This window comes from Poecilia mexicana, unplaced genomic scaffold (assembly GCF_051168715.1).
Source record: "Poecilia mexicana isolate PSO_F unplaced genomic scaffold, ASM5116871v1 scaffold_2, whole genome shotgun sequence".
In the NCBI taxonomy this organism is placed as follows: domain Eukaryota; kingdom Metazoa; phylum Chordata; class Actinopteri; order Cyprinodontiformes; family Poeciliidae; genus Poecilia; species Poecilia mexicana.
The window spans coordinates 31,994,959-32,064,613 of record NW_028263371.1 but is presented as its reverse complement, the minus strand read 5'-3'; the positions used below and the strand labels follow the sequence as shown (position 1 = coordinate 32,064,613).

The 69,655-nt window shown below is 43.4% G+C and overlaps 5 protein-coding genes across 7 annotated transcripts; 4 read left to right on the top strand and 1 right to left on the bottom strand.

The window, feature by feature from the left end:
* The first annotated feature begins 15,091 nt into the window (after positions 1 to 15,091).
* pou3f3b (POU class 3 homeobox 3b) lies at positions 15,092 to 18,019 on the top strand. The gene is made up of 2 exons (XM_014991581.2): positions 15,092 to 17,018; positions 17,336 to 18,019. Exons 1-2 carry the CDS (start codon positions 15,804 to 15,806, stop codon positions 17,426 to 17,428), a joined length of 1,308 nt encoding a protein of 435 aa, XP_014847067.1. The 5' UTR covers positions 15,092 to 15,803; the 3' UTR covers positions 17,429 to 18,019.
* Positions 18,020 to 20,406: 2,387 nt separating this feature from the next.
* mrps9 (mitochondrial ribosomal protein S9) lies at positions 20,407 to 42,718 on the top strand. Of its 2 annotated transcripts, XM_088014764.1 has the most exons (12): positions 20,407 to 20,509; positions 21,515 to 21,656; positions 36,102 to 36,269; positions 38,830 to 38,892; positions 39,738 to 39,768; positions 39,849 to 39,928; positions 40,297 to 40,382; positions 40,457 to 40,532; positions 40,599 to 40,767; positions 41,791 to 41,899; positions 42,263 to 42,432; positions 42,506 to 42,718. In XM_088014764.1, exons 3-12 carry the CDS (start codon positions 36,225 to 36,227, stop codon positions 42,595 to 42,597), a joined length of 921 nt encoding a protein of 306 aa, XP_087870890.1. In that variant the 5' UTR covers positions 20,407 to 20,509; positions 21,515 to 21,656; positions 36,102 to 36,224; the 3' UTR covers positions 42,598 to 42,718. The 2 variants fall into 2 exon arrangements, with proteins under 2 accessions (XP_087870890.1, XP_014847068.2); XM_014991582.2 differs by lacking the exons at positions 20,407 to 20,509; positions 21,515 to 21,656 and adding an exon at positions 35,676 to 35,796.
* Positions 42,719 to 43,898: 1,180 nt separating this feature from the next.
* LOC106920538 (SLAIN motif-containing protein 1-like) lies at positions 43,899 to 55,445 on the top strand. The gene is made up of 9 exons (XM_014991583.2): positions 43,899 to 44,506; positions 47,753 to 47,889; positions 49,656 to 49,769; positions 50,182 to 50,304; positions 51,074 to 51,217; positions 51,951 to 52,322; positions 52,880 to 53,035; positions 53,112 to 53,394; positions 54,474 to 55,445. Exons 1-9 carry the CDS (start codon positions 44,142 to 44,144, stop codon positions 54,547 to 54,549), a joined length of 1,770 nt encoding a protein of 589 aa, XP_014847069.1. The 5' UTR covers positions 43,899 to 44,141; the 3' UTR covers positions 54,550 to 55,445.
* Positions 55,446 to 55,874: 429 nt separating this feature from the next.
* fam171b (family with sequence similarity 171 member B) lies at positions 55,875 to 63,952 on the top strand. The gene is made up of 8 exons (XM_014991592.2): positions 55,875 to 56,918; positions 57,210 to 57,443; positions 58,075 to 58,167; positions 58,250 to 58,408; positions 58,481 to 58,651; positions 58,730 to 58,846; positions 59,336 to 59,459; positions 59,561 to 63,952. Exons 1-8 carry the CDS (start codon positions 56,735 to 56,737, stop codon positions 60,870 to 60,872), a joined length of 2,394 nt encoding a protein of 797 aa, XP_014847078.2. The 5' UTR covers positions 55,875 to 56,734; the 3' UTR covers positions 60,873 to 63,952.
* A 46-nt stretch (positions 63,953 to 63,998) lies between these two features.
* On the bottom strand, positions 63,999 to 68,639 carry zswim2 (zinc finger, SWIM-type containing 2). Of its 2 annotated transcripts, XM_014991593.2 has the most exons (10): positions 68,549 to 68,639; positions 67,498 to 67,654; positions 67,342 to 67,418; positions 66,857 to 66,897; positions 66,577 to 66,787; positions 66,232 to 66,483; positions 65,200 to 65,284; positions 65,045 to 65,112; positions 64,817 to 64,976; positions 63,999 to 64,460 (listed from the first exon to the last, which is right to left on the bottom strand). In XM_014991593.2, exons 2-10 carry the CDS (start codon positions 67,648 to 67,650, stop codon positions 64,032 to 64,034), a joined length of 1,476 nt encoding a protein of 491 aa, XP_014847079.2. In that variant the 5' UTR covers positions 67,651 to 67,654; positions 68,549 to 68,639; the 3' UTR covers positions 63,999 to 64,031. The 2 variants fall into 2 exon arrangements, with proteins under 2 accessions (XP_014847079.2, XP_087870871.1); XM_088014745.1 differs by lacking the exon at positions 68,549 to 68,639 and having other exon boundaries at positions 67,498 to 68,542.
* Between the last annotated feature and the right edge of the window lie 1,016 nt (positions 68,640 to 69,655).

Genomic DNA, 69,655 nt, shown 5'->3' with positions numbered 1-69,655 from the left:
TCTTCCTCTTGCTCTTGCTCTTCCTCTTTGTGTACACCCAGAGGTCATTGCTGATGTCTTTCCTATCTGGTGTTGTGCTCACAGGAACTTGTTTCAGCAGCAAACAACTATTTCCCTGTGACATCCAATGAAAGCAGAAAGAGTGTACTGAGTTTTTTTTTCCCCACACACCTTTTTCCATCTTTTTTTTTTTATTTAATTTTTTTACTTTTTGTTGATAGAAACTTGACTGTGCCACTGTGTGAAACGTGTTTTTTTTTTTTTTTTTTACTTTTTGCTGCTGTGACAAATTCACCCCAATCTGTGCCGGCGAACTGCTGCTTTTCTTCCCTCGTTCCTCTTTCAGTGGGGGCGGTGGCGGGGTGCAGATATTTTTAAATCCGCGGCTCTGTGGGGTTTCTCTCTCTGTGTTTCTGCCGCCGCCGCGCTGCTCCTGTCAACTCGCTGGCATTCGTATTTGCAAACACACCTAAAAACATATTTACAGGAAGTGCCTGACAGTAAGGGAGAAGCTGGATCGCGGCTCTGCTGTCTTAAGGAGCCCGATGTTTGGCTGTTGGTTCGCTGTCTGTCCATCTGTCCTCAAAGAGACGCTTGTCCTAACCTCAGGGGTCATTGAGGACACAGAGGAGAAGAAGAAGAAGAATGGACCCAAGTGAGGCACTTCAGGGTGCGCTCGTTTTCAACACAAACAGACACAGAGCTCGGCTTCTGCTGACTTGTTTTTTATTGCACACTTGCGAAAAACACAATACAAATTTTTCACGGCGAAGACGACGTAAAGAGACGTCATGCTCACCGTCTTGAGAAAATCAACATTTCGCAGATGATCCGTGCTTTAAAGGAGCCGAATTTGCTCCAGATTTAGAGATTTGTGCTCGGCGCTGGAGTGTGACTGCAGCTAATGCGTCGAATTAAACCCAGGAGTTCGCTTCCGAGGTCGTCCCTTTTGTTCGCTCCGCACGCAGGCCCCTGTCAGATCTGCAGAGACAGAGCAAAAAAAAAAAAACAAACAAAAAAAAGCAAAGAGAGAATACTATTTACCAGTGCGACAGATTCCAAAAAGCCACTAAAACATGATTCTTATCTCGTCATTGTTGAGCGACGGAAACCTTGAACGCCGTTTTGTGTCAGATTAAACGCGAGGAACGGCGTGCGCGATGAGTTTCCGGTTACGTAAAGCGATAAGACGCACCTCGGATCTGCCGGAGCGAGATGCTTCCAGTGGAAGAGACGTGACAATGTGACATCACGCCGATGGGGGGAAATAAGCGGGACCAGAGATACGTTTAAGAAGAGCAAAAATCTACAGCTTCCATCCCTGAGCTCGGCTGACAAAACTGTCTTTAGGTGGCGCGGATTATGGATTAATCTATAATAACTGGGGAAGGAGCAGAGAAAAGGAAGTGAAGGAGCCCCTCCGAGTCCACCGCCTCATCAGCTAATGTTCCCGCTAATATTCCCAAATTATATCATTTAGACCTGTATCAGTGCTGCAGAATTAATCATCATTTCCCTGACACTACCCACCCCTCCCGCTCAACCCCCCGGTTCATTAGATCTACTGTTTCTGCCGCTCTCATTTCTACAAAGTTGGAGTTCTCTTGGTTCAGCCGGTCTACTTCTTCTAATAATCTGTTTATCCACCTTATTCTCATTCCTTTTCTTCTGAGCTGGCTTCATAACAGCTACTGAAAGTCTTCCTGAAGCGTGAGGCTACAGACTGACGTCCTCTTCCTCATCGTCATGATTACGTGCCGTTTCGCGTCACCTTATTACCATCCAGTTTGTGTTTCTAACCCGACAAAATGATGAACACGAAGGAGTCTACCTGCTTAACGTGGATGTGTTGATCTGAAAGGATCAACCTGGTGACAGAATGTGCAATTTTGAGAAGGTTGTGCCAACAAAAAAGACAGCTTAAGAATATTACATTTTCATTGGGAGAGACCACAATCAGTGGCTTGTTAAATGAGAATTCCTTCTCTAAAACCTTTGAATATGTTCAAATATGAAGTTAGATTTAAAAAAAAAAAAAAAAACAGATCAAATAAGTATCAGAAATTTAAAAAAAAAACACGATATCACCACAGAACAACTTTATACCTATGTCTAATTAAAATCTAGAGATGCCTCAATTTCAGTCTTTTGTGAGATTCCAGCTGTAATTCACTAACCTCAGAAATTTTCATATGGTATGGTAATACGTAGTGCACCTGTATCTACAGAGTACAACTAACCATACAGACTAAAACTAACTCGATACCCTAGATTGCTTTAAAATCAACCATTTTTCACTGCAACCAAATTAAGTCTAGCATGTGGAAAAGTTGGCATTCTAACGCTAACATATCAAGAACTTCAGACATTTATAAGTGGCTAACCAATGTTTTAACACTGGATTTGTAAAAATAAAAAAAATAAAAAAACACCAATATGCTTTTTTGGCATAATAAAGGTTATTCAAACATCTAGTAATTGGAGAAGTAGCTTTTTTAAAATTGGTGCTATTGTCAAAGGAGTGATAAAATCAGGCTTGTATTGCACATCAATGAGCTCGATTTGTATGTTAGGAAATTAGCATTCTCATATTGAAGCTAACGTCTAAAGAATCCATAAGTTATTGTGATTTTACAATAAAAGTTAAAAGAAAAAACCTCTGGTCATACAGAACACAGCATGACGGTTCATTGTCGACCTTGCCTGTTTGGGAAGTCATTATGCTAACGCTCGTATTGACATGCTAGAGCTAACATCTACTGATAGTTACAGGAGGAAGTTGAATTATTGTGATTGCCAGTTTCTCAGATTGTCTGAGAGCATTGAAGAGAGCTCAATCTGACTTATCTATAACTCTACAAACACTGTATGATATGAGCTATTTCAGTTATTTATGGGTGATATTTCCCTTTTTTTTTCATCTGAGCAGCGTTCACTCCATGCTGTTATGAATGAGTACAAAACAATGAAAAAAGTTAATTAGATTTGATGGAGGTTACATGTTTTCAACAAAAAGCAATCCAAATTTGAGATCTGATGTATTATAACCCATTTGGCTGCAGACTGAACCGCCGTGTTCGTTACTCAGGTGATGTCATTTGCCTGGCAGTGCTGCTGTGAAATGATCAGCCTCCGCTGTGAGCAGCCGACCGGCCGCAGGGTGCACATAGGTGAGACCAACTGAGGTGGCGACGCAGAACGTGACATAATGAAGCGCAGCTATGAAATTCCATCTGCGTGGCCCTACGGTTTACAGCCTGCCTCTCGGGTCTCTACCTGCTCAGATTTACTGGCTGTTCCTGCCTCCTGGATCCAGCCTCGGTTTGTTTACGACGAAGGTTGGCAGTAAAGCTGGATGACTGGCCTGCGTGGGCCACTTTGTATCTTAGAGCAGATCAAGAAAAGGGCTCCACTGGAATAGATGATGCTGGCCTCTCAGTGTGTTTTAATATCCTGCTCCTGACAGTGCCCCCTTCGCCCCTCCCGGGTCCTACCCTGTCTGTGAGCTCTGGATGGAGGTGGAGTGGTATCGGTGAGGAGGTGCACCCCTGCCCCCCACCCGTTCTCGCTCTGCCGCTTCAACAATAGCATTTGCATATTTTTATACTCCGTCTTTCCTCTTGCCTCTCTCTCAAAGAAAAACAGCCCGAAGCGTGAATACTCCAGCAGAAGCAGCAGGCGTGCGTAGGGAAAAACGGAAGCTGGGGAGACGGCGTGTCCGCTTTGCTTGGGGAAGGACACAAACGCACACACATTCAGGCTAATATACACACTGGGCCCTTACCCCCACAGGTTCAGCACTGAGGACAAGGAGGAACCAAAGTTTGATGCTTGTGAGGGTCTCCTGAAAGAGGAACAAAGGGAAGGGTCCAAATTACAATCAGGCCATTGACATTGTTGCCACATTTTCCATGTGCCAGGTCTAGACCGCTTTGCTAATATTCACTACCATTTGCAATGCATTTCATGCTTCATCCGAAAACAACCGAATTCACAATAAAATGTAGCGCTGCATTAGCAGTAGTCCTTTTTGTGTAGAGTTTTTACAGTTGGACTTAAAAAATCTTACCGCATAATTCACCAAAATCATTTTGCTTTTGAGTTTAGTTAATCAGTTTTTCCATCTATTCATATTGTTTTTGTTCTTGGTATGTTGCTACGAAAATTTTTTTAAAAACAACCACTTGATATTCAATAACATAACTTCATAAAGCCCCAACAGTCTATCAGCTAACCGTCACAAACCAACTTACTGACAATGACAACTTTTTTAGCTCCTGCACAAATGTCTCCAATTAAGAAATACTGTTATGCTTCAATTTTGACCCACAGGCAGGACCTTGGTTTTAGCATTTTAATTCAAGCTAATTTCATACGCCACAGATGCTAATCTTACAATCATATGATCAGCATACAAATTCTCTAACCATAGCATTTCTTATGCTAACTTAGCATGGTGTTAGCATGCTAATTATTCAACCATAGAATTTGCTTGCTAATTTTTCAGTCATAGTTGTAGCATGCTAGTTTACCCAGATGTTGGCATGCTAATTATCCAAACAGTTATAGCATGGCAATTTTTCAACAATGCGATTAGCGTCCTAATCTTTCAACCATAGCATCTGATGCTTTTTGTAAATATTTAGGATTTAGCTTCCATTTTGAGACATTTTTTCTGAACATTTGTGACTTAAAATATCTGGCATCCTAATCGGAGACATGGCTGATAAAGAAAGTGTCTGGAGATTTTTAAGAAAAACTGCTGCCTTTTGGGTCAATTGTCACATCAATCAACACATAGAACATGTAACATAAAGCGTAGTTAATTGTATTCAACTAGAAAACACACATTTAATCCCCAGTTTGTCTCAGGTGTGGCACAAGCTCCTGTTGCTGCATTTTCGATGAAAACCTCAGAGACGAGTGAGAACCAGCGAATAAAAGGAGCAGCATTACGTAACTGCATCATTCAGAGATGCTGACAATGCAACCAGACATGTTAGTCATTGCTAGGAAAGGGGGGCTGGGATAGTGGGGGGGGGAATTGTTTGTGGACTAATCCAGAAAGGCTTCAGACAAACAGCCGTGCAAAGTGTGGAGGAAGGCATTTCAAAGCAGCCATAACCGCAGAGAATGCTCCGCTAAGCTCACACCTCCGCCATGAAGGTTACACTCTGAGGATAACTAGATGCACAGCAGAGCTGCATGTAATTTCATTTTACATGACACCCCACATTATATAAAGTTCAGGCAGACAAAGGAGGCGTCCCTGCGGAGGACCTTGACTCGGCTCTTCGGGCTTCAGTTTGAGGCGTTGCGAAAGCAGCATGTGTCACCAGATGTAGTGATGAAGAGTTGCTTTTTTGTCCCAAACCGACGGCGCCGAACGCACTACAGCCGACACCACCTTTCCACACAGTGCGAATGATGTGAGGAGGATCCATGTCGGGATGGCAAACCTGGGTCCAGAGGGATTCTCAGACATCTTCAGAGCACATGTTCGCTGAAAGTGCAGAGGGATATTTGACTTGACAGAGCATGCTGAGGCAATTCTCCAACAACAAAGTTCTATTGTGCTCAACTCTGAGCTCCATTGTTTAATTCCCTTCTAACTGACGCTCGACTGTAGAAACTAAAGATCCCTTTTATATAAAAAAAAAACAGGCTAAAAGATCCAGAAAAACTCTAGAATCACCAACCAGCTCAGCACTGCAGGGCCGCAATTAGCGGTCCGAGCTAACAGCGGTTAGTGAGTGACCTCCCATGGGTCGATGTTAGGCCCGCCTGCTGTCCCTAAAGTAGGATGATGACAATTTATGACTGACCAAATTCTTACGTTTCATTAAAATTAGAGAGGACATTCATTTGAAAGAGACTTTCCAACTTTGGGGAAATATGTTAGAAATTCGGGAAAACATGAATTGCCTCTCCTAACAACCTTGAAGGTGAAAGATAAATATGATGCACCCTGAAAGAAGCCGGTTTTATTTCTGGAGATTAATTGCAGAAATACCTTCATTTTGACACATGATGGTGTCAAAATGTGATTTGTTTCTAACACAGAGAGTGAAATCTGAAGCTGCATATGATAAATTTAGTCAATAATTGATTTTGCGGTCAGGCGAGGCAGGCGAGTAATCCTGGTAGGTAAAAATAAAGCCATGCGAAATAAAATAGACTCTAACAACGATGAAGGAAAATCACTTTGCCACTTGGATTTTCTATAAATTGTTTTTCTTATCGGTAATGTCAACATTTTATGGTCAAAATCTCAGAATTTACCCATCGCCTGTTGAAATACATGAAAGAAGACCCAGGCGAGGCAGTGCAGTACCGTGCCTCACTGATAGGAGGCAGTGCTGATCCCCATAGACACAATGAGCAACAGGTACTCTTCTACGGAATGAGGAGATTGTCGAGGGAAAATACGGATGGAGCAGAATTGCTCAAATAGAAAACTCTTTTGTTTTTTATGAATTAAATAAAAAAAAACTATCAATTCTGTTCCTAAATGCAAAATGTTGCCTACATTTATTTTCATGTAAACGTAAATACGAGACTAAACAATTATGCAACGTCAGTAGTTTTTAAAAACTTACTTGTGACATTAATTTTCTATATTGTTGCCTAAAATCTAGCAATCTAACCCTGTTAACCTGAAATGATCACTTATTTCTAAGCAAAACTGCTAAATTAAAAGATTGTTTTTTGCTAAATGTAAATATTTGTTATTTTTATGAACCCTAAGCAAATCGTACATGAACATAGACAATGTTATTTTGGCCGAACCCAACCGTGTTTCAGTTTTTGCTACGTCAAAATATGCTACTAATCATAAACATTATCACTATTTTCCTAAACTTGGAGTTTTCGTTATGCTATTTATGATTTCTTCCATAAATCTTGGTAAAATATGTTGTCAATATCTGTCTACGTCAACATTGTGATTATTTCTTGATACCTTCATAGAAGGAATCTGCAGATTTCTGTCCCAGTTGATGCTGATTTAGCCTAACTGTTTAAAGTGGAACAGAAGTCTGATGTTTTCCAGCCTGTAGCCTTTAGACGTTTGCTAATTATTACTCATCCTGGGTGACCTTAAACCCAAACAGAGACATGTTGCATTGTGGGAAAGTGAAACTTGCCGCCTGAACACGGCTCTAGCTCCATGTCGATCTGTGGAAATGAGAGAAGGATGCTGCGCGTAATCAGCTGTTTACAGCCGCCGCAGCAGCCCCGGCCTAATAGCTCCAACATGGCCGACACGGGCTCAATTACATCACCTAAATGAATGCCCTCTGTTCCAGATCACCCAGCTGCATGTTTCCAGTTTACCCAGTCTGGGGTGTGAGAGGATGAGGAAGAGGAGGAGGAGGTGGAGGTGGGAGCAGCATCCAGAGGAAGACACATGTAAACCCATTTCCAAACAAACGGGCCAGTGTGCACGGCGCCGCCCGGCATAATGCCTGAATGAATCAACGCGAGCGACCGCACAACAGGACATGGCGGCCATTTAACACTGGTGAGCCGATGGTGATTATACTGTACACATGCAGAAATGAAACCAGTTAACCAGTTGATGTTGAGGCTCACACATGTTTACACTCCAGAAAGTTCTCCATTTTTATTTAAAGGCCTTTGTGGAGTCAGGTTCTTATTGAACTGACCTGCAGCCATATTGTGAGAGTAGATTTAGTGATGTGAGGGGCAGGGTTAGCCAAAATTAGATCCTAAATCATACAAATGTATAATTAATAATGATGAATTATGAATGTAAGAATGTGGATTTGATCTGTTAACTAATATATAAACAACAACTATGCATGAATATGCATTAAAACACAGTGGACAGCATCTTAGCACTGCCATAGAAGCTAACATCTACCATCTTCCTTATCTCCACTTTTTAGGTGTTCAGCCAATCAACACCAAGGAAAATAAACGGCACTCCATGATTGGCTCCTCTGCAAACCAGCCAATAGAAAGTCAGCTAGCATTGAGCTCAAGTATTTCAGACACATTTTCTTTAACCATATTTGATATGCTGTATGAAAAATATAAATGTGACAAATAATGCTAATTTTCTGTCAATAGTCTAAAGTCGAGTTCCAAAGAAAATCCACCAATAGCTTCCATTTGAATCACAGCTACACGCAGCTTTAAATGATGTTGTTCATGTCATGTAGCTCTAGCTAAAGTTACAGTGGTGTTTAATTTAATTTTTAAATTTACAAAATGAGTGTGTGTAAGACGGGAGCTGCAGCTGAAATTCACCTGCTCATCTAAAATGTTGCTTTTGCAACTTCACTTTTCTTCCTCACGCTTAAAATTCAGCTTTTACTTTGAAAAGCTGCAGCTCAGATTACAGCACTGGATGCTAAAGCTTCCAGCGCAGACAGGAACCATAAAGACCCGCAGATGACATTTCCTCCCGTCTCCCTCATGAATATCAAAGCCAGGCCAGAAAAACAAGGCAGGGCATTACAGCCCTATTATTGTATTTGCATTCCTCATAACAGGCGGCGTATTGGTTGCTGTATTTATTGCCTCATCAGCGCGGCGTAGCTGCTAGCAGCGGCTGATTTATTAGCCCAACGTCACATGGAGCAAGTTGGCGAAAGGAGCGGAGGAAGGTTTTCCTGCTGGTGGACTTTCCTGGGGATTGGCTTCTCTCCTGGCCAGGTCAAGACTTCTACCTGCACAGCTCTACGTCCGGCTCGATGTTTCTGTTTTTGTTTTGGAGAGTTTCTTGGAACTGCAGCCGAGGTTCTCCGCTCGTCTCTTTTTTCCAATCTTTCTGGGATTTGGAGTGATTTGCGCCGCGCTCCCCAAGGGAAATAAATACTTTGATTAATGTAATCCTGGGGAGGCTGATGTCCCTCCCCTCCCCCACCTGTTCCTCAGGGACTGCTCAGCAAAACAAAAACAAGAAGAAGAAAAAGAAACGAGCAGAGAGCGACAACTGGACGAGTGCAGACTGGATTTGTTTTATTTATTAATTAGTGCCCCTTTAATGCTCAGCATCAGTCTTGATTAGCATGTAGCGCTAATGTAGCGCAGGACAGTCGGCATAAACTCACACTCATGTGACTCCTGGAAGTGGGGACATTATGCTGGGTGACACTGCTGGGGATACATATGCAAAGCTGAAACAACTTTCCAGTGCTCAAATAATTCCTTGAGAACAAGAATTTGATGTGCAAGTTTAAATTTATTACATAGTTTCTATTGTTGAACCAGATGGCAAAAATAGTGGCAGCATGATCCTGTGGGATATGTGTAGCGTGAAGGAGAAGAGAGGCAGGAGTTTGGTTCTAGAAAAATAATAACTGAAAGCAAAAGTTAAATTTATTGCACTTTTCATGCAAGGAAGACCAACCGTCAAACAAAGTGGCAGCATCATGCTGTGCTAGTCGGACCGGGTCATCTGGAATATGAATGATCAGCCCCATCACCAGAACCTAAACAACCTTATTTACCATATTTTTTTCCTGTTTTTTTTTTTTTCCTCCCAGCTAGTTTAGAACAAATTCAAACTTTCTATTTGGGTACATGAGTATATTTATGTCACTCACTTCTAATTATTTATTCAATTTTAAAAAAGGTCATTTTTATATAATAATAAGTCATAACTAGTGTCATTTTAAGGCACATTTGTATCTCCTTCTGTTTCTTCAAAAATGTTTTCTATCATTTAAAAAGCCTTAATATTGTGATTGACAAAAATATGTTGTAATATTTCATATTAAAAATAAATCCGGCTTTATTTTTAGTGATTTTGCTCAACACGGTTCCTTTTTTCAAAAATTGGGCCCCTGCCGCTTGAAAGTCTTCTGTACGGCCCTGCTGGTCCACAAAAAATTAGCACTACCTCCGCGTGCTTAAACTTTACGTAAAAGTCCAACTGACATCCACTTAGAATGACACCAGCAGCTTGTTGAGTGCAAACAGGGGCGCAAATATCGAAAATCTGCGCAATAATTCTGATGAGAGAGTCCAGTTAAACTCTTAACATCTCATCTTCACCTGCACATCTCGAGCATCTCCGCGCTTCAGCTTCACAGAGCGGTTAGTGTGTGTGTGTGTGTGTGTGTGTGTGTGTGTGTGTGTGTGTGTGTGTGTGTGTGTGTGTGTGTGCGTGTGTGACTCCATGAAGCATATTAATAATAAAAAAGCCTGTCTGAATGAGGGGAAAATCCCCATTCATGTCTGACACTGAAGGCCTGCTTGAAGCCCATTTAATTAACGGTATATATTACCGTCTAAGTGCTGCGAAGTTCGGCTCTAAATCAGCGTTTGGGCCTGACACGCTCAACGTATGTCGGATTACAGCGAGCCGGACCGAGCGTGATGTGGGGTTGGGGGGCTGCAAATAAATTATGTAGCCCACAGGCAACTTTAAGTGTGCCATAATTAAAAAGCGGCGGGAATTGCATCAATTTAATGCGAATATGCGGCGGGCAAGCCACAGAAGTGTCTGAAATTTACGGCCGAAAATCAGTTTTTATGGAGAGGAGAGAGACAATAGATTAATGCGCGCTAATTGATTTCCCTCCTTAATTCGCTGGAGCTGACGTGCAACAAGCCTACATTAAAAAATAAATAAATAATAATTGTTTTTAAAAAAATTATAATTTTATTAATTATTGGCGCCTTGCAGGAGATGCAGCTCTCTCTCTCTCTCTCTCTCTCTCTCTCTCTCTCTCTCTCTCCTCCCGCAGGAGTAACCCGCAAACTCCCGCGATGCTTCGGGAATTCCTACCGCTCTCGGTTGCGAGCAATTCCCCCCCATAAAAAACGTCGCGGCTCCGCCATATGTTTGCGCCAAACAGCCATGATGCACATGGAGGCCGGACCTGAGGAGCCTGACTTGCGGCTCTGGGGCGCAGGCGCAGGGGGGGGGGGGGGTTAAAGCCATCATATGACAATTTCTCTCCCTGTCTGAGGATAAAATGTAATTAGAATTTGGCTCATCATATTTGCGTCATCAGCTAAAGTTTGCGCCACTCAATAGTTTTAATGTTAAGCAAGAGGGTTTATTAAAAACATGAGTGCATTTAAATGGGGTAGAAACGGACTCATTTGTGTTTCGATTGTATCATTTCAGTATTTAAAATGATAAACAAGGCGGATAATCTGACACAAAATGGGTTTTTTTTTATTTTTTTTGCGTCAACCTGCAGGATAAACGGGTGACGTTCGCATCATGAGTGAGCGCGACACCTGGCGGATTTAATGACCAAATCATACACACACTCTTACCAAAAAAAAGAACAACAAAATAAACAAATAAACCAAACTGTCAGGAAGTAAATAATAATAAAAAGAGCGACTCAACAGAGACAGAACATAAAGTGGTGGCAGCAGGGGCGTGCACAGGAATAAACGGGGCTGCACATTTAGAAAGAAAACTACGATTAGTAATTTCACATGTTTGGGCCGCTTTTAGACGAAAAGTGGCTTTCTTCCTTCAGTTTGTGCATAAAGTTCTCCGAACGCCCCCCCCCCCCTCTCTCTCTCTGTCTCTCTCTCTCACACACTCACACACACACACACACACGCATAAACACACACGGAGTCGTTTTTCATCTCGACTCCAGTGCACAAACATACAGCTTAATGCGGCCAGTGTTCCCGTCTTTTATTGGCCTCACCATGGCGACGGGGCGCGGGGCTCAGCAATGCGGCTCCCCGTCAGCCTCGGAGGCTTGGAAGAGGAGGAAGAGGAGGAACTCCGGGGGGAAAACGGAACATTCAAAGTCCGGCAACTCTGACGGGAAACAGTTCTAGCTTTTATAAATATATATTAGCGGATAACTGATTTGCTTACTCGCGCGCATGCATGTTGAAGATTAAAAAAAAAAAAACTTTAAGCAAACTTTAAGGTCGATTCGCCTTAATCGAGGATCCAGCCGATGGGTTCTCCCCTCTCTGGTCCCTCTTTCTCGCTGCTTGAAATCTGATTGATTGCACTTTTCTCCGGCAGACGTTCGCTACAGAAACGGCGCAGCTCCTCCATCTGCTCCCCACTTCTTTGGTTTAGCGCTAAAAAAAAAAATAATAAAAAAAAAGAATGGTGGTGGGGGGAGCACTTACTGCCAGGCTGTTGTTATTATTAATAATAATAATAGTAATAATGAAAATCGGCTTTTTAAAAAACTACTAATTAGCAGAACTTCCTCCAGATTGGCGCAGCAGAACGGGTGAAACGTCGCGTAAAAAGAGACGCATATAGGAGGACGCGCAGAAAGTGTGCTAAATCCGCAGAGGTGACGATGACGACGATGATGATGATGGTGGTGGTGGTTGTCTTACCTTCAGTCCCAGAGTGAGGGATGTGGCGTGGGTTTGCTCCCACGGAGCGTGGAAGCGGTTATCTCCCTTCCCGGCGACTCGCTGCTCCCTCAGATTTTCTTTCCTCCGCCTCGACTGAGCAGGAGCGCCGCTCTGCTCCCGCTATTATTTTCACTAAAATATATGAAAATTTATGCAAATGAAAATCAGCACTAACTGTTCGTCTCTTGTTATACTTGGGGATGATTTTTTTTCCCTTCTCCCCCCACCCCCCCGCCCTCCTTCTCTCCCCTCTCCCCACTCTTTCCCCGCTTTGCATACAGAATAAATGAACTCCCCCAGCAGGAAACTTGGGGACCTTTATATATATATGTATATATATATATATATATATATATATATATATATATATATATATATATATATATATATGTATATATATATATATATATATATATATATATATATATATATATATATATATATATATATATATATATATATATATATATGTAATAAGTAAATAAATAATATATAAACACATGATATATCAGAGAGGAGTTTGCGCGCTGGTTTCTGGGGAATATTTCCTAGAATGGCTTTTGACTCGCCTTTTAAGGATGTTGTACATCCTTTTTTTTTTTTCTTTCTTACTTTTTTTTTGCAGGGATCTCTGGGAAATGTATCCAGGAATCCTCACTGTATATTAATGCATAGAGGAGGGGCCCCATGGCTCTATGGGCCCCAAGCGTTCCTGGTGCAGACGCGGAGAGGACATTAGCGTTTACTGATGTAAGGAAAGCCCAGAGGTTCATTGTTTTTAATCTACTGGAGATAAAAAAGAAATACATAAATAAATAAATAATTTAAAAAAATAAATTATTTAATGTTAAATGTTAAAAGATGTCGCTTTTCACCTTAAGTCATAAAACTGTGGTTAGAATGAAATGTAAAAAAAAAAGAGGGAAAGTTTAACTTTAAAGTTAGAAATCAGGACTTGAGCGTGGTTGACTGTTTTTACATAGACAGAAATAAATGTCTTCTGTGTAAACAAAAGGTAAAAAGATTCAGAAATGATGTTTGTTTTTGAGGCTTTTTTCATTTTAGACAGAAATCTGTCAGACTGTCTTTAAATAGACATGACAATATTTAGTTCCTTCTAAGCAGCTATAATTGTGAATACAAACAGTCGAAAAGACGTATAAGTGTGCCTTAACCTGATGTAATGGAGGTTATGGAGGGACCCATAGGGTCATCGTTTCAGGCCCAGACATGGAAGACCTTCAGTTCCAGCTGAACAAATGAAATTGTGTTTAAAAAGTAGACATTAAAAAGAAAAAAAAGTCTAAAAGTTACCAGATTAAAATGAATCCTCACTACTTACTGGTTCATAGAAAGAGGGGACCCATTCGTTACAGCTTCAGTGGCCCTCAGTAACTCTTCTTCAAATAATTTGACTCTTTCTCTGTTGTCAACTTTACATAAAAATTGTGTCAGTCTGAGGGGCCCCATGCGGTCCGTTTGGAGAGGCTTGAGCGTGAATCTAGAAGCTTCTGAATGAACGGAGCAGCAATGGGAGCAAATTTTATTAGAAAGGACAAAGAAAAGTTGGCGACGAATCGACCTGAAGGAGGAGGAAGGCTGGTTTTTCCCATAAACTTCTACTGTATGTATTAATATTAATGAGTTATGAAATCAGTCACTGCTGAGGACTGATTCATGAAACAAACGTGTGTGTATATATATATATATATATATATATATATATATATATATATATATATATATATATATATATATATATATATATATATATATATATATAACTATAGTATAATTAGAAAGCTGGAATACTGTGCTGTGGTGCGCAGGGGTTCAGCACAACACAGATTAAGAGGTCCCAAGTTCGATTCCCGGCCTGTGAACTTTACCGCATGTCTTCCCTCTTTACCTACTTTCCTGTCTTTGCACTTTCAAATAAAGGTCACTTTAACATCCCTCCACCCGAAAACAAGGGAGGAATATTGTCTTCCGACTAAATTGATGAAAAGTTGAAGAAAGATTTTAGGATGAACTCAGCAAAAAATAAAAAGCGCCAAGATCTAATAACTGATCCCGCTGCGCTCGTTTATTTTAAAACAGAGAAGACGATGTTGTCTCCATCAGAACGGCGTCTGGTGGCTGAAAGTGACTGGAGAAAATAATAATAATAATAATAATAATAATAACAATAATAATAATAATAATAATAATAATAATACATTTTAATTGTAAAGTCCTTTTCGGACTACAATAAAGATTAAAAACGACAGAAACCACCGAGTACGTGTCAGAGTCCAGGTGAAGCCTGTTAGCTCGACAGGTTAACTTTAACTCTGTTTTTAAGACTAGAAAGCGGATGTCCACCATTTAAACCAGTAGGGGTTTAAAGCTGATTTCCGGAGCACAGAGAGAAAATAACAAATGAGACTTTTTTTTTTTATGTTAAATAACCTTTAAAAAAACACACACACACACAAACATTTTCCCTGCGTCCTCTTCCCTGTTTGTCTCTGCACTGTTTACTACCGAGTTGTACTCCCCGTTTTGTTTGGACCCGCAATTAAAAAGCAGCCAATCGGAACAGCCGGAAGGAGGTTCTCCGCGCGCCCCGGAGACCTGCCAATCACGCCCCGGGTAACCAATCAATGGGCACGCACGGGGTAAACACGGCGTCCTGAGGGCTGCGAGGGAGGGGGGCGGGGGGGACGCTGTGGACTGTGGGGGGGAGAGGGAGGGGGGTCTGTCAGAAAGAGAGAGAGAGAAAGAGAGGGAGAGAGAGAGGGAGCTAGAAAGAGGAGGAGAGAGAGGCAGCGAATGAGAGGAGAGGCTCGCAGGCAGCGCCTTGCCACTGTTCCGACTGGATTGTACTTGAACGGGAGTTCGCGGTTTGGCAGGTTTATCCACATCAAAACAGAACAAAGAGACGGTGCTATAAAAGAAGAGAGGGAGAGAGCAGCAGAGAGAAGAAAAGCGACTTGAATTACAAAAGAAGTGAGGACGCTCTCCGCTTTTCCACATCCAAGGCTGGACGTAAAAACTGGAGAATTTCTGGAAGGAGGATTTTTGTTTTTGTTTGTTTGCTTGTTTGTTTGTTTTTTTCTTTCTTTCTTTCTGAAAGTTTGTTTGGGACGCTTCCGATTTGAATTTTAATGTCCGCGATCTCGGTGCGAAACTTTCACCCACGGACTGCACATGGTTTCAAAGGGCTTTCAGAGGAGCTGGGATATCTTTCCACGTCGTCCACGCTGAACACTCTCAGCTAGAATGTTGTAAATACACGCGGATTTGTTCCAGCCGCTCCTCTGCGTCTTTCAGCGCATCCAAAGAAGAAGAAGAAGAAACTGCACAGACTTTTAAAAAGACTGAATAATTCATGAGATACAATTTGCCTGCTGGAAAGAAGTGACTGTAAAAAAAAAAAAAAGGGAGGGGGGTTATCCACAAATATATTCATAAGGGTTGACGGGATGGCCACCGCGGCTTCCAATCCTTATCTGCCCAGCAATAGCATCTTATCGTCCGGCTCCATCGTGCACTCTGACTCCGGGGGCGGCGGCATGCAGCCCGGCAGCGCCGCGGTCACCTCCGGGTCCGGGGGTTACAGGGGAGACCCCACGGTCAAGATGGTGCAAAGTGACTTTATGCAAGGCGCCATGGCAGCGAGTAACGGGGGACACATGCTGAGCCATGCCCACCAGTGGGTGACGTCCCTGCCGCACGCCGCGGCTGCCGCAGCCGCAGCAGCGGTAGCCGCAGCCGAGGCCGGCTCGCCCTGGTCGTCCAGCCCGGTCGGGATGACCGGCAGCCCGCAGCAGCAGGACGTCAAGAGCTCCGCCAGAGACGATCTGCACACGGGCACCGCGCTGCACCACAGGCCGCCTCACTTAGCCCCGCACCACACGCACGCCGGGGCGTGGGGCAGCACCACGGCGGCTCACATCAACTCCATCTCCGGCGGGCAGCAGCAGCAGCAGCAGTCGCTCATCTACTCGCAGCCGGGGGGCTTCACTGTGAACGGCATGCTGAGCCCCGGCAGCCAGAGCCTGGTGCACCCCGGCCTGGTGCGGGGGGACACCCCGGACCTGGAGCACGGCAGCCACCATCACCACCACCACCACCAGCACCCGCACCACCAGCACCACGCAGCCGTCAACAGCCACGACCCGCACTCGGACGACGACACACCGACGTCGGACGACCTGGAGCAGTTCGCCAAGCAGTTCAAGCAGCGGCGGATCAAGCTGGGCTTCACGCAGGCGGACGTGGGCCTGGCGCTGGGCACGCTGTACGGGAACGTGTTCTCGCAGACCACCATCTGCAGGTTCGAGGCGCTGCAGCTCAGCTTCAAGAACATGTGCAAGCTGAAGCCGCTGCTGAACAAGTGGCTAGAGGAGGCCGACTCGTCCACGGGGAGCCCCACCAGCATCGACAAGATCGCGGCGCAGGGCCGCAAGCGCAAGAAGCGCACCTCCATCGAGGTGAGCGTCAAGGGGGCCCTGGAGAGCCACTTCCTCAAGTGCCCCAAGCCGTCGGCGCAGGAGATCAGCACGCTGGCGGACAACCTACAGCTGGAGAAGGAGGTGGTCAGAGTGTGGTTCTGCAATAGGAGGCAGAAGGAAAAGCGGATGACGCCGCCAGGAGTGGCGCAGACGCCGGAGGATGTGTACTCTCAGGTCGGCAATGTGAGTGCAGAAACACCGCCCCCCTCCATGGACTGCAAACGAATGTTCAGTGAAACGTAGAGAGTATTTTTTTTAGATGAAATTAAACTGCTTAAACAGACAGACTATCGCCATGATAGCACAAAACCGTTTTTTTTTTTGATACTGTGATTGTGAGAATGAGACTGCAGAAAAATGTGTTTATCTATTTTTCACCAGAAAAAAAAGCGTTTTCCCCTCTTTTTCCTCCTTCCCAAAAAACACACAAAAACAAACGCACCTTCTTCCAGGCCCTAAATGTCTTAACCTAAAAGGTTCCTTCTGCTTTTTTCTTTCAGGGGCATTTTTTAGTAGATTACTTAAAAGATGAAGCGAGCGACCAGAGGGTGACAACCACAAGTTCATTCCACCAGGTAATTTTGGCGCATTGAGAAGAGGAACTTCTCCTTAATAATTTCTCATTATTTTTTTCTCTCTCCCTCCTGAAAAGTAAACACACCCCTCCCAACCTGCATTCCCCTTCTTTATCATGTTTATTCCAAAACAAAACAAAAGAGAGAGAGAGAGAGAGAGAGAGAAACATTTTGTATATTTGAAAAGAAAACCGGGACTGAATCATTCTCCAGAGAGATCCACGACGCTTCCAGCTTCCTAATTTTTTTTTTCTGGATTTTTTTCCTGCCAATTTTTCTATCCTATAATTTTCTCCCCTCCCCACTCCATCACTTCTTCATCACCTTTTAAAGAGGAAAGCTAAAGCAGGAACTGTCTGTGATCTCAAAGATCACCTCCTTCCTTCCTATTGTCGTTATTTAACGGAGACACTGAGTGGATTTTTCTCTCCGATTGAGGAGAAAACGGGACATTTGAGCTGCACTTATTTCAGATTTAACAACAACAACAAAAAACAAAAACAAAAAAAAATCTGTTGCCAAGTGTGACCGAGTGTGGATTATTGCTGCCCTTTGTAAGCAGGATTCTTTGGTAGGTTTTAATAAACGACAAAATATATAAAAAAAAAACACACACACACAATGTAAAGCTGGCAATATAGATCATCAGATCAGATTTTTATTTTGTTTTAATATTTTATCCCAAACGGTAATTTATTCCTCTGTTTTTATGCTTTATTTCTGGATCATATTTTCCTCTAAAAGGAGCACAAATCACCACGAGCAGACCGTTTGTTCTATCTAGGTAATAAGGGTATATTTTGATGTGAATTTCTTCTTCTTTCTTTTTTCTTTGCTTTTATTTTTATTTCGACTGTATATTTAATTTGCAGTAGTGGTTCCGTACGAGCTGACTGAGACAATAAATTTGTTAGAATGAAACGCAACAATCCTGTGCTGCTGCTTTATTATTATTATTATTATTATTATTATTATTATTATTATTATTATTATTATTATTATTGTGGTGGTGAATTTGAGGTCTTTTCGGTTTGTTATGGGCAATATTTAAAAATGTGTTTAGAGCGCAAAAAATCCCGTTTTGACGCTACGAAAGAGCCAAATTAACGCGCGTGCTCGTGAGTGCCGCTCATTTTTTGCTAGCTTTTGTTTTATTTTATATTTTACGTAAACGTCGCGCGACTCGGTGCGTAAATGTTCTGCTGTTTGGAGGCTGTGGCGTGTTGGGTCAGGATCAGAGGCCGCAGAGGTCAGAGCGCGTGCTGATTGGTTCTACGCTTCAGTTTCCAACTGAACCCCCCACCTCTACTTCCCTTAACTCCCCCTAGATTAATTTATTATCTCTTTTTGCATCTTGGGGTCGCCTATTCAGCGAAACTCCCCCAAACGTGTCGTCCTCTCGCTGCAGGATTTGAATTTCGCGGATGCCCCCCCTCTCACAGTCCCCCCTCCTCCTCAATAGTCGCTTAGCAACTGAATTCAATGATAAAGACGGAGCTAGCATAATTTTTTCTTTGTCTGCATTGGAGAAAGTGGTGCTGGGGAAGTTTAGTTCGGTCATGTTTACTTCTAGTGAATTTCGGTGTAAAAGAGGAGCAGCTTAGGAAGTCACGGTGTGTGCGCGTGTATTTGTGTGTGTGTATGTGTGTGTGTGTGGGGGGGGGGGCTAATGGGTCTGGCTTCAGGTGTAAATATACGGCAGGTGCGCAGTGACCTATCCCGTCATTTACTGCCATGCTTCACTCTGATACCTGCTTTTCTGTATGCGGGGGAGCAAGCACGCATGTGCGGTGAAGGTCCCAGACAAATGCGCGAGGATGTTTCAGCAACGCTTCCAAACCTCCTGATGGGTTTGATTTCATGCAGCTTTCAGCTCGTTTTCACGGATGAACCGAGTAGAACCAAGATGTTTGTTTACTAAAAATTCACACACACACACACACACACACACACACACACACACACACCCACACACACACACACACACACACACACATATATATATATATATATATATATATATATATATATATATATATATATATATATATATATATATATATATATATATATGAGAATTGATTAAGAAAGAATTCAGATTTTTGCTTTTATTCATTTTTGTTTCGAAAACGTCACAACTTTACAATCAGGCGCTGCTTTATTTCAAAATTACGTCTTCTTATTATTATTGTTCTGTATTTCGTGTTTCCTTAAAAACAATTCGCATTTTTTGCATCATCAGTATTATCAATATTATTATTTTACTGGCTCGTTAAAAACAAAAGTCACAATAAATGTATTTTTATAAGGCCACACACGATTCAGCTCAGCGCTACATGTTTACACGCCGTTACTCATATTTATGAATAAAAGTGGTTGTTTCAGTCTTGCTTTCAAAAGATAAAAAAGAGACTAAAAAACAAAAACATGTCGATATGCGTCATGTTTGCTCCACGTGTCAGGAGGCTTGAATATTTATCAGTCCGCAGGGAGCTTTTTCTACCGCACGACCAGACGGATTCAGGCTGGTGATGCTGCAGCCACAAGAAAAACGAAAGAAAAATTCATTATAATGAAAATTGAGGGGATGAATAGAAAGAAAGCGTCGTCATTTTCTACTCTTATTTATCTGTACAGCTTTATTTTTATTTACATTTAAAAATGTGTAATAACATTCAGCTTTCACTGTGTACATTTAATTATATATATATATATATATATATATATATATATATATATATATATATATATATATATATATATATATATATATATATATATATATATATATAATTATTTAATTTGACTAAATGTGTATTTTTTATTCAATAAATTGAAATATTTATTTGCATTTTGCCCATTATTTTTGCTATGAAAGACTAGTATTGCTATTATTGACAACTTTATATTTTACGTCAGGCTAATTCTGGGTCAGCCCAAGAGCAGCAGATCTTATCAGGCCTCGTGCAGCTCGTCAGCTCTCTTTTGTGACAGGAAGAGGAAGATGAAGGAGCGACAGGGAAAAAAGGGGAAAATATGACGCGACTCTGGGGGTTTCCTCCATAAATCGTGAAGGTCATGGTTTTGTGAGCAGCGCAGGTAAAAAAAAAGAAAAAGAGGAGGAGGAGGGAGTGTGAATTGAGACAGGCGTGTTGGACGCGACGAAAACCTGCCTTTTACTGCCTTTATTAGATGCGGTTTTATTTTATGAGTCGGAGGGATTTTATTGGTTTTGATTAACAAGTCGTGATTATCTGTTGGATGTGGAAAGTGGCGCTCCTTAACAAAAAGTGGGTAAAATTTGTAAGTTGGCAGATTCAAATTTATATAAATATATCTGTGTGATCCCAGTAACGTCTTTAATGAGTCATTGCCTTTTTTCTAGGTAATTTTATATACTAATGAAAATATTCTAGATATTCCTCAAATGCGTACATAAGTCGCCCAAGTTTTCGCTCGGTGAGATTTGACGTTATTGTAAATTGCAGAATTTAATTTCAAGTGAATTTCTTTGCAGTACAACTTCGAAAATTAAAATAAAAAGTTTCGCAGCAGGGTTTTTCGACACAGAGAGCGACAGAACAACACAGTGTACTTTAAAAGCTAAAAAACGCTTCACTTTGAGCAACTTTTTAAGTCTTTCTTTTTTATTATTATTATTGTTTTTAAACACAGGCAAGATAAATTGTTAAATAATTTGCAGATTAATTTATGTTCAAACTTTCCGGTTTGATTCCGTCCCTGATGAGCTTCAGTCGCCCTAAAACGTTTTCCAGAATTAAGCAAATTTTTTTCCTCATAAAATAAATTCACGCAATCAGAATTCGTTTTTAAAGAGCTAAATACATTTTTGGAGTTTTGTCTAAAACTATAAATCAACGCATCAACATATATATATATATATATATATATATATATATATATATATATATATATATATATATATATATATATATATATATATATGGTTTTTTAAACAATTGAAAGATAAATATTCCATTATATACCAATTCTTATAATCCAAACATTTTCCTAAATAATAATAATTCTCTCTGTTTTGGGAACATGCTGTTTTTTCTTGCTGCTGCTTTCTTGGCCTTACAGCGCCACCCGGTGGACAGATGAAGTCACAATTCTTCCCGCTTCAGCCCTAAAAGCTGCCTGACAAACCCAGAGGACTTTGTGGAAGTTTTTTTTTTATTGTTGTTTGTTTTTTTATTTTTTTCATCACTTAAAGACAAAACAGGTGAGTTAACACGTTTTATTTCTGCAGGTGATTAACTTTTTTTTCTGTTTATCCTAAGCTGTAACTGTAAAATATTTGGTGCTTTTAACAAAAACTCTGTATTTGTAAAATTTTTATTTTAGATTCATTATCATTCTTTGACTTGTTCAGGCTCTGAAACGCTGATTTATTTCTAATGTCTGCATCATCACATAGTCATTTTTGACTGTATTGCTATATTTTATTCCACAGTAAGACTTTAAATGACTGCTTTTAAAAATAGTACAACTATTTTACTGATTAACATTTATTTCACTTGAAACAGGAGCTTCTGGACACCATCGCTTTTATAACAATGACTGTATTTACAGTGTCTCATAAATGCCTGTGAGAAGCTCTGACACAGAGTTTCTGCTGAATCAAATTAGCTTCCGTTTCATCAGCTTGTGAACACACAAAGGTGTGAATACTTTTGTCACCGTAGAGGTTTGGATTTCCTGTGATGACGGAGGAACACAAAGATCTGAATATGGTAAAGTGAAAAGCAGATGATGTTTGTAAAACGGTGAAGGATTCCTTCGGCCCAGTCACGACTTTCCGCTTCGTTTCCGCGACTAGAACCTAAAAAATATTCACATTTTCTATCTATGAAACATCAGTGTTCAAGTCTCACCACAGATTCTCATGTAAATGTAGGTCTGGGGTTTGACTTGGCCATCCTGACACAGGATTCTAAACTTGGAAACCTGTAACAGGTTTTCCTGTGATTGGCTCAATGCATCTTCCCAGGTTCCTTGTTCCTGCTGGGGGGAGAAAATACAATCTTCACATGATGCTGCCACCACTATACTTGACTATAATGGTGTGAATTTTTGTTCACTTTCTTTCAACAGAAAGGAAGTTGAAAGAAAGAAAAAAAAAATTTAGAAAAAAAAAATATAGCAAAATCTAGACTTATTTCATGTGACTGAGGTCAAACTGTTGTGTTCACAGCCAAACAGACTTTAAAAAGAAACTGGAAGAAGAGTTAAAAGGAAATAAACAATATAAAAAAAAACTAAGAAAGAAGTGGCAACATTTTACCCAGAAGTTAATATAAACAAACCTCTATTGGAGCAGTTAGTCCAGTTAGCAGTTGGACTAACTGCTAATGAGCAGAGAGTTAAGTGGACAAAACATTTAGAAAACCAGGCGTTGGAAGTTGGTGCTGCTTTGCATCAATCGGCCACATGATGTGACAAAAGAGGCAAAAGTTAAAGTTTCAAACACAAAATTCAAGTTCAAAAATACTTTATTGATCCCAAAGGGAAATGGAAAGTTGTAATTCAGATTCTTGATTTATTGAAGACGGCAATGGCTGTTGGCAGGAAAGGTCTCTTGTAGTGGTCTGTATTGCAGCGAATCTGAATGAAGCCTCTGACTGAAGACGCTCTGTTTTCTCAAGACGGTCTCATAACAAAGATGGTCAGGGTTTTGTATTTTGAGTAAAAAGTGTGCAGAGTGTGCGGTCCGTTTGGTTGACTTTCCCAAACCTGTATCGGGGAAATTGACCTCCGGGTCGGAGCCAACATTTCCAAAGACCCGGAACGCTTCGAGGGATGAGTCACTGAGCCTGGAGAGGAGCAGAAAGTTCTGAGCAGAACCTGCTCTGTGAATATTTGATCTGCTTTCCGCAGATGGATCGATGGGGACGGGGTGGGGGACGAGCGGAGGTCCGACGGTGACATCTTCTCCTCGGCCGGACGCCAGCCGTCCCAGCAGGCAGCAGTTGCCAAGGTGACAGCATGTCAGCTGGGCCCGCAGCGCCAGCGGGTGGGGGGAGAGGTTGCGATGCATCACCGGCTCTGATGGGTTTGTCAATAGCGCTTAGATCCGAGGGGGCCAAGGCCCACCTTGACACACACCGAGAAACACACACCCACTGCCGCAATCTGCATCTGATCCACTGTATTGACCTGCGTTTGGTTCCTGCAGTACGGCGGCTACACGCTACAAGCTAACCCTCAACCTTACACACTGCATCACAACACACACGCACACACACACATTTACTCTTCGTAACTGAAGCCCTTTCTAGACTCAAACGTGAAACATTACAACTCCTGACAATAAAACACGGCACATTAAACCTCCCTTTACTTTTCCATCTGTTTTTGGTTGAAGAGTAAAAAATTGGTTTCTGCCAGAAAGAAGTGATGAGAACACTTGAGATTTAAAAAAAAAAAAAAAAAGCCGATATGTCTGTCCAGCTGCGGCTGCTCATGAAGATGATGGAAATGTTTGACCACGTCTGAAGAAACTAAAGCAACTCTGAGATGAATCTGGAGAGAATAATCTTCATATTCATGAGGCGCCACTTTCCTCTGATGAAACAGATTTTTTTTTAAAAACCGGTGACGGTCATTTCAGTTTTACATTTTACCGGCCCACTGATGAGCTTTGCTCTTTGGTTTCTTGGAAGACATTTTGTTCACTTTTTAACCTCAAGCGTAATTTAGAAGAACCTGGTGAAACATCTGTAGATGTCTTCTCAGATTGTGTAGTTTTTAGTCCCATATGACATAATGGAATCTTTAATGGGATTCTAATAGACTTTAGGTTTAAGTAACATTTAATCACTTTATAACCTCTGGATGATTCTGTCTATCCTACTTGTTTGGCCCCATGCGTACACAATGGATGTAAATTGACGTAGATGTGGGCCCCATATATATTCTCCCAGGCTGGACGGGTCGTAACTGGGCCCAGGCTCAGTTGAATTGATTGAGCCAATTCTAATCCAACTGGTCCCCCAAATGTCTCAAACTGGTGACTTTTAAACATGGAGAAATAAACGGACAGTAGTTTTACAAGTCAGAAAATGAAGGACATTTGCTTATTGTTGTGACGCTAATTTCCGTTAGCAACACAAAGTGGTACTGCATACCTCTCAACATTAAGTGTGTTCAACACTTAACCTCGGTAGGGTTCAGTGGAACACATAGGAAATAATAATAGTGATAAATAGTTCATACGGGCATCATTCTTTACCGTTTCTAGATGTGTCCTTAGTTTGGGATAATTCCTGAGGCTGCTAGCCGACCTTTGACCTTCCCAGTCTAGATTCTGATTTAAGAAGAGTTTTGGTTTGTGTTTATTACTTGAGACTTAGAAAAACCCGAGGACCTTGAAAATGTGACTTTTAAGGGCCAAGATGTGAAATGTCTGGAATAGGACCCTCCAAAATGACTCGAAAATGATCCAGTGTTGGTCTCACCTGGGTTTCAGTTAAACAGGTAAAATATTATTAGCAGCAAGTCTGATAATGATCAAAGATGGTTGAGATTCTTTCGCCTTCACTTGTGTTCAACTGGAATAGAATCGGCTCATCATTCTGGGTAAAAGTCCACTTTTAACAAATATTTTTATCTTTGCAGTAACTGCTCTGTAAAAAAAAATAAAATAAAAAAAAAACAACTAATGTAACTATAAATCCACACTGATGTGTTTAAAGAGTAAAGCTGGGTTGTTTTTGTAGCTCTGAGTTGTTCAGGAATAAAAACCGACGAGTTCAGCAAACAAGGAAAGAAGACGGAGAAAGCACGGCCGGGCCATCTCACTCTGTGTCTGATTAACCCAGAAGCAGCGGCCCGGCGTGGGCCCGGCTGGGCTCACAGGAGCTGGCGGGGTAACCATTGCTAGGCTGTGGGTTTAATACGTGACTGATGAACGGCTGCAGGGCTGCTGGGTTACACATTGGTTAGAGGAAAAGTCCTGGGTTTGTTTTGGATCAGGTCGGCGGCTGATCTTATCATGAGTTCTGGTGGGTCCAACCAGCACCGACCGGAGGGATTCACAGCTCTCCAGGCTAGTCAGAGTTGGGAAGTAACTCAATTACATCTACCTGAGTGACTTTTTGGGAAAAACAGGAGTATTTTTACTTCACTGTTATTTTTGCTTTTACTTGAGTAGTTTTATTATGACGTATCGCTGCTCTTACTGGAGTAAAATGTCTGGATTCTCTTCCCACTGAATTCAAAACAAACATGTTTTAACCAAACGTTCACCAGACAGACACACAAATGCAGTTTTTGTTAAAGTTTTATAAAAAAAAATTATTGAAAGAAACTGATTTTGAAAAATGTTCTTTTGCCTGATTTTGTTATATTTTGTTACTTATCTGAATTATTGACATTTTAGTCCTTAAAATACCAACATTTCCACTTAACTTTTTATTTTAGTCTGTCTGAAGATGTAATTTTTACATATTAAATGATTGATAATTTGATCAGTTTTTCGGTACTTGAGTAGACTTTTTACCAAATACTTTTTTTACTCTTGAGTATATTCCTGGATGGATACTTTTTACCTCGAGTAAAAATATGTTGAAGTAGAGCTGCTGTTACTTGAGTATAATTTTTAGGTTCTCTACCAATCTCTGGTCACAACATGCTTTACTGCAGAAAGTCTCTTTAGGACCTGACTTCTTCATGTGCTTAAATATGAATTTATTTATTTTAATCTAGGTTGGCCAATAAATACATTTTATGCTTTTATAATAAAAAAAAGTAAAATAAAAACAGAACTTTGTATTTTTTATCTTAACATAATAAATGAATGAAACAGTTCTCAATTTAGGACAACTACGATGGATTTTTACTTAAATATTTCAGTGTGTGGAGCCAGAAATGAGATGATTTTTAGCAGACAGGGAAATTTGAACACCTCATATCAGACATGTAATTATCCCAGAGTTTTTGCTCACTTTAAAATCAAACGCTAATCACTTTCAATACAGACGTGAAACTAGAAAGCAAGACAGGAAGGTAGACAGGAGGAGACTCCTTTTGTTGTCATCCAGCCTGAGTGAGAACCTTATTGTGTTTTCTGCACCACGCAGTTCCGCCGAATGACCTCTGACATCCCCACAACATGACACCGCCACCATCACGTTCCCCAGCATTTCGGGGTTGTCACGGCGAATTCGGATCGGACTTCCTGTTTTTGATGCTTGCGACCGGAGCGGGAAAACGGCAGCATCAGCTGAACTCAGAGGCAGGCTCTCGCTCTCTGACACGGCTCCAGCCGCTTCCCACTTTAAGAGCTTTGCTTGGCGAAATAAAAGTAATTAATTGGTGTTATACACGAAGGACATAATTATCATTTCCAGCAACTGGCACATATTTAATTACCAGTAATTGTTCCCTGAGCTTTGCTGGGAGACAGTTCTGATATATTATCCCCTAATCCTGCACTTGATCCTCAGTCAGTTAGGGAGATGTGCGTGCGTGTGTGTGTGTGTGTGTGTGTATATGTCAAAGAGCAGCCGTGTAAACAGCACACATCGCTCTGCTGGCCCTCCTCGGGATGCAGAGCCCCCACCCACCCCCCTCCCCACAACCCCCATCCCTTCCTGAGGTGTTAATGCCTGCCAGATTTGGAGGAAAGTAATTTGAGATCATTTCGCAACAAAAAAAGGGCCGCAGATACTGATTAACGCAGCCGCTAGTCTCAGTCCCACTTAAAAAAAAGGAGCTAAATTTACTCCCTAGTGCTTTAACAGAGGGTGGGAGATGGGGTGGGGGGGGGAGGCTTGAACATGAGAACAGGGTTTAATAAGTAAACAGGAGAAGCAGAGAACAGCGCTTGTGATCAGGGCTTATTTGGCCAGCTTAACCCCGGTACGCGCTACTAGCTGATTAGCCCTGCCGATTGTAGCTTGTAATTGCAGTGGCCTGACCCCCTCTAGGCAAATATTAGATTTTAGTGGTTTAACCTTTCCAGTCGTCAGAGCACACTAAATTGCCCGGCCAGATGTTAAAGAGCCCAGCGGTAGTCCCGCAGCCCTTCTTGATCAGCAGATTGGAGCTTTTTCTTTTTCTAATATTGTCTCCGTTTCCTCTGGCCTTTTTCAAGTTGATTTCGCGCAGCGGTTTCCCGTCCACCGATCCTTATCCCCTCCTTCTGATGATACGGCTTATTTCAGATCAGCCCAGTCACGCTTGTTACGAGTGGGAATGTGGGGGCGGGGGGGGACACATGATCAATGAGGAGATCAATGGCAGATATTAACATGGCAATCAGCCCTTCGCTTCAATCGCTCCAGCAATTTGTCAGCTGGTGAAGTGCCTCGCGTCCACTGGAGGAGATCCTTCAGCCTCGTTGCATGCACAGTCAAGTAGTCGAGTAATCTAGGCATAAATTTAAGTTCTGTTGAAGTTTTTAGACGTTTTCTTTCTCTTCATTAACAACCGGATCAAAGTTAAACAGTCCACAACAGAAGCCATGGACCTTCAGGAGGCTCAACACTGGAGAAGTCCTGTTGCATCAACTTTTATAGCCTTTTACCCTAATCGTTTGTTTTCATCCGTAACCCGAAGGTGGCAGTGCTTCTCCTCTGCATATTAACTTACAGGAAGTGACATCATTCATGGATTAGGAAGGGGTTTACTACTGCGCAGGTCTGCACCCATACATCCATGTCACACTTCATGTCACAATTCAGCTTCATGTAAACAGTACATTGAAAAGATGTAGAAAAGAAAAATGTCACCTTCCACCAGAAGCACTGGGATCCGTTTCTAGGTAACCTTAGCTTCAGCTTCAGTGGAAAGTTGAAGGTCTTTGTGGAGTTTATGCCAACCCCTCCATGTGGACCAGTGAAGACACAGAGGATACCAGACCAGGCACTGGGCTGAAAGCCTGACTTCAACGTGTTCAGTCTGCTGCTTCCCAGGAGCTGATGGGGTTTTAGAGACATTACAACATGTTATAAATAGTAACCCGATCCTGGGATCAGTGATGAGGTATTCACAGTTTTCTGCTGGGCCCAGATACTATCATCACTTACTCGCTTCACTATATTGTTTCTTTTTAAGAACATCCTACGGTCTGGGAATCAGCTAACAACTCGCCAGTTGAGTCAGGAATGTAGATTATGGTGTTAATTTCTTCTTCTGCTTCCTGATATCTTTGCACGGTGAAATCCTTACGATTGTTTTTAGCCTCCTTGTAGTCTAAAATGAGGAAATGTCAAGAAATCCTACTGGCACAGTGGAACTGGTTACATTTAATTATATCCACCAGAACTGATGTTTGAGCTTAGGAATGCTGGATTGCGTTTTGAGTATGTAGTCCAGGGTGTGAACACTGAAGCCACCATGTTCTCGCTGCTTTTTTAAAGCTTTCCCTCTTTGCCACACCGGCATCCTTATGAAACTCTCTGTGACGGATCAAATTTCTCCCCAAAGGCTTCAGATCCAGCATAGGAAAAAAATGTATATAAAAAAATCCCTCCAGCGTGTAAATGTTCCTCCACCGCAGAGAGCCACCCCACTGGGCCCGGTTCGGGTTCGGCCTCCTCAAACCAGTAGGTGTCCGTGCAGTTAAAATCCTCAGACACCGGCGGACGAGCAGGAAAAACTACAAGCGAGCCGAATTCTGCGGCTTTCTGCGAAGCCCTTTAATTTACGATCTTATTTGTGGGACCGACCTCAGGCCGTGATTACAGCAGTCTTCCAGCCCAGTTCCCATGGGTGGTTCATGCTTCACACATAGAGAGCTTTATGGGAAACGAACTGCGACAAAACAGGCCAAGGAGGTGAAGACTTTCGGAAGTTCGCACGAGGTCATTCCTCCCCCATCATGTAGTCTGGAGGGTCTTCCTCCGCGACGCGCCGGCAGCTGCGTCTCCAGGCTCACCCTCTAATAGTAATAGTTTCCTTCCTTTCAGCCTCTCACCTGAAAAAAAAGAGTCGCACGAAGGGAAAAAAGAGAGAATAGTCATCTTTTCATCCCAGAGGTGGACTGAAAAGCCTCCAGTCTGAGCAGAAACTCAATCCTGCCTCCTGCCTCCGTCTGAGGGGACAGAAAGGAAGACGGGAGGAGTGGGGGGGACAGCCAAAGTGGTTCCATGTGAGACGTGTTGGGAGACGTCTGGGAAAGACAGGAATCAACACCAACATCTGACTTTATGCCAGTCTCTACAGTCCAGCGCTTTGCTTTGGATGGCCATGAAACTGGACAAAAAGGCCTTTTCATGACCCACTTTTGTGTTTTATACTATGACGAAGAGTCAAAAAGCAAGGAAACTCCAGTAAATGTGGAGGTTTTAGTAATTCCTCATTTGAAAAACAATGATCTGAACTCGTGGCCAACACTCGCCTATCCCTGTTTTTTTTTTTTTCTTTGCCTTCATTCACCTCGTTGTGACTGTAACACGGCTTCTCAAATATTAGATTCTCAAAGAACTTTTGGTGACGTTGGCTCCATGAGAAGTCCATAGAGGAGAAGGAAGCTAATACCTGCAGACATCTCTGGTCACTGCCCAATCTGTTGCACGCTCCGCTCATTTCACGCCATGCCAGGAGCGCTTTGTAATTATCCTGATATTGATGAAGGCTGATTCCAGCAGGTAATCGCTGGCAGCTCAGCTGTTTTTACGCTCCTCAGCAAAACGTCTCTATTCATTACCACTGGCAAATTAATTTCCACTCAATGGCCATACTTGTTGATAATCAGCGTGTGTGTGAGTGTGTGTGAATAAGAAGGGGATGAAGTTATTCCTGACAGAAAGGAAAGCGTGGCGTTTAAGTTGGTTTGCCTCTCACTGAGCAGATGTTGATTTGAAACAACAAACTGCTGCTGCAGGTTGGAGGATCGGAGAGGCCGCAGTGACCCCCGCTGTTCTCAGGGGTCAGGGGTCACAACTAAACTCCGTGAATACTCGAGACCCTTGTTAAAGAAGGACTGTTTGTTTCATCATCAAGTTTATTAGTGTAGAACAGTAGCAAGCTAGGTCAACGTGATTTCACACCATTAAAACATAAAGCAACAAATAAATTACATTACATTACAGCAGCAAAATGAAGGGAAGTAATGAAAACTTGTCCATGTTCAGGTTTGGTTCTGGATGCAGAGCAGACCAGAAGACCTAAGAGTTGTGGAAGGTTTGACCAGGGAGCCAGTGGAAGGACTTTAGATTCAAATTCAAAAATACTTTATTGGCCCCAAAGGGAAATTAAATAACAAGAAAGAATTGTTATCCAAACATTGTTGCGATGTGCTCCATCTTCCTGGTTTCAGTGAGAACAGAACCGTTCTGGATCCAAGTAGTTCAAACACCAAATATACCATAATACACACTGAAGCTGCAGCATGTAACTTTTATTAAGAAATATATTTTTCTACATATTTGGCAGCGCGGCGGCACCCCAACACACTCATACTGTCTCACACACCATGTGACGGTATGAACCATAAATCAGACATTTAAGCTGTCAATCACAAGCTTGTATGCTGCTGCTCATCCTCCCTTCTCTGCTACTCTCTGCTACCACTTCAGTTTTTTCCCCTATCAGCAGAACTTGTTGTGAATGCTGGACTAGTTAGCATGGGCACAGATGACGGCGGATAAACTGTTTTCCTGTAACGGTCATTTGTTTCTAGCAGCAAAACATGATGTTGACTGACAGCATAAGACCCTCCTCTGGTTGGTGGTTTTTGTTCAGAGTGGTGCTTTTCTTCAGGTAGCAATAGGAGCTCAGAGAGGAGGTGGAGGAGATTGGTCTAATAAACTGTCACGACATGGTAACAGCTTTAAGAAATATGTAAAAAAGAAATATTTCTTGGTAAACACAATCGAAATCAGTTAGCTGAAGCTAACGTCTTCAGTGTTTCTTATCCCAGCTCATTCAGCCAATCAGCTACAAGGAAAAATAAATGGTGCTCTTGGATTAGATGCTTTACAAATATCAGCCAATAGCATGTCGAGTAGCATTAATATGTCAGCTGCCTAAGCATTTCTTTGGAGTATTTTAGAAATGAGCTACAAAAAATTAGTGAATAATTTAACATTTTCTCACAGAAAGAAATCACAAATAAAGACACTTTATTAACTATTAAATAGTGGTGGCGGCATCATGCTGTGGGGGTGATGTGCACACATGTTGAGGAGGGGGGCGATTTATGGACGAGATAAAAATGGATTTACAAAAAAAGAGGTGAAAAAAAGCTAAGAAAGCTAAAATCCTAGCACCACGACTATTTGTCGATAATGAGTTTTATTATTCTGGAAAATAAGGGTGAAAAGCAGTGACTTTTGACTTCTACTTGTATCTCTATACCTCCTGGAGGTAGAAGACCTCTGACCTATCCTACAAACCACATACTGATCAGTGAGCACCACAGGATGTACATTCATCATAGAAAGGATGAAGTTAAGCAGGTTATAAATGTCTGATTTATGGTTCAAATGACCACTTTAAGTTAAATCCAGTTTTGTTGTGTTGTAGGGTATTGTAGCTCTCCCCCAGCACGGCTCTGAGTGTAAATAAATATGTTTAAAAGACTAAATGAGCTTGAGGAAAGTGGCCCTTTGAGTCCCCATGTTTGTGGAGCAGCCATAATGGATTCTTTAGAGCCGTGAACGGTTTATAGGCATGACAGCCATGTTTCGGCACGATGGGCTTATCCCTACGCATGGCGCTAAGGATATTAGGGAATCAGCGTAAAGCAGCATGGAAATGATGACTGGAGCAAAGCCTCAACTCGCTGGTATTAGGAGCTTTCAATTCTCCAGCACTCAGGGAGGAGAGACGGAGGGGAAGGGAGCAGACCTGGCAAAGCTCCACGCCGTGATATCCTCCATTATTTCTCGCTCCATCGCCGTTTCAGACGTACAAATAAGAGGATGCCTCTCAATCTGGGGATCAGGCATATTGAGGGGAGGTCAATGTCACCTATTGTTGTGTTTCTCTAGTCCTGGAATCTCTGCTGTCCATATGGAAATCTGCTGAAACGGCTGGATGGGAGCCATCGCAGTAGCGCTTCATACGACGCTTCAGTCACACAAGAATGAAAATACACACAGGGTTCATACCTGTTTACCGCTTCCCGTTAACAGTGCGCTGTTGACATATTTACAAAGTCAAACAGATAAATGCTGCTGCTGCTGGGTTTACCTGTGTCCACAAAACATCTCCACCCAATTCACCCACGGAGCCTCTCCTGTCAGGGAAGGGCCACAACAGAAGAATGATTAATGTTCCACCTCTCACCCCCCACTGTGAATTAGAGACCACGGGTCGAAACTATTTTTCTTGGCGAGCAGGCTCGCGCTTGTGGCGAAAAAACGGGGCAAACACAGTTTATCATCGGCCCGACGACAGCCCTCCTCGGGGCAAATTAACCACGCGGCCGTATCGACTGGCACGGGCCGGGAGTCGGTGCCCCTTCACTTTGATTAATCTCCCTGTGTTCCCGTTCCAACTCTATCAAAGTAATCTAAGTGAAGACACACAACATTGATCTGTAAGCACAGCATACTACTGTACTCAAAACATACACACACACACACACACACAACATGGAAGAGGCGCTATCCTCTAAAAAAAAAAACTGCTGCTGCTTCTGCTGAGAAAAACCGGTGTCCAAACCTCAGGAACCAGACAGAGGCTACGTGAAGGAATAGAAGGGCTTTAACATTTTGGCTTTGTGAAATAAGTTTCTACTTAGATGTCTGGCCAGGCAGCAGTCAGACTGATCATAATTGACAGAATTAGAGAAAAATTCTCATTAGGTAGTCTAGTAAACACTCAGCAAGTTAGTTATTAAACGTAGCAACTTCTGAGGCTAGCATCTAATCAAGCTAACAACTGGTTAAGCTGTAACTGCCTTAACTTAGTTTAGTTAATTACCTATCAACCTGACAAATTAAAGGTAAATGCTAGTTAAGACAGTAGCTACTTAGACCAGCAGCATATCAAGTGAACAATCTGCTAAGCAACAACAGCTTATCCTAAAAGCTAATGGTTAACAGTAGCCAGTAGCAAAAATAAACAAACAAACAAAAAAAAAACAGTAGCCAGTAGCCTTAAAAACTGCTAACTACAGTTCTTAAACAGAAGAACTGCTTAAGCTAACTGCTACCTAAATTAACTGTTATTTCGAACAGCCACACACGTTAGCAACTACTTAAACTAATTAATGTGTCGTCTGCCACTGAAGCTAATAGATAGTCTAACAGCTAATCAGGTTATAAGCTGCATCCTATGTGCATAAAGGAGCATTATTGTAAGTCCTTCTTCCTAGCAGCTGTTAGACTGTACATCCCTTCATTTACTCATTCCTCCTGGAGGTGGATATATGTGGCGACAGTCGACGATTCCTTGCAATGTGCGGTCGTGTTCTGCTGAACTCTCTTTATTGATAATGACGTTTAATTGTGGTTAGACAAACTTTTTATGTGATTTTAAGCAAAGCATGGGAACAACAACAACTTGACGGAGTAAGTTTACACTAATTTCAACCCGTAAAGTTCGGGTGATGTGGCAGTTTGTTTCCCTCTAAGGAATCTGCACAGAATGTGTTAATCCATCTCTTCATGGATGGAACTGCATATGCAAAACAAATTATTTTTAGCTGTGCCAATGTGTCTGGCAGACACCGCCTGAGTCTTTTCTTTGTGTCATTTCTGATCAGTCATACCGATCACTTCCTTTTAAATCCTTCTGTGATGACACTTACAATACATTCCCTTTTGGGGGTTTTTGAGTCTGTGGCTTTACTTTGAAGACAGATGGTGTTCACCAGTGGACAGTAATGTTTTTAGCGTCCGTATGCTCCAGTCACGGTTTTCCTTTCCTGGAACTTTCTCCCACTAAAGTTGTACATTTAACAGGTGGTTGCAAACAAGGTTACATTAATTTGTTGGTTTTTTATTATTTACAGCCTTAATGAGGAACACAATGAAGGCTTTTAGAGTTCTTTGTTTCTTACCATTCAGCTGAACCATGTGGTCCGCATGTTTTTCATTCTGAGATGTGATGCAGAGTGTTGCCTTTCAGATTTAAGAAGTGGCAGCTGTCTTTGGGAACAACTGCACTGACTTTGACTCAACAAATCCCATTTTATTTGTCTTGTTTTTGTCACTGCAGGCAGATTTCTGGCTCTCAGTCATGTGGTTTGGATTGTGAAGTTTTTTTTTTTTTTTTGCGTGTGTGTGCATGAAAGTTTTGTCATGATACCCGTTCTTTACTTTAAAGTTGCAGAAACCAACAAAGTAGTTGCATGTGTTGGGCTGCTCACATCAGAAACAGCTCAGACTTAAACAAATTGGTGTCCCTGTTTTTCAGATCCAAGCCATCTCGGCCAGATTTAGCTCTGGAATAACCCCAGAACCAAGCCCGTCGCAAAAGTTTTTCTGGTGAAGTCATAATGTTGTAGAGTTGGAAGAATGCGTGGGCTTGCTGTGATGTTGAAAATAAAATCCACAACCATCACCATGAGGGACCGAAAAGGTTCAGATCAAAACTGACTGGTAGTCATTGAGAATTAGAATTAGAATTTGAACCATCTTGTTCCAATTAGCAGACTTGCATGCATGATGCTGCCACCACTTGGTTCTGCTCTTCTTTCTATGCTGTGTTACTTTTTTGGTATTGTGGCCTAATTTACTAGAACAGCTGAATTTTATTCTAGGTACATTGGATTTTCTGATTATTGGCAATCAGAAAGTGCTTAATCCAAATATTACTTTAAGGTGTAGTCAACACCTTAAACTAAGTTTTTATTAATTTAACATCCGCTCCCCATATGGATTTGATTGTTCTCCAGTTATGTCACATCAAATGGCATAAAGGTTTTGAAACAACTGATCATGATTTAAACGTTTTTTGGTATCAAGATGTCCCGTTTGACCTTGTGTGTCAACCTATATTTCTACATGTAATGTTGCCTTAAATTTAAAAACTCATCAGTGTCATAAATCCCCTTTTTTATATGTTAAAAATGTTTTAAATATTTAAAATATTTTTGTATGTATGATTTTATTTGTGGACTGTATTAATTAATTTACTTGTCCTGGAGTTTTGTGTTTTTAAATGGAATTTTATTATTTGTACTTTAGAAAAAACCGAAATAAATGAATAATTTTGTACAATAATATTTAGTTTTATTTAAATTAATAAAATAAAGTCATACGAAATAAATACGTTTATTCAACAATATTTAGTTGTATTTAAATTTTAAGAAAATCATATGCAGTGGTGACGTACACCAACTTCCGCCGTTGTCGTCACCAAAGATGGCGGCGAACTGTGCCCGTGTTGTCGGTTCGTTATTTGGGAAAAGTGTAAATTTCGCCTCGTCTACAAGGCCAGTGACGCTGCAGTTCTGCCGACAGGTAAACAAGCACTAACAGTCCGTTAATCTGTTCTCCTTGCATTAAAAGTAATGTATTTAAATGATAAAAACATGGACGTCCTTGTGTTAGCATGCTGTTGTCATCCGAGACTAGCTTAACGAATCGTTGAAATAACAAACATGTTGACATCACAGGTTATCTAAGCAAAGTGTGGTGACGAGCTGAGGTTTGTTTGACTTCTGAATCTATCGGGTCCAGTTCGGCTGCGGCTTTATGCTCAACAGATGTTTAGCCATGCCAGGCTAATGCTAATGAATGACAGTAGCGCTGCTGTTTCCCTGCAGATATGCGGGACTCCCACCCTCCGCAGGAAGAACCTGGGGCCCACAGTCCCGGAGACGTTCACCGCAGAGTTCATTCAGAAGCAGGTGGAGGAGTTTGAGATCGGGAAGCGGCACCTTGCCAACATGATGGGAGAGGATCCAGAGAACTTCACTCAGGAGGACATAGACGTGAGTTTGGTCACTATGGAAACATCCACAGCTTTGGAGTTAAGAAGCAGATGAACATCTATATGACTATGTGAAGCAGGCCAACAGATTTCCCTGGAAATGAATGAGAGAAAGAATAGGTCCGACTGTTGTTTAAGGTCAGAAGTCTACATACAAAATGATTGGTGTGTTAGGGATGCCCCAATTTATTGGTCAGGCGATTTATCATCGCTGATTTCCTTAATTTGGGAGATCGGTGATTGGTCGATAATTACATGTGAAGTCGATCTTATCCCCTTATCTTATCTACCTCAGCAAAAGTCTAAAAATCAACCACCGTTTTGTCATGAGAGAGGTTTGACTGTTAGCCCCGCCCACCAGGTCATATCTGCATGTTTTCAGTTAACAATAGTCACCCTACAGTTGCCATCTCGGCGACTTTCTTGCTATATTTAATGACATTTCAGGCAAAAAAAATATTGGTATCGGCTAAAATCGGAATCGCTAGGTCAGGCTTGTTACATTTCAGTAACCACCGGAAAAGTGCAGTCGGTGCGGCCCTGATTACAGTCTCTTTGATGATATCATGGCTTTGGAGATCTCTGATAGGATAACTGTAGCATAATCAAATTCATTATTTCTTATTTCATTACTGAGGCTTTTAGCAAACAGACATAATTCTGATGGTTCTGACATCAAACAAAAGTTTGGTTCAGACGGGGAGGAAAACCCTGGATGCATATCTTTATTTGGTGTATGTAAACTTCTGGTTCCAGCCATATATAATTAGAATTTTACAATATATTTGTAAATAAACCCTGGCAACACTTCTTGCCAAGGTTTATTTTTCTCTTCAATGCTGTGGGAGGTCAGAGGTCATGATGGGTCCAGAAAACTATCCTGGTTCCTTTATAACCTGATCATCTGGATTTTATATGTTTATCATTTCTACATGAAGCACTGACTCTCTGGTTCGTGTCGAGTGTCGAGTATTTTTTTCTGAAAAGATCGATTTCTGATCTTAGCAGATCTTTCAACACGTTGATCCCAGATGAGCAGACAGTTGGACTTTGTGTTTCTCCTCTTCTTCCCAGCCGTAGCGGTGTTTCATGTTTACCTGTCGTCCCTGGCAGCAGGCGGGCATGGCCGCCCCCATCTGATGCCAGGGACCCTGCTCCCCCATTCCCCCCCACATGTTTGTTTGGCTAAATTTCCACACATTTATCCCAATTTTCCGCGTGTCTGTGGCTCCATCCCTCGCCAGTAACCAATAGAGCTGTCTGTGGAGGTGTGAAAAGCGAAGCGACAGCCGGCGCTCGGGACCTGGAGTCGGGACGCCTCAGGCGTGACGGAGAGGAAGAGCCGGGGAATTCATCGAGATGTTCTCATGCTGGAGGGACGGCTCCTCGGATCTCAAGTCAGGACGTCTGGTCCCTGAAGGCATCATCATCACCTGGTGGATGTCTTTCTAAGAACCTGGTGTTGATGTGAAGCTAATAAATGAAACCTCCTCACATTGGTGGAGTTGTTTCATGAAAAACTCTAGACAGAACAATTGGGGGAAACCAGCAGCTGAGACGTCATTCTTAAATGCTCAGAAGCTGCATTTTTTAAAAAACATTTTCAGTCAGTTTTTGTGTATGGATGATGTTTGATCAGTAGTGCTGAATTAAATGTCCTAATCAGGTGGAACCGGGAGGCTTGACGGGTTCTTCACAGCCTCTCTAGTTGTTTTTCTTGTTTTTCATGTGAGGCAGTGAACGCCCCATGGTTTACCGACAGTCTTTCAAACTGCTCCTCTTCAGTTTGCAGCTTCTTCTTCAGGCTTGCATCACAACTAGTCTACAGGAGAAATCAGAGTTTAGTGATTTTGCAAACATCTACATCATCAGTAGTTGTTTGGCGCAGTTTAACAAACTTTTTGTTTTATTCAGAACTCCATCAACACTCCCCCCCCCCTTCATTTAAAATGCAGCATTTCTCCCTGGCCCCCCAGTTAGAATTGAATGTCTTGTATCTCTTCTTTAGTTTTGATGATCTCCTGAGCCTCTTTTGTCCTTCTGGAGCTGTCTTTCTGTCATCTGTAACCTCTGTGTTCCCCATGTGGCTGAGTTTCGCTCCGATCTGACAGCTTCCCCTCTGGCACTCCGTCGCTGCTCCTCCCGGATCTCTCCTGCGTTTTGTCAGATCTCAAGGGAGGCGCAGGTGTGTCCTCATCTGTTCCCCGCCGTTTTTCACAGTTTCCCCCCATACCCATCTAGCTGCTCTCCGTCGTCGTGACAACCTTAAAGGACCTGCTGCTTCGCTAATCGAGCTGACAGGACCGGGGCAGTGATGCTGGCTAACAGCAGGCGTGCGGTGAACTCACGGTGAACCCATCGGACGTTCACCCTGTCCGCAGAGAGCCTTTTATCCTTCGGCTTCACGCTAACGGATCCGGCTTGCCTCTCCGTGAACCCGCCAGCAGCTCGTGCCTCTTCTTCTGTCACGCTTTGCGACCCGTGTTCTCCGGACGTGCTGCCCGTCAGCGCCCTCACCGTTTATTTATTCATCTTTATTTGCTCTCTTCCTCCCCCCACAGAGGAGCATCGCCTACCTCTTCCCTTCTGGCTTGTTTGAGAAGAGAGCTCGGCCCCTCATGAAGGTAAGATTTCACTTTTATCCAGCTTTTATCAGTTCACCACAAACTGCAGCATCTCACCCTCAAACCTCAACATGCAGTCGATCATTACACTTATTTCTCTTTACATTTCTCTCCTAACCTGGTTAATCCAGCCTCTTTAGGCCTTCATTCTTGATGTATTGAGAACACAATCGAATAAAACTTTGATTACTAAGAATGTGGTTAGAAGTGTCTCTAATCCCCTTTCTGGAAAATAGTTAACAGCTTTCTGTCATTTAACCACAAAATTCTGTGGTTCTAATTCTAATTCTGTTTATTTTCATTGAGTTTTGTTCCACCTCGTGATACTTATGTATATTTTATTCAGAATTAATAAAAGGTAGCGAGAAAAAACATGAAAACAAAACGGCATTAAAAGAAATCCTGTTCAGACGAAGCAAAGAAAAGAACAGACTACACAGTCTTAACAAGGACCGCCTCTTTTTGGAGGCGGGGCTTGTGCTGGTGGGCATGAAGAGAATGGAGTGTTTTCTATTACAAGTGAAATCTATGGAAGAATTAGACCTAGATCTAGAAATATTGAAAATAAATATTGACGATAAACCCATGTTATCGTCACTACTGGTTTTTTATCATCACAATTTATCCAATAAGCTTTCATATCTGGGTAGTAACTGCTTACATTTACTTTAACAACATTTTGGGAAAAATATTTTCAAGGAGAAGCTTTATTACTTTTAACTTCACTGGATGAAGAACGAACATATTTTCAGACGACTATAAAAATCATAATGTGGTCAAATGAAATTTGTCTTCTGGATGAATGCAGACTGCTTCATGTTTTGTTGGGTTTTTTCCATCTGCAGCATCCGGTTGAGATCTTTCCAAAGCAGAGAGGTTGGTGACGCCTCCACAGATCTGTTAGTATCTTGACATCATCAAACTGTCAGCTGATCTTTGTTTCCCTGCCTGTGAAGCGGTGCAGTGGGGACCAGATGGACGGCCTTTCCACTTCCTGTTCTACACTGGCAAACAGGCCTACTATTCCCTCATGCATGTAAGTGCAGTGTCTGAGTCAGGTTCTGTCCTATCATGAGTCCATTTTTTATTTCATGTCAAAGCCACAAAAAAAAAGACAAATGTCGACTAAGATTTTTAAAGTCTACAAATCTGAGCAAGGTTGCTAGCATTAGTATTGCTAAATGGTATAAATTACTATTATCATTGTAGAAAACATAAATCTGTGCTAGAATGGTTAAATAAACAGAGATTATGGACCTTCAATTCAATTGGAAAATACTTTATTAAAATTAAAGGAAAAATAATTTTTAGATACTTCAGGTAAATTGAGTCAACCCGGGTTGGTTCGTGCTCAGACCCAGCAGAATGTGAGTTAACCGTTGCTCTGGTTGCTCTACCTTCCAGGATCTGTACGGCAGAGTTCTGAAGGTGGAGAAGCACCAGGACCAGCTGAGAGCCAAAGGACTGTTCCCGACTGAGCCCAAGCAGATGTTGGTTTTGAAACCTGTCCTCTCTTAGATTAGAGCCGTCTGTCAAAAACCAACCCACTTCCTGTCTCCTGCAGCGCTCTGGGACCCAGCAGGTGGCTGACCAAGGAGGAGATGGAGGCACTGCTGGTGGAGCCCATCTCGAGACAGGACGTAAGAGCAGACACTGTGATCTGACCCCGGCCTGACCCCGACTGATCCGCTGTTTGTCCTCCTCAGTACGAGCACTTCATCCAGCTGATGGAGCGCCTGCTGGCCATGCCCTGCTGCAGCCTGGAGCAGCAGTTTGTCATGAGCCACCGCCAGCAGCTGGAGGCCCAGTCCATGCATCAGGTGGTGCCGCCGCTGCAGAAGGATGACGCCGGGGTGGACTTCAGCACCGCAGAGGGTAGGAAGACTTTAGACTGGCAACGGTTGACAAATACTAACCCCAGCATTTCACTCGTTTAATTCATTTTTACCATTTACTGTAGAATGTTTCCAACTTTTATGCGCGTCTTGTGGTGGCAGCATGTTTATCAGCTCAGCTGGTCCTTATTGGTTCTTTTCAATTCATCAATTCCTAGTTGAATTGTCGCTGTTTTTTTAGACGCTCTAACCCAGTGTTTCTCAGCTCTGGTCCTCACCATCCCCCTGCTCTGCATGTTTTAGATGTGCCTCTATTCCAGAACAGCTGATTCAAATGATTGCATGACCATCAAGTACCGCAGAAGGCTGTTAATCACCCAGAGATACAATTCAGGTGTGTGACAGAAGGGAAATACCTAAAACATGCAGGACAGGGAGGCGGTGAGGACCAGGATTGAGAAACACCGTTATAGACAGTTCTGGGTGCTGAGCAGCTGGAAGGGTTACTGTTCTTTTGTTGTTTAATTTAGGACACTTATGATTCATAACCATGGCAACAAGGTATTGTTTTCCAACTGGGAACAGCTGATTAGCATCTCAGAAGCTCACTTAATACCTGAACTTTGACCCCAAAATCCTGGGAGTTGAAAATGAGGTTTCATGGATGCAGAGGCAGAAGGAAAGAGTTCAAACCATCTATTCCATCCTTCACCAGTGAGATCATATCCCAACGTCTCTCTGCTCAGCTTTCGTCCCAGACAGAGGGCTAAAAAGGAGCAAAGGAGGTGGATCAGCAGAGCTTATGATGTCATCAGAACATGTTTCTGTAGAATATCATCTTTGTTGCCTGGATACTGAGCTGTTGGCATGTCTGGACGGCAAAGTGCAATTGGAGATCCTTCCTGTCCGCAGCATCACCATCGTCAACGACTCTCGTGATACGTGGACGATCTGAGTTATGACATTTGATTTCCCTCTCGGGTGAATCAAGTATTAATGAAACAAACTGTGAGGAGCTGTAACCGTCTAGAGGAGAGTTAAACTGATCTGTGTTTCCTTCCAGGAAGGAGGAAATCGTCCAGGGGATCAGTGGTGGTTCGTGACTGCGGCGCAGGACGCCTCACCGTCAACGGCCAAGACCACCTGCACTACTTCCCTGTGCTGCAGGACAGGTGGGCCTCCTCTCACTGTGTTTCCCTTTAAATGGAGAGCGGGATGTTTTTTTGTCCTCCACAGCCTGAAGGAATGGAAGGCAGCCTTCCTTTATCTGCTGCTAGTCACTTAATTACACAGCTCACTGAGTGTGTGAGTGTGTGTGCTGCTAGCCGTTGTCACGCCGGCTGTAATTGGAGCGCGGGGGTGACAACCGACTCTGTCAGCATCTGGGTTCATTCAGGCCGAGACACCACCCAGAACCGGGTCATGCTGAGTCAGAACCTGCTCTGATCGGAGCGGGACCAGGCAGTAAATGAGCTCAGCTAACTGTCCCCCCCTTGTTACTCCCACCCCCGTCTCTCCTATCTGCCTCGGCTCAGGGAGCAGCTGATGTTCCCGCTGCAGTTCTGTGGCCTGCTGGGCCGGTTTGACCTAGACTGCTCCGTGAGCGGCGGCGGGAGGTCCAGCCAGGCGGGGGCGCTGCGGCTCGCCATCTCCCGGGCACTGCTCAGCTTCCTGTCGCAGAGCGAAGGAGAGGCCATGAGGCAAGGTGAGTACCGCCTGCAGCATCAGCTGCTGAGGAACAAATTCTCTCGCTTCAGCTTGTTGTTGTCTCCCTGCAGCTGGCCTGCTGACCCCTGACCCCCGGGTTAGAGAGAGGAAGAAGCCCGGACAGGAGGGAGCGCGGCGCAAGTTCACCTGGAAGAAACGCTGAGGATCCTCTGTCCCAGCTGCTGCAGTGACATTATCTGTCCACTAGATGGAGACAGGCTGTAAAATATGAACATTTATCCTGTTTTGATGAAATAAATTAAAGATTTTCTTATAAAAACAAAGCGTGCTTGTCATCTAACATTGCTTTCATACATGTATCTTCTTTTCTTCTGACTTATTTAACTCTAAGCATGTTATATGGCAAAAGGAATAATGGATTTAAATGTAAAACAATTATATCAATTTTAATAATTTGAAGATGGTCTCAAAAACTCTTAAGCCATTTGGTAGAACTTGGTAAGCCTACATTACCCATAGTGCAACACTGACTGGAAATTAGTTGTTCCAAGAATATAAAGGTTTATAAATGGCCACCAGGTGATTTTAAAAACGGGTTCTTTAAACAATTCATCATTTATATTGATTTAAATCACCACAACTGATGAGTCAAAGTGTTTTTGTTTCAGAGGGACATGAGTCCTGCTGGGAGGACAGGACAACTGGTGTCCTCCACTGGTCTGGACAAAGGAGACCAGAGACCAGATGCTGGCACGGTGGTGGCAGCATCATTCTGCAGGCCGCTTTGGAGGAGAGGAGGAGGTAAATCCAGGAAAACTCTTGAAGAAAATGCCTGAGACCAGAGTGGAGGTTTCCCCCTTCCAGCAAGGCAACTACCCTGAACTTCTGATGGATGGAGATATGATGGAGTGAGATTTGTCACCTACATGGCCTAGTCAAAGTTCAGACTTTAATCCAATTGAGAATCTGTTGTGAAACCTGAAAATTAGACCTCACAGGAGCAAAGAACTGGTTAAAAAAAAGTATCACCAGATGTGGAACACTGCTGGAAACATAAAAGGTGTTTCTATGAAGCTTTGACTCAAAGCATGCCGCACTGTCCAGATTTTCATTTGAAATTATAACTCAAGCCAGATGTAATTTTAGTTTCATTTTGCAATTACGGACTAAGTTGTGTTCTCAATAAAACCGATGGATATTTAGGGTAGGCCTGAGTGAGGCGCAGTGTCACCACATCGACACTAGATGGCGCTGGATATCCAGAAATGTCTCAGCGGGGCACCGGCTAATTATAGCACACGATCCTGATTTAACAATTGGGTCATCAATTAAATAAGTTATTTACTAGTAAATCCGTTAAGCAGTAGATTATCTGGTATTGGGGAAGTTAAATGAGTTAGTTTAGTAGAAAGTTTGGTTGAACTAGTTTAGTTTTAGTTCTTAGAAGCGTTTATAAACGAATAAGTCTGGTTTTAGCCCTGAATTAGGACTGACAGGTGCAGCATCCACCTGTAATCCGCTTCTTTGTTCAGGGAGGTGGAGGCTGGGGTGTGTGGGTGTGTTGGCTAGAGAGGTGGAGTCTCCAAGTCTCCAGACAGGCGCACTAGACAGATTAGTCTCCTCCAGCCGCTAACCAGGACTCAAATCAGCTGCGGAGCGCAGACGGAGCGCCACGCCGGTTCCTGAGCCGGTTCGCCGGGGGGGAGGTCTGGAAGGCGGCGCAGCCAGAACCTGGATTCAGGTCCGATGGAGGCAGCCGTGCTGGGCCCCGCCGTCATGACGGACGTGGACTGCGGCAGCCTGAACGCCGAGCTGGAGGTGAAGAAGCTGCAGCAGCTGGTGCGGAAGCTGGAGCGGCAGAACGAGCAGCTGCGGAGCCGGGCCGGAGGCTGCCTGTCCGGGGGCTTCCAGCCCCTCCAAGGCCCGCTGCTTCAGCCGTCCCTAAGCTCGCTTTCTCCTCCGGGTGAACCGCTAGATCATTTCCACCCGTACGCAGGGGAGGAGGACGAAGAAGAGGAGGAAGAGGATGCGTCGGAACCGTCGGTTCTGGATGAGTTGGAGCTTCTGGACCTGGAGTCTCTGAGCTGCTCAGAGGAGTCTGATGAAACCTGGTCAGTGTCGGCTCTTTGTTCACTAATATCACCATTTGTTGCTCTTCAGCCCTTCAGCAGAAGAGGCTGCTCCTCTTCCTCCTCGCTGCTCTACAGCTTTCAGGCATTTTCCCAGATTCGCATCCTGGAAGTTGAGTTCTAGCGGACCACCAGAACCAACAGGCTGTATCAGAGTCTCATACGCCCATTCAGGCTCCATGGTGATTACATGTTTGCTCCACGGTTCCTCCAACTGGGGACAGTTGAACCTACGCTTCATTTTAGCTCCATTAAAGGCTTTTTTGCACAAATGATTAGTCTAAGGTCACCCACAGGTTCTCAGTGGTAACATAGATAAGGACTTTGAGTAGGCCACTCAAAGACCACCTTGTTTTCAGCTTTCACAGTTAAACTTTGTATCGTGCTTTGGTTCTGTTTACGTAATTCAGGTCCGACAGTGATCACACCGGGTTCAGCTGCTGACATTGAACAAAAAACTAATTAATAATCCTGATTTGTTGCTATTTAAGAACTTGTCGCCTACTTCATGTGAAGACATAAAATGATTGTTCGATGATTACTGTTTATTGCAATTAAACCTGAAATTCTCACAAAATTTATGATGGACCAACATGCTCACAAAACTGTCCAAGGGGTAAGCCAAATCATAAATGGAAAATTGAGTAGAAGGAAAAATTGTGACTGGGAGATATTAATAGTAGGAATGTAACTGTATGGACAATTTGCATCATGCTTATTGTGTTTGCAACCAAATTATAAATATAAAAATACCTGCCTCATATTCACAGTCAAATATTTTAGTTCACATTATGAAATGACTGAACATTACCAAGAACTTTTGGGAGTTTAGTCTGGAAAACTGTGGCTGTTTTTCTAATGAATTCTGTTTAGAAATCCTGAGACGATCAAAACTGTGCAATGAACTCTGGGTTATGATTTGCAAGTTTCAGTTTAAGCAGCAGTTCTCCTGTGAAGCTGTGACAAAGTTGGCTTGATTTGTGCCAAAGGAAGTACTCAAAATGAGGAAGAAGTAGTTAGAGCAGCAGCTTCTTTATTTATTTTTAAACTCTGGTTTAAAGACCTGGAGGAAACAATCAAAGAAAGTTAGTTTTCTACGATTGTAGACTTTCTTGTCCTCTTAAACTCCTTTAGGAAGATTCCCAGTCAACAGGGAAATCCATTCCTGTTGATTCTCCAGTATGAATGTTTCTAGTTTTTGGTTCAAATGAAATGATTAAATGAAACCAAACAATTTCATTTAATGTAGTTCTCATTAGAATTACACCAATGTCTTGAGCCCAGAGGAACAAAAACCAAGTTCCATATCATAGGTGGAACATCTTTTTGTATCCATCAGAGAACATGTTCCCAGTCTTCAGTAGACGGATCGACTTAAAACGTAGTCCAAGAAAGAACTTGGTGATCGGCCAAGTCTCAGTTTTATCCATGTGATGGACAAAACATGTTGTAATTTATGTGTTTTTGACCTGACAGTCACCGGCTGGAGCCAGTCGAATGAAGTTCTTAAGTAGTTTTTCAATTGTTCCCAGTGAAGGCTGGACTGTAGCGACTGATTTTATTTGGATGCTATCTTAAGGTGTAGTTGCGGAGAGGAGGCTGTTTGGTTGGACCTAAGGCTGTTGTAAACGAATATTTTAGTAATCGAGTAATCTATCGATTATTCTTACGATTAATCGAGTAATCGGATAAAAAAAAATTATAAAATGAAATATTGGTAAATCTGGCATAATACCGGTGTTACTATCAGATATCAATATCAGTCCAATTTTTCATATTTGAGCATCCCTAACAGTTGCTTTTTTGTAGTTTAGAAAACTAACCTGTAACAATAATAGCTCACTTTCTAAGTTAACCAGAAGAAAAGTTATAGAAAAATCTGAAATTATATTGAATTTAATAACAAAGAGGCAGGCTCACAAATATGCTTATAAAAATGTCTACAATCCAGCTTTTAGTTTATGTATTCATCTTCAGTGAGTTTAATAAATTAATTAAACTCACCTTGCCACCTAACCTGTCACGCTTTGGGTTTGAAAATACGGGAAATGCCGCCTGGAGTGGGAGGAGAGGGCGAATGAACGAACGTAAGATGGGGTGGAGGGGAGGAAATAGACCAGCGGACTGACGAACCGTTAGACCGGGGGACGAACACGGGGGGAAGCAATACGGGATATTTACGACACCTTCACTGGTCACACTCAGAAACTCATCTACCAGCCATGTACGATGCGCTCCGCCACCCGTTTCTTCTGACCGGGATATGAAATTTATTGTGCGGTTCGTCGGTAAAGCTACATTTACACGGTAAGCAAAGCTACATTTACACGGTAAGCATCAGCCGCCCGCCCTGTTCAGGCTATCCGCTCACCTCAGCGCTCTTCCCGCCGTTCGCTTTCAACCAGCAGCCCCGGAGGAGAAATGCTGCCGTACTCCAGGCATTCCCCCAGTCATTTTAAGGATGCTTATTGGTTCCCCAAAAAACGATAAAAAGTCGGGCATTATCATCAATCAATAAAATCCCGGGCCAATCTTGAAGATTGGACTTTATGCCGCTGAGACTTAGCTTTTGTCAACAACTCAGAGGCGGAAGTGAGAGCTCCGCGCAACGCAAATGAAGTCCCGGCCGGAACACGGTGCGCTAAATAATAAAACATAAATTAACGAAGCTTCGAGGCAGGTAAATTTTCCTCGAGGAATTTTAGTAATCGAGGTACTCGAATCATTCGAGGAATCGTTTCAGCCCTGGACCGTCTCATCTTGGCTTTTTCTATTGGTGTCTTAAGGTCAGAGGAATCAGATGGTTGGTGTTGGACTGTCTGGAGACGGTTCTGTGTAGAAATGTTTCTGCTCTCGACGTCGGATCACAATCCATTCGGTGAAACGGAATTCTGGATGGTAGCAACTGTTGCTAAACCCTCCAGACCGTCTGCTGTTCAATTCTAACTTGTTGGACTTTATCTCCTAGTGAAGACATCATTGATCAATGACAACAGTTGGCCAACATTGATCAACATTTGGTGATCGTGAAAACCTCTCCATAAAATCTTTTTCAGACTGAGGTGCTACAGCTAGATCTGCAGTGTTCCTCTTCTTCTCTAGCCAAGTGGATGAAGGTTCTTCATATTGCACTTAAAACCACTGTGGACAACTTTTGTGACCCCAGGTCATAAACATGTCTAAAGACTCACTGCATGTCGTCGTCGTCTTCTTCTTCTTCGTTTCCAGGTTGTACGTAGCATCGAAAGCAGGAGAGAATTCAGCCGAGTCTCTCAGTCCGCTGCAGTGGTGTCGGCAGAACCTGGACAGCCCCAAGTCGGACGTGGAGGTCGCCAGAAGGTCGTTGTCTCTGCGACTGGAACAAGGTACAGACTGAACCTTTATCCTTAAACCGCTGGGTTTACATTAAGAGGTCAAACTTAGCAATAGATGTGATTCTTCTGTGTTGGCTAAGTTCCCTGGTTCGCTAAGACACCAGCAAAGACTCAAAACTCTCTGGTTCTCTGGTTTTTCTTTCATCATGTCAGAAAAGTTCTGGGAATGTTCCAGGAGAAGCAGGGACATTTAGAAGGCTTTAACTAGAGATGCAGATGAGTTGAAGGTTCTAATCTGCATCCAACGTCCCATAGTTTGTTGTAGGGTCTGGCTGTTTCAGAGCTGTTTAAATTTATGCTGCCCACTTTGAAGCAGATCAGTTTTCTGTTGACAACCAAGTAACAATCCATTGAGTTTGTAACTTGCATCAATATGAACATGATTTATTGTGTGTGGGGTCCCTCAGGGTTCAATCCCTGCATCTCTATTTGTTTGTTCTGCTCCAAGGCAACATTGATGGAAACCATGAAAGGTTTTCCATTTCAAACAGAAAACATTTTACCAAAATAAAAGTTAAGACGTTAACTTTGAACTACTGATTTAAAAAGAAGCAGGCGTGTTCCTCTGCGCAAGTATTCTTGCACTGCCTTAGTGTAGAGAGCTTTATGTTCTTTTTCTGTTGAAGTAAAACACAGAAACAGGACGTACTCTCTAACAAAGAGTGAAGACTGTAAATTTATCTGGTTTATCAAAATACCCCTTAATAATAAACAGCAGTTGAATTATCATAATGCGTATTTCTGATCAATAGGAAGCAAGTTTGTTTATCTTTGAGGACTTTAAGCTACAGCTTCCGTCTGACAAGCCGGAGGTCCGATCACCACAGAGAGCAGAGTGCTGTTAATCTGTCCACGCGCTGAACGGATCAGACCTCGGTCACCTGACGCTGCGTCTGCTTACGTAACCCTCCACTGACGGTCGGAGAAGGAAACAGGTTGGAGGAAGTCAAACGGGAACCATAAATCTTGATCTGTGGATCTTGAAGTAGTTGACGCGTCTCTGGTTTCTGTTGCTTTGGCTCCTCAACAGGCTGAAAAGACTCAGCGACGACACATTCTCAGTTTGATCTTTTCAAATGCAAAGAGTTCAGTAATAACAGATTCTTGGGAAATATGGACAAAACCAGCCCATATCACTGATCCCCCACCATACAGTACCTGTACTGACCATTAGTTTGACCAAAAAAAGCCCAGTGTCAGTCTCCTCTGACCAGAGCCGTGTTGTTTAGAAGGAATACCCAGCCTTTTTCCATTACAGTGATGTTTTTTTCTGAATGTTTGCATGCTGGTTCTCAGCAGCGCCTCATGGAGGACACGGTCCACTGTCGGTCAGACTGCAGGTCGGCGCGCCGTCTGCCTGGGCCTGTGAAGTTGCAGCAGCTGCACGCTTCGTTGCATCAGAAACCCTCCCGCTAGCTCTGCCTCTAATCTCTCTCCCCCGCTTGCCGTTTCTACGGAAACGGTTGACAGGAGAGGAGTCTCGCTTTGCGGCCGAGTTAAGGCTTTGCGTTCATGTATAGACGTCGTCCCTGCATCGGCGTGGGTTTCACTAGAGGCAGCCGGCTCCGGCTCCACTGAAAGCAGCTTTGTCCGACCTCTGTTGGGCGCTGAGCTGATGAATAGAGCCGAGGGTGACAGACGCTGCTGGTGAGGTAACGGCAGCATGGTGGGGTGGGGGGGAGACACAATAAGAGGCTGTTTTACTATGTTGAACAATGAAATCCACATCTTGATGTTTGTTTACCTTCCTCCCTCAGTCTCCAGGTGGCGTAGCTCCCTGTCGTCCCCTGGAACTCCTCCGACCCGAGCCGCAGCGGCGTCTTCCTCCCCAGCCAAACCCTGCTCCACCCCACCACCGACTGAAAGACACGGTAGTCAAACTGCTAGCGTCTACACAGATGTACCTCCACTAAATAAGCGCTTCTGTTGTCTGTGTGGTTGGCCACTAGATGCCAAGCACGCAACTTCACTGGCCCGAAGATTCTGACATCCATCGGAAAGGTTTCCAGAAGCTTCTAGAACGAGTGTCAGACGCCAAAACCCGCCACAGCTTTTTGCGTGGCTCTGAAGAATCCAGACACTAAATTATATCAGTCAGTTTTCTGATTGTGGAAATTCACTTAAAATCAATCAACAGATTCCCACAGTTTTTCAAAATTGGGTGGCAACAAACTGCTTATTCGACCAAAATACTTTGGTTCATCACATAGAATCCCTGTTAGTTACACTCTGAGGTTGTAGCAGTAATAAGCTCCTCTGTCATGTGTTTTTCCATCCCTGCAGCCGCTCCTCTCCTCTCCTCCCCACTGCACCCCGTCCTCCATCACACCCTGAGCCCCATGGGGAAGGAGCTGTCCCCTGTAGCTGAGCGGACGCCCACCTTCTTCCCTCACCCTCCCAACCGAAGTAAGACTCTCCCCGACTGAACCGAAATGTGCAGGAAACCGGATTGCACTCGGCTTTTTGCACCTTGTCAGACATAGAAGTGTTTTTTCTTTGTTTGTTTTGATCTACACTGCGATTCAGCTATATATGAATGTTGCTGGAGAGGAAAGAGAGGCGCATTAGATCTGGAAAAAGCCGGTGCTAGTGTCAGCAGAGTGAGCCCCACAGGGGCATCAGGAACCAGCAGCTGCCGGCGCTCCCTACAGGCTGTTTTCCATGACTGCAACCAGCAGTCCTGCTCTCTCTCACTCTGTTGGTTCTGGAGTTGAACACAGTTCGGTTGAGTCTGGTTGGTCATGTCTGGACACTGATGAGGCCTCCATATTGGGTCTACAGCGATTGCCCAGGGCAGCAATCGCCCATATGGCTTATATTAACAAACCAGCAGACTTTGGAGCAGAATGAATTCTACGGTCATGTGTTGTCGATGCTGCTTTCAATAATAATAGTAGATCAAACCATCTGGAAACTCTAGAGGTCTGCTCTCTAGAATATTCCGTCCTCTGGGTTTTAACAGACTTCATCATCCTACTTCTCTTCAGGAGAATCTGGGGTTTTCTTGTCAGGTTTTTTTCTTCTTCAGGAGTTTTTCTGGTTCAAAGCTGTTTCTAAATGCAGCCGTTTGACAATTAAAGGTAAACCAAACTGTGCAGAGTTGGAGGTTGAGCTTCTTTTTTTCGTCTCGCAAAGTCAAAGTCTTTGGAGTTTGACCTGTTGTCTTTGTGTGAAGGCCGCAGCCTCCGGCGGTCCACCCTGAGCCCCGAGTCGTCGGTGGACAGCGACCTGGGGACGTCGGAGGACGACTCCATCAGCCTCGGATACAAACTGCAAGATCTCACGGACGTCCAGGTCATGGCCCGGCTGCAAGAGGAAAGTAAGTAGGCCAATGGTCAGGTGTTGGGTCAATCCAACAAACATTGACCTGTGATCCCCATCAGGTGACGGGTCGGTCTCGTTTTTTTTTTAACTGAAGTTATAGTGGGTATATATATATTATAACTTATTACATATGCCTTTAATAATGGATTATCATATTTGCACATTTTGAATTGTCGACAGTGAATATCTTTATTTCTAGTAAATAAATACATTTAGAAATGTCAGTTTTCTGGAAGAAGTGTTTCTTCATGGACACATTATTACTTTTTTTTATTATCTACAACTTGATAGACATCTATAGGATATAAGTGAGCCCATACGGTGAGCCAGGCCTTCCTGTCCAACATCAGTATCTGACCTCAGAAATGAATTCTGGAAGGATAATGTTCTGATATGAAGACTTTTGAACCCAGAAAGCCAAGTGACCCAAATCTTTCTCTAAGCATCTACAGTGTTTTATTTTGGAGACTGAGCTGCTGAAGGAGAACCTTTAGTTTCACTTTTAAGAGAAGGTAGAAATTAATTGTTTGCTCATTTTTCCTGGTTCTGTCCCCCTCTCCTCTTCCGATCTAATAACATAACATCAGATCTCAGAGCCCATCGCTACTTCAGCTTTATTAACCCCAGGAGGTGATAACTTTGGGTTTTATGGTTCCTTTTTAGTTTTTTTTTATTTATTTTTTTTAGCTGTTTTCTTTGCGTGCTGCCCCTCATGTTGCCCCCTGCAGGTCTACGGCAGGACTACGCCAGCACGTCGTCCTCCGCCCTGGCCGGCCGCCGCAGCCAGAGCTTCACCTTCCAGCTCAGCCAGCTCAGCGCCGGCCCCGGCCTGGAGGAGGAAGACGAGGAGGACGACGAAGACTACGGCCTCCTGCCACCGCCGCAGCCGCGCCTCACCCGCCTCTCACACTCCCACACCTTCTGCAGCGTCCGCGACTGGCGAAGAAGCACCAGCTCCCTGTGCACCCCTCCTTCCACCCCCTCCACGCCGCCGCGCCCTTCCGCTGGCTCCGCCTACCTGGCTTCGCCGCCGGCGCTGCTGCTGCTGGGCCCGGGCGACCCGTATGGCATCGAGGCGCCGGGCTTCAACCCAGGATCAGGTGACCTCACTGCGCCGGTTCATTCCTACCCATCATCCTTCAGTCCTTCCGTTTCTCCCTCCAGTCTTCCTTGATTTATCCTTTTCTCTCAGTCTTCCAGCCTCTTCCTTTATTCAATCAGTTTTTCCTTCCTCCAATGACTAACCCAGGATCAGTAAATTCATGCAGAACTTCAGTTTTTTTCCCTCATCTGTTGTAAAAGCAGGCCCTCTGATCAGTTTCCTGCTCCGTTCTGCCTCCTCGCCATTCGGGTCTGACCCGGGCGGCTCATTAAAACTTGTCTAAGCCTCTTGCGCGGCGGCCCTCTAAGCTCTCGCCGTCGTGTGTCTCTGAGGGTTTGGTGGGATTAGTGTTGGGTCTTTACGTCCAGCTGAGGGGCAGCGAGCAGGAAGGACGCCTCAACGCTTCATCCTCAGAGATACAGATGATCAACAGATCCATGTTTTCCGTTTTCTGTCCTCGAACCGTTTTGTGCTTCAGGCCAAGTAGTAGGTTATTTATAGATGAAATCTGCTGCCGGTCACCTTTTAAAGGTTATTTCTGTTTGTCTTTATCAGATAAGCTGCGGAGGAGCATGCCTAACCTGGTCAGAGCTCCCAGCATGCCCAGTGTGCCCATTCCCACCTCTTCCAGTGCTGCTGCTTCTTCTTCTTTGCTTCGTAACAGCCAGAGTTTCGATTCCTCCAGCGGCTTGGCTCGCCTCCAGTCCTCCAGTAAGACTCCAGTGCCGCCGATTCTCTGTCGTTCTGTGACAAACGGGTCAGTGTTCTGTTTCCTCCTCTGCCTCAGTCCCCTCTCCAGGCCAGCTTCAGAACCGGGTCCAGAGCCTTGGGAGCTTCTCCTCGTTGTCACGGCAACCACTGAAAGCCACCGCCTACGTTAGCCCGACGGTCAAGGGCCCGACGTCCGCCAGCCTCACGTCTCTGAACAGCAGCGGCATCCCTCTGCTCAGCAAACCAGCAGGTGGAGGCTCCGCCCCCATGGCGCCCCGCAGCGGTCTGCCACGCCCCGCCTCCATCCTGGGCCCCACAGGCTCCAGCCCCCGCGGCAAGGTGGCTTTATCATCACGAAGGTAATGGGACCAAACGTCGGGATTGCTTAAAACGTGGGCAAATGCACAGATATGGTAGGCAATTTGAGCATATAATGATAGACGGTGAATATCATTACTCCGTCGGCTAAGTGATTATTGCCGTCTCAAAGGTATTTGACCTCCTGAATAGAATTTTTGCACAAACAAGCCACATTTTCATTGTAACTGAACCGAAGTGTAATAAGCTGCCAAGCACAGGTAAATAGATGTTAAGGTTGTCGATGTCAATCTAGCATAACTGACCTACTTCGCACTTTCTCAATATTTTTTTAAATTTAAACTTTTTCCTGACCTGTAAAATGTGAATCCCTTGGACTTTATGTAGCTGTTATAATGTTCACAATTCATAGCGAAACACTGCGTCCCTTTTTCAGACTCTTTACAGTATTATTTTGTCGACCAGCGATGCTCCTAACTCGGTGCATAGCAATGGCGCCTGTGTGGCGTCCAATCCAGTGCTGTGTATCAATGGAAGCAACAACTCATTGCTGTTTTTAAAATCGTGCTGTTTTTTTCCTTTTGTTAGCAGCTAGTTGTGCTATCATGTTAGCTTGTATAAACACAGGGACAGTTGAAGATTCAGTTTTAGGCTCCAAGGTCTTAGGGTTTTTTTTTTCTTCTTTAAAGTGATGGCGCTGTAGCTAAAACGTATTTATTAGCTTCTGAGGTGATACATCTTTTAAAATGCTTCTTTGTAGCTTACTTTTCCAGCTAGCTTTGCTGTAGTGCTAACGTTAACGCCACAGTAAAAACATTAATTAGCATCTCTGGTTCTAATAAATGCTAGTTTAAGTAGCTACTTTTCTAACTTTTGGAAATGGCTAACTGTGCTCCAGTGCTTATGCTAGCTTGTACATAGCCAATAATGACACATGGATATTCCGTTTTATGTGATTTTATTTTTTTTAAATTACCGTCATCGTCTAATACAGTGCAGATTATTTTTATTATTTATTTGCACTGTGATGACTAGAGTATATTGGAATGATGAGTTTCCCTGCTTGTCGAGAATCTTCATGCCCAGCTGGTTTAATACAATCTGTATTTTTCCTTTTCAGTTTACTGACGCCTCCAAAGAGCTTGTCCACCTTCAGTGCCCTTCGCGACAGCGCCTGGAGAGACGGCTGCTACTGACTGCTGACTACCCCGCAGGCTGGGGCCGCATCGGGGGCCACAACGTGGGCAGTGAGGCTTCGGATCTGAGATTCTGCGTCGAACAGTCAGATTCTGTCCTCACGCGAACAATCTCCTAGATTCTATGCAGAATTTCTTCGGAGGACTCGGGTAATCTTTCTGGATCTGTGTGCGACGTTCACCGGTGAGTTTGGTGGTTTGGTGCCAAAAGTGAGCCGCTCTCTGTTGTGCAATAAGCCGCCGGCCGCTGGGTAACGCTGACGCTAACCAGCAAAGAGGGCTGCCAGTTTTTACTATATGAACCTCTGATGCCGTTTTTATTAAAATATTTATTTTAAATAAAACCGATTTGACTAATCTGGTGTAGTTGCCGTGGCAACAGTTGCCAGTAATGCTGCTAAAGTGTAATAAATCCCTGTTGGTTTGGGCACATTTGGTCTAATTTTTAGAGTATGATGTATTTGTGTACACACCTAACTGTGCATATATCCGTTTATTGACCTATTGCAATATTTAAAGTGTAAATCGTCCAAAATGAAAATATGGGAATGTGTTTTTGGGAATGTCTCACTGTGGTGTCACCAGACTTTGTGCATATTAACACTGATCTTGTTGCACTTTGCCAGAAATCTCACAAATGTATTTGTTTACTAGTGTTTGCACTCTGAGACTCAATCTGGTGGATTTAGATAAAAACAAAACACACACACTGACCAAGATGGTTTTTTTCCAAGATCTAACGGTTGTACACTTTTTTTCATGTAGCACTTCCAGTTTGTTTAACTCGGTCCTTAATTGACGTTTAAAGGGCACATCTTTCATAATTTACACTGTTTTTTGTTACTGTGAACCTCTAGCATTTTACTAAAACTTAATAAACTCAGTATATTTGGCAACAGTTCTGAATGTCTTTTTTTAAAAATCACAAAATATGAATTTGCCAGTGAATTTTAAAAATGAGAACTCATGATGGTTTTGAAACGGTATCAGACGCCACCTAGTGGTGGCTTTCTAATGTCAGTTCCGTCCTGATCAGTTTTATGATGGAATAATCGGACAGGTTTCTGTTCCACCATTTTGAAATATTTCGTGAATATAATTCTTACTGTTTCCATTTAATCTTAAAATGCTTTAAAGAGAATACATTCATGTAGTTGACTTGGACATTGAAGAATTTTCTAACTCCCTCAGTTGAAGCACTTATTAGGACTTGAGCAAATAAACTTTATTTGTTGTTGGTTTATTATTATTATTTTGTATTTATAAGACCGAGTCCAGATCACAGGGACTTGCAACAAACATCTTATGGGTGGAACACTGCCCCCATGTGGAGAGGAACAATTACTAGCCATTTACCTTATTGTAGTAATATTTCATTTTAAAGAGGAAACTTAACTGTGAGTTTGCCAGTGCAAGGGAAAAACACATCAATGATGACGTAAGAACTTCTGTCTTATCAAAGATCTTGTTTAGTCAAAGACACCTCACTCTAAATGTTTGGGGGAAGAGGGCTTCACATAACTCTGCATTGCTGATGCACAAGTTTTACCACAGTATTTTCTGGTGATAATTGACATGATACAAGTTAAAATCTGTCAGCCTTACGAAAAACAAGCAGCTCCTTCTGTCGAGTACTTTAGGCCTACACAATTAATTCCAATTAATCGTGTTTTGAAATATAAAAACTGTATTATGCAGGCAAAATGAGGGAAGAAAATTCAAATGCAACAAAAGAACAAATCAGAAAAAAAAACCCCGAAAAACAAAATAAAAGGAGACAAACACAATAATGATCAAATCAACTGTGGAGAAAAGTAAAAGCAGAAAAAAGAATGAGGGAAGAAAAAAGGTAATAAAAAAGGAAAATGAAATGTAATGTCATTGTTGCATTTAGATCTAGGTCTCCAAAAATTACATATATATGAAATATTTATTGCATACGAAATATTTTGTACATTTAGGTTAGCTTTATTTCAGTCAGTTAGTGGGGCATCTGTTCACGTCAGACGATCTTCGAACACACGCCCAGCCTCAGCATCAGCGCATCATTTTTTTTTTTCCACGCGCCTCTCCCCTCCACCCTCGGCCCTGCGTGACGCGCACAAACACTGCCGGACCTCCCGATCCTCGCGCTCTCCTCTCGCGCCTGCCTCGTTATGCCTTTGATCCCCGCCGGCCTGCCGCCATGTCCGCTGCCGATCGCTCCCTGCCGCCGCTGCTGATCCTCTTTCTGCCGTCTTCGCTGCTGATCTGCCTGGATGGACCGCTGAGAGCGGCGGCGGAGGGCGGAGGCCTGTCCTCACCCCCATCTCCGCTCGGGGACAATGGCGTCCCAGCCGCCGTGGGAGACGCCTCAGCTCTGGCTACAGGTAAACATCAGCAGATGATGCCAGGACAAACCCAGAGAAACAGTGTTTGTGTTGGGAGACAGAATGTCCATGAATAACGGTCCAAAACAGTTACCTCATTATTAACCCAGAGCTGCTGACCTGGAGCTTCTGTGTTAATGAGGACCTGGTGGATTGGAGGTGAAGCTCCTGGATCTTGTGTGTGTCCGTGTAATTTTCCATAATCTCAGCTGCGCTCACCTCATCACTTTTTCATGGACCTTACGCCTCATCACACTTGCAGCTCTGATCTCCTCCTTGCTTTCTCCCCAGAAGCCCAGTTTTCCCTGAAGGTTCTGGTGAGAGACCTGGTGACCCGCCGGCCGCTGGCTGGGGCCTCCGTGGACATCTACCTGAACCACACCTCAAAGAGTTCAGCCCAGACGGGGGAGGACGGGGAGGTCCTGCTCTGGGTGCCCTACAATCCGGGTGTTAGTTTGACTCTGCTGGGCAATAAGGAGGGGTATGTACCCACCCCCCTGCCCTGGAGCACCACTAAGAGACCAAGTGAGTGACAGAGACGGTACCGTTAGGAACACCTTCCATGTTATTTACAGTAAAGTCAGCAGAACCCTCAGCCTCCCTTACATCTGCATTGTTCATGAGTGTTACTGAGGCGCTTCTGACAACACACAAGATGCGCTCTGCTTATTTTATTGACTCCATCAACGTGTCACCAGACCATCTTTGTCCTGCTCAGAAACAGGGAGGCTGGGGGCTCCTGATGGGACAAAGGGCTCCTCTCTATTGTCTTGTGTCCCCCAGTGGGTATGGGTTTGGCAGCGACGCAGCAGGGAGGTGGCGGTCTAGATGGAGGATGGAGCAGGTGTTTTATGGCTCTTGTTTTTCAGAGACACCTCCCCTTTGTGCTTGTGATCCAGACTGAGGAGTCCTAGGAAGACGCATGACAATGAGGACTCCACCTAGTGGTCAATGTACACAATTGCATCTTTGTTTCTCTTTTTCCCCCAGTCCTATCCAGCGCCCTGCTAATATAGTGTTTTTGTTCCTATTACACCAGATGCCTATTTCACCAGAAGCGACCCATTTTTTTGGTTCCACCAAAATATGGAACCTTAAAGTTCCATTTTTGTCTCAAACGTGTTGTTGATCATAAACATTTTTGGTTTTATTACAGTTTTCTCCGCTGTGACGTTGCTGCTGCTCCCTCAAAGTCAGGGAAACATCTGGCTGTTTGAAGACTCGGTACTCATCACCAGGAACTTACCTGGTAGGTTCACCTTCATCTCAGTGAGACAATTTACATAAAAACACATTTTCAAAATTTTTTATTACGCTTCACCTTTTCACAGACAGCTCATCCCAACCTAAGGCCAAGTTCCCCAAGAACCTCCTCACGGTTTCTGATAAAAGCAACATCTCTTCACTGATGGCATACCTGACTGTGCCACAGCACCACCTGGCAAAGGACTGCACCAACTGCACCCCAGGGATCATCAGCAGTAAATCTGGTTAGTATTTTATTTGACTTACTAAGGCTCGTCTGAACCTGGAGATTTGAAATTTTTATGAAATCTTTCCAGTGCTCAGAAGCATCGAGCTGAAGGCAGTAGCAGCTGTCAGTATTCAGTTGTATTCCGGCAGCCAGGAGCTTCAGGTCAGAGGACCCATCCAAATCAGCCTGCCGCTGGAACACAACACTCACTTGAGGTCCTCACACACAGTACCTGCCTGGGCATTCAACCTGAAAACAGGTAGGAGTAAAACTCTTTGAGAATATCAGAATGCACGAGTGACATAAGCTTGACTACATGAACCGATGCTCTGCGAAGGCGCCTGGGAGAATCACGGTCTGGGAATAGTTAAAGCAGTTGGTGACGAATTGGTTTGGACATACACTGCATCCCATCTGGGCTACTGGATCGCTGCCCCCCACCCTTCGGCAAAAGGTACCTCAGGTGTGTTTTCTACGTCACATAACGGTGCTGCGAAAACATGTTTTACGCCTTCAGGATTTGATTTTTGACCTTAATAATCACATCAATAGCTGATCTCTTTTGTTGTTGTAGAACCATCAACCTTAACCAAGGCAAGTTAGGTGTGTAGAACTTTTAGATGTTTGTCTGAGTTCTGTGACCTCCTGCATGAGTTGGGGATGCAAATTCAGACTAATTTTTATAGGTTGGATACCCCTTCACCAGTCTTTCATATTTTATCCATTTTCTAGATAATGTTATCTCTGGTTTCTTGTCTCTTTAGATTGAGAGAGGTTGCGTAACATTTTGAATCTTATCTCAGTTCCATTTATTACTTTATTGTACAGGTTGCTCATGAATCTGAATTTAAAAAATGTGATTAAATAAGGTTGTAAACACCTTTTCACGTCACTTTAAATACGGTATCTGATACCAGGACAAACCTGTCATTTTTCTTTGTAGATTATTTCGGACACGTAAATTCTATGGATTTCATCTCTTACCACACTTATCTTTTGGTGGGAATACTGGGAGGAACTCTTGCCATAGTGATTGGATTCCTGTCCTTGCTTCTCTGTCACTGCGGGTAAGAAAAATACTCATCGCATCAATTATAGTACATATAAATAAAGGTTGCTGAGGGTCCAGATGACCAACCCAATTGAGTTTTGCCGTTTCCACATCCAGCAGTTCCCGTCAAGAAGCCACAAGGAGGAGAAGGGCCCGCTTTTCCAAACTCACTGTAGTAAAAAAAGACCAGACAACCTCCACCCACACAGAGGAGGGTTTGCTTCTCCGATCTGGTGACAACAGCCTTGCCTCCTGCAGTGTCCAGTGTGAACCTTCATCCACACCCAGACACAAAGCCAACTACAACATCTATGTGGAGGATCCGGGGAGTCTGACCGCAGCTCCTCCTTACGACAATATCACTTCAGATCGGATGAAAGGGACTCAGCCTCCGCCGCACTACATCAACAATGAGGACGTTGCTCGGATATGTGAGAAAGCAGAGCAAAATCGGGCCAACATGAACTCTGACAACTTCTTTCAAGACAAACTGGTTCACATCTACAACCAGCCGGTGGCGATTATTCAAGCTCCAGAGCTGTTTGGTGCTCAGGAGCAGCAGCTTCCAGGGTGCAAGGCTGCCACTTTCCCCAGGAACGGAGCTGAATACGACACTCATTCTGAGCCTGCGAGCAAAGACAACTACACCCAGACACTACCCAAAGTCCACTCTCAAGGCGGGAGCAGTCCACAGCAGGGCAATCCGGATGAGCCTCAGCCTCTGGAGACACCCCCACCAGGACAAGGTCCTACTGCTGGTGTCTGGGGACGCTATAGTAACCTTCTGGAGTCCTCTGTATCTGTGCCAGGGACTCTCAATGAAGCGGCCGGTATGGAGGCCTTCAGCAGTGGCCACAGCAGCGAGCTCCAGGGGATTTCTGAACGCACCTTACTGGAACTGACTCGTGGCAAGTCCTCATCGGCTCACCCCAGGGCTTGGTTTGTGTCTCTGGATGGAAAACCAGCCGCCCAGGTTCGCCATTCCATCATCGAGCTCCAGAGTCGCCACCGGCCACCAAGCAGTAACGACACCAGCCTGGACTCTGGCGTGGACATGAATGAGCCCCTGCAGAACATCCGCGACATGGAGCGTGACAGGCCGTCGATGAGGGGCTCCTCCCTGTCGCATCACGGCAGAGGCGGCCGTTACGTTGAGGAGCAAGACCTGAGCAGCAGCGAGAGCGGCACCACTGCCACTTGTACTCCAGAGGACCCTTCCCTAAGGAACATTCTAGACGGGAGCAGTGGAGCTATTCCCAATATTCCAGAAGAGCGGGATGGGATGGATACATCCAGCGCACAAGAGGACAGCGAGTCGAAAGGTACGCCACCACCTCGACGACTTCGGAAGGTGAGAGAAAGAGGGAAGGCAGAGAAGAGAAACACCAAGCACGTCCGGGAGGGAAGACCTTTGACCAAGAGAAGTTAGAGCTCACTTTAGACGTACACTTGAGTGACTGGAATCACGTTCTCAAATTTGTGTTTACTTAGGCAATGTTGTTGTCGAGTCCCGTGATTGTACAACTTTGCCAAAGAAAGCATAAGCTGACTGACGATGCGCGGCACATCTACGGTGTTTCACATTGAATCCTGACGCAGGTGCCGTTTAACCCTCCCGTTATATTGCGGGTCAAATTGACCCATTTTAAATTTCAAAAATCTAAAGAAAACTGTTAAAAGTAGTTTTTTCTGTTTGGAATTTCTTCTGTTTGACTTAATAAGCATAAAGAGCATACGAGATGAAAATTGGTTATTTTATGTAGTTTTAACCCCCTTCACATCTACATAGAGGAGTCAAATGTAGGTGTAAAAAGGGTCAAAAGTGATACTATTTGTTTGTTTGCAACTGAGACTAATTTCACCTGATACACAGACACACAAACACACACCCTCTCCCTTTTCTCTTTACCTCACTAGTAAACTGTGAGAAGCCTTTTCTGTTCTCATGAGCAAATCTGATCCATGTTGAGTGGACACAGAGGAGGGGGCAAACATATGAATATACAAAAACCTTAAACATTATACAATGTAGTCGTTTTCAGATTTTCAGTGTCCTTAAAAAGGGGGTGAGGGGCTAACAGAGGGGCCCTGTGACGGCTCTAAAAAGCAAGAACATGTTGTGCTCATGAACAATTTGCACAAAAGTGTTGAAATGAGCACTTGAAAGGACCAGAAAGAAAATATGACCCTTTACTACTATGCTACCAAAGGAAGAGTAGACAACTTGGACAAGATTACTAGGTCATACAGCACACTGGCAGTAAAAAAAGAAAATATATATATATATATAATTTTCATGTATAACCACAGATTTTTCTTTGTAGGTTTTCCTAGTGGATGTAAAAAAAATAATGAAGAAAATATTGTTATTGCTGTAAATATTGATTGAAATTGTCAGCAATAATCAGATGTAAAATTGTTTCAGGGAAAATATTTGGATTCTGACACTACTACACTGGGAGGATTACTGCTACAATGCAGAATTGAACATAACGGGAGGGTTAAGAGGTTTCTGCACCTCATCCTGTCATTTCCTCAAATCTGAACATCACCAGCGAGATTCTTCAAAGCTAATACAATGCTTAACCATTCCCAGTGTTTGCATTACAGAGGGTGCCTTTCTTACTGCCTGTAATCACAAAATGTAATTAGTTTACTTGTATTTATTGAAAATCTGAATCTGCAGGATGGACAGTTGCACCGATCCTCACCACAAATGCCTGCTTTAAATTCAACAAGCTTTCCTAATTCTCAGTACTCTCACTTGATTTTTGAACATACTGCCTCAATAGGACTGCAAACACTGAACTGGAGAAAGACTAACACACAAGTACAGAGCTGCCACATGACTTTCACACGTGATATACGATATCTTAGGTCTGCAGTTGCTTTTATTTGCATGAAAATGAATGTTTCCTTTAGCGAGTGAACACATAGATCCACAGAGTAAATAGGAGGTCAGAATAGCTTTTAGACAACTCGGTGACCGAATGTTTTTACTGTCAGGTCTTGCCATACGACTCAGTGTTGTGCTGCCAATTGTAACTATTCCATTTCTGGGATTTTTACTCAACAGTTAGAGAGGAGCGAAGGAGCCGATATTTGTTTATTTCCAAGTTTTAGAAATGCATTCAGGGGATCTACCTTAATGGGTTTATATGCTTTAACGTAAAAATAGGTTTTACTTTCATCGTCCACTGATCCAGTCAGGATACTTTTAGGCCAGGATCTTGATACGTTTTCCACGTCGTGGTGCATGATTTGAATGATCGACTATCAAACGGAGGGTTGAAGTCGACTAAATGTTTTTATGCTTTTGAACTGCCAAGGGAGCTAGTTACACACCTTAGTTTGCAAGTCGTGGAAAGCGAAAGCCGACGTCTTTCCTGTCAGTTGCTGCCGCGCAAATTCATGCAAACGCACATCTTTGCGGTAGTTGTGATAAATGGGGGTGGGGGGAGTGTTATAGTGGGTGGGTTAGGTTTCCTGAAAAGACCCAGTCTGATCTGACTTATGAGCTTATAGGGCAGGCCAAAAGTTTGGAAGCACAAAACAGCATATTGGTATACTTTGCAACAAGATAACATAAAGAGACTTTTATTACAATGTATTTTGCTATATTTATCAGGTGTTTGGATTGAGCTGCTATTTTCTTGAAAATAATTTTTGAAGAAAAGCATTAAACAGTTGTTTCCAAACTTTTGGCATGTCTGTATATTCTGAAAAATACATAGAGGACCAATAGCATCAATTTAAGATAGAATCCTTAAAAGGATTACGATGACAAACATGTAGCTACCGTCACACTGTCATCAGTCCTGGGAACAACTAGCCTCGGTATGTAAAGTTACGAAGCCTTCAGAGACATTTGAAACTGATCAGGATGAAACAGAATAATTCTCACCACAAATGAATATTTCTTGCAATTCAACTTCACCTTTATAGTCTTCCATTATAGCTCTACTGCTACATACTTTTAATCATGATTGATGCTCGATTCCGTATATTCAAGTGTTATCTTTTATATGTAAATACCATTTTCTGTGAGCACTAGTTTAATGACGTCACCTTGTTTATTTTTTTGGTTTCTATTTGAAAGAAGGTGGAACGATCTACTCATGTTGTGTTAGTGTGACTTATTTTAAGGTCGTCTCAGTGGACGGAGCCTTCTAAGACATGTAGCTTGATCACGAATACACTTTCACTCACCGGTCATCAGCTCGAAAACGCAACGTCTCCCTGCTTCTTCGGTGAGATGAGAAGTAGTGTTCAACACTTTGTGCAGATATTCTTGTCGAGAACAATAAACCTGTTGTCGCTCTGGTTTTTGTAGCGATCCAGATGAATGTAAACTGTACTAAATTTGCTGTGGATCCATCCACCGTCACGCCTTTGGTTTCTTCCAAACGGGCCACCGCTTGTGTTTTTACCTTTGTAGTGATGTTAGTGTTCTTGTAGTTATTGCATCTTTTAAGAACTTGCTTAATAAACTTACTTCATACTAAAATACCCTGAAGGAGTCGGTTTACTGATCTAGTAATTAGACTAAAGTGGATTGAGTGAAACGTGCAGACATCCTAGTCTGCTTTTATTGTTTGTTTATTGAAAATCCGGTCATTCTCAGCTCCAAGCCGTCTCCCATTGCGTCTCTAACAGTCTCCTTGTCCACGTCTTTCAGATGCACTTTGGCTTTCCTGGAGGCCAAAGTGCCGGGAAAGCCTTGAGTCTTTTTGAAGGGATTCATGCTGGAATTCAGTGCTGGCCGACTAAAAGACGAGGCATCTATCAATACCTCTGAGTCAGGAGCGCGACGCGCAGGAGAAGGTTTGGTACTTTGAGCGAGCAACGCTGTCCCAGGGACAAACAGGTGTTTCAGGTCGTCTTCCTGGTGCTGGACGGAGGTGACCTCAGGAGAGCTCTTCTTCCTGTCCGTTGGTCTCTGACAGTAGATGATGTATCCATCTAGGGGACAGGATCGTGACCTCAGGAGGATCTGGTCCACACAGTCCATGTGAAACTGAGGGAACAGACGAACAAACATCACGGCGCCTTCAAAAAGTATTAGAACGTCTTGAACTTCTTCACATTTTGACATATTACGACCCAAATGTCAGTTTATTTCACTGGGATTTTCTTTGTTCGTATTGTGAAGTGCCAGGAAGATCATTTCCTCTACAGAGAAGTTTAGTCTGTAGAGTTGAAGCTTCTCAACTGGATATGTCATTCTAAAACATTACACCTGTTCTGTTTTTGTCTCATCTGACTTGTGTTCAACTATAGATGGTGGAGTCCAGAAAGGGACGCCAGGGAATGCATATCCCAGTTTTAAAGTTTGAAAACACCGGCAGGGTTAGCAGGAAGAGTTGTGGGTACCTTGTGTTGACAGGGCAGAGTTCGGAGCTGCTGACCCTGACCGAATCCCTGCAGGCAGATCCGACACTGCATCCCCTCATCCAGCAGCCGAGAGCCGCGCCTCACCTTGGCCACGGGGACACGCTCCAACACGAAGTCCGCAGGAGGCTCCGCTGGAGCGCTGAGGAGAAGACGGCAACACTTAGCAACGCGTGAGCACAGCAGGAACTAAATCCTCCCTGAACGCACCTTCCATCCCGTGGCTCTGGATCCAGGGTGGAGCCCTCAGTCACAGGAGTCCACTCCTCTTTTCTTGTCTGTTTCAAGTGAAAAAGGTTGTTTCATTCAGAAGCCGTTTAGGTCACAGCGGTGTGACTGGCTGAGGTTAAATCACAGAGCCTTACTGTTCTTGAAGCAAGAGGATGCTGCGAGTGGCTGCCTTTCTTCACGCAGGTCTCACAGAGATACAAAGAGCTGCAGAGGCTGCATCTGCAAAAGACACAACAGACTTCTTTGATCTGCTTCGTCTCGTAAGATAAATGCTATTCTGTTTCAGAGCATCCAAGTGAGAGAACTGGTCTGGTTCCCTTCTACTTTATCTTCACTCAGAGGAACCACAATTTATGCTGGTACCAGTTTAGGATTGGATGGAGAATTTGAGAGGAACCAACCAGGACTCAGAACTATAAATGAGGCTCACCAGTAGAGTCTGGCCTCTTCTCCTGCTGACTGACTCATCTGTCCATCTGCTGCTGCTCTGGAGCTCGGTTTGGTGAGTAAAAGGTTGTGGTGGGAGTCAGAGGACCAGGTACGTTTGGGGTCCCCTGTACATTTTTCTGCTTTACCAGGTAGGTAGGTCGGTGAGCCTTTTTGTTAACTAAGGATAACAGAGTTTTTTTTCTTTGTTTGTCCTTTGAGCTGACAGTCAGATCCTGTTTAGTTTCTCTGCTTTGCTTCAACCTAACTGTCCCTTTCTCTCCGACTATATTGGCAAAACAATCTTCTTTCCCAGAGGCTGTTTTATTGTGGTTGTGATGTTTCAGAGGTGTTCACACTACTAACACACCACTGTGGATCCATGTCCGATGAAAATCTGACTACATTTACTGACGATGGTGAGTTCGGATCGGTTGCGACGGTAAAACACATTCAGTCGGCACTAAGGGGACCACCCGATTTAACTGCTGGTTTCTAACACAATGACTCCAGATTTGACCTGATGCTGCAGCTAAAATGGAGTCAACTCAAACTTGTGGTTCTTCAGTGACCCATCAGCATGACCCATAACCGCAGGTTCCTATTAGCTGATTTACTGTGTTAATAAACCATAGCAGCTAGCTGGTGTTTGCTTCCCCATCCTGTGCTGAGTTAAATTGGATTTGTCTCTTCTAAGGTGGGCAGCCTGGCTGCAGGAGTGTTGGTCTGGTCCAACCCACCTGTAGCAGGTCCCAGTGACCGGGCCCGCTCTGCAGCTGCAGCAGACCACTCCCAGGTGTCTGTCTGCTCGCTCCCTCTCAGCAGCAGTGAAGAGCCTGGCTGCGTTCTTAGCCTGCTCCTGGAGCAGCTGCAGGGAGCTGAAGCTCTCCCTGCACAGGGGGCACCGCAGCATCTCCTGGCCGTCTGACAGGCCCTGGTGGTCGGCCCACACCTTCATGCAGGAGATGTGGACGCTGTTACCACAGCCGTACCTTACAGGGACAGACAGAGAGCATCAGGAGATCTGACCCCAGAAACTGAGGTAAACGTTCCGGTCAACAGAAACCGCCGCGACCCAAACCCACCTGCAGTAACACACAGGCTGTTTTTTCTGCAGCAGCCCCTCCAGACAGATCGGACACACGTCCTGATTCTGAATCTCTTTCCGGCAGATGACTCCGGTCTCTTGTCCTGGAAGGCTCTGGTGGGGAGTCCCAGCAGCAGAGGCTTTAGCCTGGTGTGAACCCTGGAGAACCTCCAGCAGCTGGCGCTCTGATAGCCCCGGCTGAAATGCATCTGAAGTGGAAAAACACGACCTGTCGACGGATCAAAACTACAAAAGGTATTCAAAGCAGCAATGCTTACACTGGTGCTCTCTGGGTAGCCGGAATTTCCTCAGCAAAAGCCTGGAATCACACATTATTGGTTAGTGGGCAAAATCAATGTAAGGTTTAAAATATTCTTTTGTTTTAAGCAAATATACTTCAGTGTAAAGGTAATTACAGACCGCTAACTTCTGCTAACTAGTGAGTCTGCATGAAAATATGCCTTTACCTGGTGTGAAACAATAGAACATGTAATGGAATGTTGGATTAAAGCCCATTAAAAGTGTCATTATTTACCAAATGACACTTCGTGACGACAGTCATAAACACTCATGAAGTCTCCCTTCATGTTCCTGACCGGTGTTTTGTCATGGTTACGACAGTATCATGTCACTCTTAAGCACACCCCTTCAAAGTAAAGCGTTACCAAAATATTAAATGCAAGTTTGAAAGTTGCTGGCTCAATATGAAGAACCTGGACAACATTTGAATCAAATTGAGAAGCAAACTGTGTGTTAGTGATACCAGCAGATGTGTTTGCACGGCTGCTGCTCCCTGGCGAACGTTGGACAGGTGCACGTATGTCGCTCGCCCAGGCACACCTGGACAACAAGAGGACATTCTGGATCTTTTTGCTCCCTGATCTCTTGAGTGGACCCCCACTGTCCCAACGCGACCGACCTTAAAGTTTGCCGTCTCTCCATCCTCCTTGAGCAGGAAGGCAGTTGGGCCAAAGGACCGCAGCAGGAATACGGTGGAGCTGAGGGCTTGATCCTGGTGGGAGTTCACCGTGTCGCTGGGAACGTTCCTCCAGCCGGTTCGCCTGGACATCATGTCGCTGATGGGAGGGGAGCGAGGTATGGATGTACACCAGAACATTATGGGAAACGGTTATAAAAAAAGGACATGACATCCTATAAGCTGTTTACAAGGAGTGATAATTTGTTGCAACAACATAGAGACCATCTATGAAACATTATGAGATTGATTTCAGAGCAAAACATGATTATGTCTGGCTGGCAAGTGACACTGTTTATCATAGAAAACTAAAGAACCTATCTGTTAGGTTCTTTTGTTCAGATTTGTCAGATCTTTATGAAAGGCAAAAATTACAGAGACGTAAATAGGTCAACCTATAAAACTACCAAAAAAAGAGAGAATACTTTTGAATTACAAATGTATTAATTTTATTGTAGGGAAACATGTCATTCACTTCACTTTAAGAAATATGTATTACCTGTTTATGCTTTAATATTTGGTTTTATTAACTATTCCTGCAGATAATACATATTTCTCTTGTAGCTGATAGTATGGCCTTTGTAGCTTGCATTAAATGACCTACTTTGACCTCTATTTGCTTTTTAATGTGGTTATGTAAACTCTAAAACAGCGCCCCTCATGGTGGCAGCACCTTACAGCAGCTCAGCCGGTTCTGATTGGTTCTTTTTCTAGTTTAGTTCATTTTCTGTCTGAATCGTTTCTGTTTGGACAATTCCTCACTCTGATTCTGGACCCTTATCAGCTGGAATGATTCATGCTGTTACTTTGTAACTTTCAGACAGTTGTTACGCCATCCACGCATCGAAATGCCCGAAGCGACGTCGTTAATTTACAAACAGCTCGGCTCTAAGACGAGAATTCAAGGCAACAGACAAAGCGAACTGTTTGGATATTAAAACTGCTTAAATGAATACATAAATAAACTACTTCAAGTTAAAGTGGATAGCCTAACCTGTTTCGGCACGAACGTCTTAGAAAGTAACCTGAAATTTCCTATTTTGCGCCAAAACGATGAGACGACAGAACTTTACACTCGAACCGACTCGGAGATCCTGTAGGCATGGTAACAGTAGACTTCTGCGTTTGACCGGCAGAGGGCGACATTGTCGAGAAATGGAAGATGCCCTTCCAGTTTGATCCGTTTTCTGCTGCTTGTAGACGAAACAGAAATAAATAAAAAAAACCTGTGTCGTTATTTGAATATTAGAAATAAAATTGAAAATATTAAAACAAGCCAGGTCATTCAGTTCAAATGAAATTCAAAACTGTTTTATTTACCCCTAAGGGAATTGAATTGATATTCTTTGCATGTACCATGGAAGTTATTTATTTGTTCAAAGTGGTTGATTAAATGATTGAGGAAACGACAAGACAGAAGAGCAGAGCTGCGATCTGGTTTGTGTGAATCGACTTCTTTTATTTGGACTGCCATCATAAAGGTTTGGTTCACAGCAATAAATAATTAAAACAAGCCAAGCAAACGGAACAACAAAAGGTAAGATGGATGACAGACATGGATGATGGAGATGGAGACGGTGAGTCTGTGCCCAGAGCAGAACTGAGCAAAGGCTTATTTTTCTCTCCAGTGCAAACAACCTGATGGTAACAGAACAAACCACTGGACGGAAAAACGCATTTTGACTTGACTAAAAAGACAACATGAACATTGGGCTCAATAGAACTGGTGTTTAAATTTTGATATGCTGCTTTGTAATTGTTATGATTGTTAAACTGTTTTATTAATTTCTACCAAATAACTATTTTTGCTCATTTACTGCCTCCGGCCAATTCTTTTTCCTTTCATCTCAGTTCCTGTTGTAACCCCGTTGAACCTAGCAACTGGTCTATAACTTCTGAGTTATTTCACTTGACCACTTGAGCAGATTGAGAACAATAGCAGAACAAGAATGTTTCATTGCCACTGCCAATGGACACGGTCAAAAACAAACAAAAACAAGACATTGCAACAAAGTATGTTGGCTCCAGGTTTTCCTGCTACCTCAGACAGTGTGCATTATTATGGCTTTGAACTTTGACCTGAAGGCAAAAATATGCTACA

Excerpts from the sequence above, each read along its gene's own strand:
- LOC106920538 (XM_014991583.2), top strand. The coding sequence starts at position 44,142 with ATGGAGGCAGCCGTGCTGGGCCCCGCCGTCATGACGGACGTGGACTGC. Across the intron at positions 47,890-49,655 it reads GTCTCTGCGACTGGAACAAG|TCTCCAGGTGGCGTAGCTCC; the intron begins GTACAGACTGAA and ends TTCCTCCCTCAG. Across the intron at positions 53,036-53,111 it reads GGCTCGCCTCCAGTCCTCCA|TCCCCTCTCCAGGCCAGCTT; the intron begins GTAAGACTCCAG and ends CCTCTGCCTCAG.
- pou3f3b (XM_014991581.2), top strand. The coding sequence starts at position 15,804 with ATGGCCACCGCGGCTTCCAATCCTTATCTGCCCAGCAATAGCATCTTA. Across the intron at positions 17,019-17,335 it reads TGTACTCTCAGGTCGGCAAT|GGGCATTTTTTAGTAGATTA; the intron begins GTGAGTGCAGAA and ends TTTTTCTTTCAG.
- zswim2 (XM_088014745.1), bottom strand. The coding sequence starts at position 67,695 with ATGTTCTGGTGTACATCCATACCTCGCTCCCCTCCCATCAGCGACATG. Across the intron at positions 66,898-67,341 it reads CCGTGCAAACACATCTGCTG|GCTTTTGCTGAGGAAATTCC; the intron begins GTATCACTAACA and ends GTGTGATTCCAG. Across the intron at positions 65,285-66,231 it reads GTCACTGGGACCTGCTACAG|ATGCAGCCTCTGCAGCTCTT; the intron begins GTGGGTTGGACC and ends TGTCTTTTGCAG.
- mrps9 (XM_014991582.2), top strand. The coding sequence starts at position 35,698 with ATGGCGGCGAACTGTGCCCGTGTTGTCGGTTCGTTATTTGGGAAAAGT. Across the intron at positions 36,270-38,829 it reads TCACTCAGGAGGACATAGAC|AGGAGCATCGCCTACCTCTT; the intron begins GTGAGTTTGGTC and ends CTCCCCCCACAG. Across the intron at positions 39,769-39,848 it reads GATCTTTCCAAAGCAGAGAG|CGGTGCAGTGGGGACCAGAT; the intron begins GTTGGTGACGCC and ends CTGCCTGTGAAG.
- fam171b (XM_014991592.2), top strand. The coding sequence starts at position 56,735 with ATGTCCGCTGCCGATCGCTCCCTGCCGCCGCTGCTGATCCTCTTTCTG. Across the intron at positions 57,444-58,074 it reads GAGCACCACTAAGAGACCAA|TTTTCTCCGCTGTGACGTTG; the intron begins GTGAGTGACAGA and ends GTTTTATTACAG. Across the intron at positions 58,168-58,249 it reads CATCACCAGGAACTTACCTG|ACAGCTCATCCCAACCTAAG; the intron begins GTAGGTTCACCT and ends ACCTTTTCACAG.